General features: G+C 45.6%; 1 pseudogene; it reads left to right on the forward strand.

Annotated features, from left to right (window-relative positions):
* The first annotated feature begins 19,321 nt into the window (after positions 1–19,321).
* LOC141270826 (uncharacterized) lies at positions 19,322–59,514 on the forward strand (annotated as a pseudogene).
* Positions 59,515–72,089: the final 12,575 nt, after the last annotated feature.

The raw sequence follows: 72,089 nt of genomic DNA on the forward strand, positions 1-72,089 counted from the left end.
TGGGGGTTTCCACTGTTTAGGCACATCAGGGGCTCTCCAAACGCAACATGGCGTCCGCTAATTATTCAAGCAAATTTTACATTCAAAAAGTCAAATGGCGCTCCTTTCCTTCCGAACCCTGCCGTGCGCCCAAGCAGAGGTTTTCCCCCCACATATGGGGTATCTGCGTACTCGGGGCAAATTGCACAACAAATTTTGGGGTCCATTTTTTCCTGTTACCCCAGCGAAAATAAAAAAAATTGGGGTCTAAAGTAACATTTTTGTGAAAAAAGTTAAATGTTCATTTTTTTCTTCCCCATTCCAAAAATTCCTGAGAAGCACCTGAAGGGTTAATAAACTTCTTGAATGTGGTTTTGAGCACCTTGAGGGGTGCAGTTTTTAGAATGGTGTCACTTTTGGGTATTTTCTGTCATAAAGGCCCCTTAAAGTCACTTCAAATGTGATGTGGTCCCTAAAAAATGGTTTTGTAAATTTTGTTGGAAAAATTAGAAATTGCTGATCAACTTTTAACCCTTATAGCACACTAACAAAAAACATTTTTAGTTCCAAAATTGTGCTAATGTAAGGTAGACATGTGGGAAATGTTATTTATTAACTATTTTGTGTGACATATCTCTCTGATTTATTGGAATAAAAATTCAAATTTTGAAAATTGTGAAATTTTCGCCAAATTTCCATTTTTTTCACAAATAAACGTAGGTGATATTGAAGAAATTTTACCACTATCATGAAGTACAATATGTCACGAAAAAAACAATCTCAGAATCAGGGGGATCCATTGAAGCGTTTCAGAGTAATTACCTCATAAAGTGACAGTGGTCAGATTTGTAAAAATTGGCCTGGTCATTAACATGCAAACCACCTTGGGGGGGGTAAAGGTGTTAATACATAAAAGTATGGAGTTCCATTTTCATATAACTTCCATAATAATACATATATTTAACCATAACACCCCAAATTAACTTAGGAATAATCTTAAGGACCATAATCTTTCTACTTGACGAGATAATGCAGACCTGACCCACCTGGAACCAAGAATTCGCCATACTCCCAATACCCTTCCAAATCCACCTCAATTATGTCTTGAGGTCCCCTAAAAAAAATTTAAAAGAGAAGAATGGAAAGAATTATTGATTTTCCAGGCAATAGGAAGTTGCAACTTAACTGTCACAGAATTTAAAATTTTAATAATTTTATAAGGACCTTCAAGTTTAAGTGCAAACTTTCTAGATGTGATCTTTAAGCGCAGATTTTTTGAGAACAACCACACAAAATCCCCCACCCTAAAGACTGGAGCCTTCCTACGTCTGCGGTTAGCAACTCTTTTGGCCCAATCACTATCTACCAAAAGATACATTTCGACCTCCCTCCAATCCTTAAAGAGGTTGTCCACTACTATTAACAACGCCCCCATGGATTTAAATTGTGCCAACAAGTCTTTTTGTAAATACCTTGCTTGTTCTTTATTGCCTGTGAGCGGCGCTATTGCTGGCCGCTCATCAGCCATCACGTGACCCCGGCTGCAGCCGGCTCCGGTATCCGCTGATGTCACGTCAAGTTCCGGCTGCAGTCGGGCGTGAGCACGTGACGCGCTCCCGCTTGATTGATGAACTGTAGTCAGGGTTTCACCGCACATCACAGCCCAGCATCCACCACACGCTTTCCCTCTCTGCTTTAGTTGGGAAAGAGCAATAAAAAATTGAATTGCACTCGGACCAATGTTAATGAATGAATGACATCTCATCTGCAATTTTTTTTCTGAGCTGAAATTGGGCTGATTCACAGCATGCTGCGATTTGCCACGTTATCTCAGACGAGACTCGCCAATGCAAGTCAATGGGTGCGTGAAAAAAAAAGCACGCACAGCACTTGGACCATGCGAGTGGCATCCAATTTTCACGCACCCGTCTCTTTAAAAGCTGGCAATTAATCAGCCGCATACAGTTACAATACATCGGTACCTGACAATTTAGAATAGAAAGAATAGCTATACACATAGAATAGATAGAAAGGTGTCAGTCATGTATATAATTAGTACAGTGACAGTGTTGGTTACTGTACTTGTCATTTATTGTTAAATTAAAGGATTTATTAAAAAAAAATTGGTGTGGGGTCCCCCGTAATTTTATAGTCTAGCAGAGCTTAAGCAGACAGCTTGGGCAGATTTTTGAAGCCAGGGAAAAGTGTAAATACCCACGGAGCTTCCCAGGCTACTAATATCAGCCCCCAGCTGAATACTTAGCCTTTACAGGCTATTAAAATGGGGGACCCCCAAAAAATTGACGTGGGGTCCCCCTATTTAACAGCTAGCAAAGGCTATGCAGACAGTTGGGGACTATATTTAGCCTAGGAAGGGGCCATGAATATTGGCCCCCTCTGAGGCTAGAAACTGCAGCCCTCAGCCGCCCCAGAAGTGGCGCATCCATAGGATGCCCTGTAGTGGTGGCAGTGGGGTTATAGGGTTGGGGTTGATGTCAGCTTATAAAGCCAGCTGACATCAAGCCCGGTTAGTAATGGAGAGGCTTCTATAAGACGCCCCCATTACTAACACCGTGGTGAAAGTGATATGTGAAATAACTACAACACCACCATGAATAAAATATTTTATTTGAAATAAACACAGAGACCTTTTATTGTTCTAAATTAAACCCTACTTACCATAATGCCCATTCCAGCTGAAGCCAATGTCCCCTGCAACAAAAGTTAAATACTAAAGCAACCTCATCCTTACCTAACTAGAAACACTAGGGATCTTAGGCCACGGCCCCACCATCAGTATTCGGTCAGTATTTTTTCTCAGGAGTGGGAGCCAAAACCAGGTGAGGAACAATCAGAGAAAATGTATAATAGAAACGAGTCACCAATTCTGCATTTATCCCCCATTCCTGAGAAAAAATACTGACCGAATACTGATAGTGGGACTGGGGCCTTAGAATAAAAAACTGCATTGTATTGACATCAGGGGTATAGATTTGAGTAACTAACTCAAAACCAACGAGGAATAAAGTGCAGATTTTTGGGGGCACATGATACAATATATACAGTTGAAATCAGAAGTTTACATGCACTATATAAAAAGACACATCTACATGTTTTTCTCAATATCTGACATGAAATCATAATAAATCTTTCCCGTTTTAGGTCAATTAGAATTACCATCATTTTTTATATTTGCCAAATGCCAGAATAATGAGAGAGAGAATGTTTTTAAGGCATTTTATTACTTACTGCAAAGTCAAAAGTTTACATACATTTCATTAGTATTTGGTACCATAGACCTTAAACTGAATGACATGGGTCAAACGTTTGGTATATCCTTCCAGAAGCTTCTCACAATAGTTGGTCGGAATTTGGGCCCATTCCTTCTAACAAAACTGGTGTAACTAATCCAGGTTTGTAGGTCGCCTTGCTCGCACCTGCCTTTTTATTATTATTATTATTATTATTAATTATTATAGCGCCATTTATTCCATGGCGCTTTACATGTGAAAAAGGGGGTATAATACAAGAACAATTTCAATAATCTTGAACACAATGTGACAGCGACTGGTACAGGCGGAGCGAGGACCCTGCCCGCGAGGGCTCACAATCTACGAGGGATGGGTGAGGATACAGTAGGTGAAGGTAGAGCTGGTCGTGCAGCGGTATGGTGGAGTGGTGGTTACTGCAGGTTGTAGGCTTGTCGGAAGAGGTGGGTCTTCAGGTTCCTTTTGAAGGTTTCCACGGTAGGCGAGAGTCTGATACGTTGGGGTAGAGAGTTCCAGAGTAGGGCGGAAGCACGGGAGAAATCTTGTATACGGTTGTGGGAGGAGGAGATAAGAGGGGAGTAGAGCAGGAGATCTTGTGAGGATCGGAGGTTGCGTGAAGGTATGTAACGGGAGACTAGGTCGGAGATATATGGAGGAGACAGGTTGTGAATGGCTTTGTATGTCATGGTTAGGGTTTTGAACTGGAGTCTCTGAGCAATGGGGAGCCAGTGAAGAGATTGACAGAGAGGAGAGGCCGGGGAATAGCGGGGGGACAGGTTGATTAGTCGAGCAGCAGAGTTTATGATAGATTGGAGGGGTACGAGAGTGTTAGAGGGGAGGCCACAGAGCAGGAGGTTGCAGTAGTCAAGGCGGGAGATGATGAGGGCGTGCACTAGTGTTTTTGCAGATTCATGGTTTAGGAATGTGCGGATCCGGGAGATATTTTTAAGTTGGAGTCGGCAGGAAGTGGAAAGGGCTTGGATATGTGGTTTGAAGGAGAGTTCCGAGTCCAGGGTTACCCCGAGGCAGCGAGCTTGAGGGACTGGGGAGAGTGGGCAGCCATTGACTATGATGGATAGGTCAGTTGGGAGGGTTGAATGAGATGGCGGAAAGATGATGAATTCTGTTTTGTCCATGTTAAGTTTTAGAAATCTAGCAGAGAAGAAGGATGAAATAGCAGACAGACATTGTGGGATTTTGGTTAATACGGAGGTGATATCGGGTCCAGAGAGGTAGATCTGTGTGTCATCAGCATAGAGGTGATAATGAAAGCCATGAGACTCTATGACCTGTCCCAGGCCTAAGGTGTAGATGGAGAAGAGCAGGGGTCCTAGAACTGAACCTTGGGGGACACCGACAGATAGGGGGCGAGATGAAGAGGTAGTGTGTGAGTGGGAGACACTGAATGTCCGGTCTGTTAGGTATGAGGAGATCCAGGATAGGGCCAAGTCTGTGATGCCGAGAGATGAGAGAGTCTGTAGTAAGAGGGAATGGTCCACTGTGTCAAAGGCAGATGACAGGTCTAGGAGGAGGAGGACAGAGTAGTGTCGCTTAGATTTGGCGGTTAGTAGGTCGTTTGTGACTTTAGTCAGTGCAGTTTCAGTAGAATGGTGCGGTCGGAAACCAGATTGTAGGCGGTCAAAGAGGGAGCAGGAGGAGAGGTGGGAGGACAGTTCAGAATGGACATGTTGTTCCAGTAGTTTTGAGGCATAGGGGAGAAGTGATATGGGGCGATAGCTAGACACAGAGGATGGGTCAAGGGAGGGCTTTTTGAGGATGGGTGTGATTGAGGCATGTTTGAAACATGAGGGGAAGACACCAGTTGTTAGTGACAGGTTGAAGAGGTGGGCTAGGGCTGGGATGAAGATAGTGGTAAGGTTTGGGATGAGGTGGGACGGGATTGGGTCAAGTTTACAGGTGGTGAGGTGTGATTTGGAGAGTAAGGAGGAAAGTTGATCTTCAGAAATGGTGGAGAATGTAGTTTTGGAGGAGGAGGGTTGAGTAGGTGTGGGGAGGGGCTGTGGGGGCTTTAGGCAAAAGCTTTGTCTGATGGTGTCAATCTTCTGCTTGAAGAATGAGGCAAAGTCTTTGGCTGAAATAAGAGGAGAGGGAGGAGGCACTGGGGGACGGAGGAGAGAATTGAAGGTGTTGAATAGTTGTTTGGGGTTGTGGGACAGGGAGGATATGAGAGATGTGAAGTATGTTTGTTTTGCTGCAGTGAGTGTGGACTTGAAGGTAGTGAGGGACTGTTTGAATGCGATGAAGTGCTCATGGGAGTGGGACCTTTTCCATCTAGGTTCAGCAGCCCTGGAGGCCCGTCGCAGTTCTTTAGTTAGGCTGGTGTGCCAGGGTTGTCTGTTGATTGTGCGAGTCTTGGTATGCATGAGGGGGGCGACCGAATCGAGAGCTGCAGCTGTTGTGGTGTTGTATAAAGTGGCAGCAGCATCTGCATCATGTAAGGAACTAATGTCTGTAAGAGGGAGGAGGGATTCAGAGAGAGAGTGTAGGTCAAGGTGTTTGAGATTTCTACGAGGGTATTCAAGTTTGTGGAGTGGGGATTGTTGCCTCGGGGAGGATGTGAGTAGGTTGTGGTCAGAGAGAGGGAGAGGTGAGTTAGAGAGGTTAGATAGGGAACAGAGGCGGGTGAAGATGAGGTCCAGCGTGTGGCCGTCTTTGTGGGTGGGTGTGGAAGACCACTGGGTAAGACCAAAGGAGGAAGTGAGGGATAGAAGCTTAGAGGCAGCTGAGAGGGAAGTATCAATGGGGATGTTAAAGTCGCCCATGAGGATAGTGGGGATGTCAACAGAGAGGAAATGAAGTAGCCAGGTGGTGAAGTGGTCAAAGAAAGTGGTGGCTGATCCTGGGGGGCGGTAGATGACAGCCAGTTGGAGGTTGGAGGGGGAGTAGATGCGCACACAGTGCACTTCAAAAGACGGGAGAGTAATTGCGGGCGGCAGTGGGATCTGGGTGAAGGAGCAGTTTTCTGAGAGGAGGAAACCTATTCCTCCACCGTGCTTGCCGTTGGGGCGGGGGGTATGGGAGAGGTGGAATCCGCCATACGAAAGTGCAGCAGGAGAGGTTGTGTTGGAGGGGGTGAGCCAGGTTTCAGTGATTCCGAGGAAGGAAAGCTTGTTAGTGATGAAGAGATCGTGAATGTAGGAAAGTTTATTGCAGACAGAGCGAGCGTTCCATAGAGCTCCTGTTAGTGGAACTGGGGAAGCGGGGGCTGGGCGGATGGGTGTAAGGTTAGAAGGGTTACGAGAGTTTGGGATAGATCGGGGGTAGGAGGTGGAAGTGAATGTAGGGATGTGGTGAGGAGGGCCAGGATTTGGAGAGATGTCGCCGGCAGTAAGGAGGAGCAGAGAAAGCGTTATTAGGTGGGAGCAGGAGAGGGCATGAGGTGGCTGTCTGTGTTTGGAGACAAAGGATTGTATGTTGTGGAATAGCTCTGAGGAAGAGGTGAGATGGGTGGGGAGAATGGAGGGAGAGATGAAGAGTTCCTTTCCAGGTGTAGGGATTAGGGGTGGTTGAAAGAAGTGAAGGATTAAGGGGGTGAGAGTGAAAACAAAAACAAACATTGTTTACTGTGACTTAGTATCCAGGTACCTTCAGTTCACTTCAGGTTCAATTCAGGATTAATTCAAATTTCAGACACTTCAGCTCATGGACACTTAAGCTGAGGGACACAGACTTCAGTCTGACACAGACTCCTAGTTCTCAATATATGGCCTACAGAATGCATTCAGCTGTGAACCAGAGGGGAGTGGTCTGTGCTCATCTTGATCAGCTGATTAAGGCTGAACCAGATGTAGGATACTCAAAGGTTCAGTAAACAAGGTCATAAATGAAAGTGGGGGATGGGTAGTGTAACTTGGGTCACGTACCATTAGTATATAGTAGGAGCAGAGAGATATAGGGAAGGCTGCATGGAAATCAGGATGGAAAAGTTGGGTCACGTACCATTAGTATATAGTAGGAGCAGAGAGATATAGGGAAGGCTGCATGGAAATCAGGATGGAAAAGTTGGGTCACGTACCTGTAAGAGGAATGGATAAACAGAGATGCTGATTAGAGTGCGGTGGTGGCCGGTAAGGTACAGTCTGCATGCATCATATTATTCAGGATTAATTCAAATTTCAGACACTTCAGCTCATGGACACTTAAGCTGAGGGACACAGACTTCAGTCTGACACAGACTCCTAGTTCTCAATATATGGCCTACAGAATGCATTCAGCTGTGAACCAGAGGGGAGTGGTCTGTGCTCATCTTGATCAGCTGATTAAGGCTGAACCAGATGTAGGATACTCAAAGGTTCAGTAAACAAGGTCATAAATGAAAGTGGGGGATGGGTAGTGTAACTTGGGTCACGTACCATTAGTATATAGTAGGAGCAGAGAGATATAGGGAAGGCTGCATGGAAATCAGGATGGAAAAGTTGGGTCACGTACCATTAGTATATAGTAGGAGCAGAGAGATATAGGGAAGGCTGCATGGAAATCAGGATGGAAAAGTTGGGTCACGTACCTGTAAGAGGAATGGATAAACAGAGATGCTGATTAGAGTGCGGTGGTGGCCGGTAAGGTACAGTCTGCATGCATCATATTATTCAGGATTAATTCAAATTTCAGACACTTCAGCTCATGGACACTTAAGCTGAGGGACACAGACTTCAGTCTGACACAGACTCCTAGTTCTCAATATATGGCCTACAGAATGCATTCAGCTGTGAACCAGAGGGGAGTGGTCTGTGCTCATCTTGATCAGCTGATTAAGGCTGAACCAGATGTAGGATACTCAAAGGTTCAGTAAACAAGGTCATAAATGAAAGTGGGGGATGGGTAGTGTAACTTGGGTCACGTACCATTAGTATATAGTAGGAGCAGAGAGATATAGGGAAGGCTGCATGGAAATCAGGATGGAAAAGTTGGGTCACGTACCATTAGTATATAGTAGGAGCAGAGAGATATAGGGAAGGCTGCATGGAAATCAGGATGGAAAAGTTGGGTCACGTACCTGTAAGAGGAATGGATAAACAGAGATGCTGATTAGAGTGCGGTGGTGGCCGGTAAGGTACAGTCTGCATGCATCATATTATTCAGGATTAATTCAAATTTCAGACACTTCAGCTCATGGACACTTAAGCTGAGGGACACAGACTTCAGTCTGACACAGACTCCTAGTTCTCAATATATTTTCAGCTTTGCCCATAAATTTTCAATAGGATTGAGATCAGAGCTTTCTGATGACCACTCCAAAACATTGACTTTGTTATCCTTAAGCCACTTTGTTACCATTTTGGCAGTATGCTTCGGGTTATTGTCCATTTGGAAGACCCATTTCCGCCCAAGCTTTAACTTCCAGACTTATGTCTTGAGATGTTGCTTCAGTATTTCCACATAATCTTCTTTGCTAATGATTAGAGATGAGCGGTGTTCGACTAGAACTGTTCGCCAATCTCAAATTCGAGCTGTTTTGGGCGGTGTTCGAGTTGTTCGACGAACCCGAACGATTTGCAAAAAATTCGGCTGTTCGAGGTTATGTTCGATAACTGTTCGTGCACCAAAAGCGTGTCCTGCATGTCTGGCGCTATTTAGAGCACCAATCATGCAGGGATTGTTTGCCACTCACTGTAATGCCACAGCCATGGTGGTTGTGGCATTACAGTGATTGCCCAAATCGATGGGAACAGTGCCAACAGTGAAACATGAAAAGCCGGCAATTCAGCAGCGGCATACACCGGTACCCGACAATTTAGAACCGAAAGAATAGAGCTTCACACATAGATTAGATAGATATAAACATGTCAGCCACATATATACGAAGTACAGTGAAAGTGCTGCTTACTGTACTTGTCATTTAGCGTAAAGGATTTATCAAAAAAAATAATAGTGTTTTCATGCACCGTCTCTTTAAAAAAGCCGGCCGGCAATTCAGCAGCGGTACCCGACAATTTATAACAGACAGAATAGAGCTTCACACATAGATTAGATAGATAGAAACATGTCAGTCACATATATATGAAGTACAGTGATAGTGTTGGTTACTGTACTTGTCATTTAGTATTAAAATAAAGGATTTATTATTAAAAAAATTGGCGTGGGGTTCCCCTTAATTTTAGGCTCTAGCGGAGGTTAAGCAGACGGCTGGGGCAGATGTTTGAAGCCTGGGAAGGGGGTAATACCCACGGAGCTTCCCAGGCTACTAATATCAGCCCCCAGCTGAATACATAGCCTTTACTAGCTATTAATTTAATAGCTAGCAAAGGCTAGGCAGACAGCTGGGGGCTGATATTAATAGCCCAGGAAGGGAGCCATGAATATTGGCCCCCTCCCAGGCTAGAAACACCAGCCGTCAGCCGCCCCAGAAATGGCGCATTCATAGGATGCGCCAATTCTGGCACTTAGCCTCACTCTTCCACGCTGCCCTGTTGCTTTATTATTTTTCTTTTATTTCAGGAGATCGTTGGCTTCAGCTGGAATGGGCGTGATGGTAAGTATGGTTTAATTTAGAACAATAAAGAATTGTGTGTTTATTTCAATTAAAGGACTTTTTTCTGGGTGTTGTGTTTTTTTTAAATACTTTACTAGAAATTCATGGTGGTCATGTCTAATATTGGCGTGACCCCATGAATTTCGGGCTTAGGGCCAGCTGATAATGCCAAGCTGGCCCTAACCCCTTTATTACCCAGTGAGCCACCGCATCAGGGCCCTGGATGAGTTGGGTACAGCGCCAGAAGATGGCGCTTCTATGAACGCGCCATTTTCCGGGGTGGTTGCGGACTGCAATTTGCAGCGGGGGTGGCCCAGAAAGCTTGGGCCTCCCTGCGCTGCGGATTCCAGCCCCCAGCTGCCTAGTTGTACCTGGCTGGACACAAAAACAGGGCGAAGCCCCACGTCAATTTTCTTTAAATTATTTCATGAAATAATTAAGAAAAAAAGGGCTTCCCTATATTGTTGTGTCCGGCCAGGTACAAATAGGCAGCTGGTGGTTGGGGGCAGCCCGTTCCTGCCTGCTGTACCTGGCTGGACACAAATATAGTGCGAAGCCCCACGTCAATTTTTTTTAAATTATTTCATGAATTTCCTGAAATAATTTAAAAAAATTGAAGTGGGGCTTCGCACTATATTTGTGTCCAGCCAGGTACAGCAGGCAGGAACGGGCTGCCCCCATCCACCAGCTGCCTATTTGTACCTGGCCGGACACAACAATATAGGGAAGCCCTTTTTTTCTTAATTATTTCATGAATTTCATGAAATAATTAAAAAAAATTGAAGTGGGGCTTCGCACTATATTTGTGTCCAGCCAGGTACAGCAGGCAGGAACGGGCTGCCCCCAACCACCAGCTGCCTATTTGTACCTGGCCGGACACAACAATATAGGGAAGGCCTTTTTTTCTTAATTATTTCATGAATTTCATGAAATAATTAAAAAAAATTGAAGTGGGGCTTCGCACTATATTTGTGTCCAGCCAGGTACAGCAGGCAGGAACGGGCTGCCCCCAACCACCAGCTGCCTATTTGTACCTGGCCGGACACAAGAATATAGGGAAGGCCTTTTTTTCTTAATTATTTCATGAATTTCATGAAATAATTAAAAAAAAAATACGTGGGGCTTCGCCCTATTTTTGTGTCCAGCCAGGTACAACTAGGCAGCTGGGGGCTGGAATCTGCAGCGCAGGGAGGCCCAAGCTTTCTGGGCCCCCCCCCCCGCTACAAATTGCAGTCCGCAGCCACCCCGGAAAATGGCGCGTTCATAGAAGCGCCATCTTCTGGCGCTGTACCCAACTCATCCAGGGCCCTGGTGCGGTGGCTCACTGGGTAATAAAGGGGTTAGGGCCAGCTTGGTATTATCAGCTGGCCCCAAGCCCAAAATTCATGGGGTCACGCCAGCATTAGACGTGACCGCCATGAATTTCTAGTAAAGTATTTAAAAAAAACACAACACCCAGAATAAAGTCCTTTAATTGAAATAAAGACACAATTCTTTATTGTTCTAAATTAAACCATACTTACCATCACACCCATTCCAGCTAAAGCCAACGATCTCCTGCAATAAAAGAAAAATAATAAACCAACCTCATCCTTACCTTTCCATGGTTCCCACGACAGCTTCAGCTCTGCTACATCGAGATGACTGGCTGGACCGCAGCAGAACGCTGCCATCCAGTCTGTCATCCCGCAGACACTGAGAAGCGCAGGCATGCTTGCGCTCCTCACTGTCTCGCTGTGACGGCATCTAGATGAGCCGAGGTCATGTCCAATGAACTCGGCTCACCTCATGCACGTCACTGACAGCGTGGGAAAATTCTCACGCTGAAGTGCTGAGTGCAGGAGAATTCTCCCACGCTGTCAGTGATGTGCATGAGGTGAGCTCATGTCCAATGAACTCAGCTCACCTCCTGCACGTCACTGACAGCGTGGGAAAATTCTCCTGCAATCAGCGCTTCAGCGTGAGAATTTTCCCACGCTGTCAGTGACGTGCATGAGGTGAGCCGAGTTCATTGGACATGAACTCGGCTCATCTGGATGTCGTCACAGAAAGACGCTGAGCAGCGCAAGCAAGCCTGCGCTTCTCAGTGTCTGCGGGATGACAGGCTGGATGGCAGCGTTCTGCTGCGGTCCAGCCTGTCATCTCGATGTAGCAGAGCTGAAGCTGTCGTGGGAACCATGGAAAGGTAAGGATGAGGTTGCTTTATTATTTTTCTTTTATTGCAGAAGATCGTTGGCTTCAGCTGGAATGGGCGTGATGGTAAGTATGGTTTAATTTAGAACAATAAAGGATTGTGTCTTTATTTCAATTAAAGGACTTTATTCTGGGTGTTTGTGTTTTTTTTAACTTTGACTATGGGGTTAGTAATGGGGGTGTCTTATAGACGCCTCTCCATTACTAACCTGGGCTTGATGTCAGCTGGCATTATAAGCTGACATCAACCCCAACCCTATTACCCCCTGCCACCGCACCAGGGCAGCGTGGAAGAGCGAGGCTAAGTGCCAGAATTGGCGCATCCTATGAATGCGCCATTTCTGGGGCGGCTGACGGCTGGTGTTTCTAGCCTGGGAGGGGGCCAATATTCATGGCTCCCTTCCTGGGCTATTAATATCAGCCCCCAGCTGTCTGCCTAGCCTTTGCTAGCTATTAAATTAGGGGGGACCCCACGTCATTTTTTTGGGGGGGTCCCCCATTTTAATAGCTAGTAAAGGCTATGTATTCAGCTGGGGGCTGATATTAGTAGCCTGGGAAGCTCCGTGGGTATTACCCCCTTCCCAGGCTTCAAACATCTGCCCCAGCCGTCTGCTTAACCTCCGCTAGAGCCTAAAATTAAGGGGAACCCCACGCCAATTTTTTTAATAATAAATCCTTTATTTTAATACTAAATGACAAGTACAGTAACCAACACTATCACTGTACTTCATATATATGTGACTGACATGTTTCTATCTATCTAATCTATGTGTGATGCTCTATCTTTCTGTTCTAAATTGTCGGGTACCGCTGCTGAATTGCCGGCCGGCTTTTTTAAAGAGACGGTGCATGAAAACACTAATATTTTTTTTAATAAATCCTTTACACTAAATGACAAGTGCAGTAACCAACACTGTCACTGTGCTTCTTATATGTGTGACTGACATGTTTCTATCTATCTAATCTATGTGTGATGCTCTATTCCTTCTTGTCTAAATTGTCAGGTACCGGTGTATGCCGCTGCTGAATTTGCCGGCCGGCTTTTTTAAAGAGAGTGTCTTCTGAGCAGTTTGTCAGCTTTTGGACACCTTTGCAGGTGTTTTCTATGTGTTTTTTTTTTTTTTTGTTTGCCTGCCATTGGTTTTAACGGTGTTCGACGGTGTTCTAAGGTGTTCGACGAACAGTTCGACGAACAGTTCCTCGAACATCCCGGTGTTCGACGAACCGAACCGAACCCGAACACTACGGGGGTGGCTCAACACTACTAATGATGCCATCTATTTTGTGAAGTGCACCAGTCTCTCCTTCAGCAAAACCCCACATGATGCTGCCCTCCTATGTTTCACAGTTGGGATAGTGTTCTTAGGCTTCCAAGCTTCTCCCTTTTACCTCCCAATGTGACAATAGTCATTATGCCCAAAAAGTTGAATTTTAGTTTCATCAGACCACAGGACGTCTCAAAAAATTAAGGTCCTTTTTCCTGTGTGCATTTGCAAACATTAATCTGGCTTTTTTATGTTTCTTTTGGAGTAATGGCCTCTTCCTGGCAGAGTGGCCTTTCAGCCCATGTTGATATAGTACTCGTTTCACTGTGGATATTGATACAATCTTACCAGCATCCGCCATCATCTTCACAAGGTCTTTTGCTTTGGTCCTTGGGTTGATATGCACATGTCGGACCAAAGCACGTTCATCTCTGGGACACAGAACCCGTCTCCTTTCTGAGCGGTATGATGGCTGGACATTCCCATCTTGTTTGTTGTTGTGTATAATTGTTTGTACAGATGAACGAGGCACCTTCGGGTATCTTGAAATTGTACCCAAGGATGAGCCAGACAAGTGCAAGTCCACAATTCTCTTTCTGGTATCTTGGCTAATTTCTTTAGACTTTACCATGATACTGCACAAATAAGCAGTGTGTTTCAGGTGTGCATTAAAATACATCCACAGGTGTGTCTCAGAAGCTTCCAAACACATGACATCATCATATAGGCAGTCCAGAATTGTTTAAAGGCATAGTAATCTTAGTGTATGTAAACTTTTGACTTTGCAGTAAGTAATAAAAATGCCTTAAAAAATTCTCTCTCTCTCATTATTCTGGCATTTTGCAAATATTAAAAAATATGGTAATCCTAATTGACCTAAAATGGGAAAGGTTTATTCTAATTTCATGTCAGATATTGAGATAAACATGTATTTTTATACAGTGTATGTAAACTTCTGGTCTCAACTGTATATACACTGCTCAAAAAAATAAAGGGAACACTCAAATAACACATCCTAGATCTGAATGAATGAAATATTCTAATTGAATACTTTGTTCTGTACAAAGTTGAATGTGCTGACAACAAAATCACACAAAAATCATCAATGGAAATCAAATTTATTAACCAATGGAGGCCTGGATTTGGAGTCACCCCCAAAATTAAAGTGGAAAAACACACTACAGGCTGATCCATCTTTGATGCAATGTCCTTAAAACAAGTCAAAATGAGGCTCAGTATTGTGTGGCCTCCACGTGCCTGTATGACCTCCCTACAACGCCTGGGCATGCTCCTGATGAGGTTGCAGATGGTCTCCTGTGGGATCTCCTCCCAGACCTGGACTAAAGCATCTGCCAACTTCTGGACAGTCTGTGGTGCAACGTGACGTTGGTGGATAGAGCGAAACATGATGTCCCTGATGTGCTCAATCGGATTCAGGTCTGGGGAACGGGCGGGCCAGTCCATAGTTTCAATGCCTTCATCTTGCAGGAACTGCTGACACACTCCAGCCACATGAGGTCTGGCATTGTCCTGCATTAGGAGGAACCCAGGGCCAACCGCACCAGCATATGGTCTCACAAGGGGTCTGAGGATCTCATCTCGGTACCTAATGACAGTCAGGCTACCTCTGGCGAGCACATGGAGGGCTGTGCGGCCTCCAAAGAAATGCCACCCCACACTATTACTGACCCACTTCCAAACCGGTCATGCTGAAGGATGTTGCAGGCAGCAGATCGCTTTCCATGGCGTCACCAGACTCTGTCACGTCTGTCACATGTGCTCAATGTGAACCTGCTTTCATCTGTGAAGAGCACAGGGCGCCAGTGGAGACTTTGCCAATCCTGGTGTTCTGTGGCAAATGCCAAGTGTCCTGCATGGTGTTGGGCTGTGAGCACAACCCCCATCTGTGTAGTCGGGCCCTCATACCACCCTCATGGAGTCGGTTTCTAACCGTTTGTGCAGACACATGCAGATTTGTGGCCTGGTGGAGGTAATTTTACAGGGCTCTGGCAGTGCTCCTCCTGTTCCTCCTTGCAGAAAGGCGGAGGTAGCAGTCCTGCTGCTGGGTTGTTGCCCTCCCACGGCCCCCTCCACGTCTCCTGGTGTACTTGCCTGTGTCCTGGTAGCGCCTCCAGCCTCTGGACACTATGCTGACAGACAGCAAACCTTCTTGCCACAGCTCGCATTGATGTGCCATCCTGGATGAGCTGCACTACCTGGGCAACTTCTATGGGTTGTAGAGTCCGTCTCATGCTACCATGAGTGTGAAAGCAAAACCAACATTCAAAAGTGACCAAAACATCAGCCAGAAAGCATTGGTACTGAGATGTGATCTGTGGTCCCCACCTGCAGAACCACTCCTTTATTGAGTGTGTCTTGATAATTGCCAATATTTTCCATCTATTGTCTATTCCATTTGCACAACAGCATGTGAAATTGATTGTCAATCAGTGTTGCTTCCTAAGTGGACAGTTTGATTTCACAGAAGTTTGATTTACTTGGAGTTATATTCTGTTGTTTAAGTGTTCCCTTTATTTTTTTGAGCAGTGTATTTACTTAAGTATAAGAAATGCCTAGTGGCATAAAGTAACCACACCGATCAAAGGGAAAAACATGCGTTTCGCACCGAGCTTTGTCAATGGGTGATGGTGGACTGAACAAACAGGCTATTTACACATGTAGAAGCCAATCAAAACAGTTGTAACACAGGTGGATTGCTGCACATACAAAATGAATGGGACATCATCGAAGAAGCGGTAGTGGCTTCAGACTCTATCCTCAGATGGCCCGCCCACTGAAAACAAGGTGCAGGAGACACCTGTATTCCCATAGGAGTCACCATACTGGTAAGCACAAGATAGATGATGTGATAGCCATGTGGTCAGTAATGTGACCAACACATGGCTAGAAGAGATCATCCCACCACTAACACGTAAGGCCAATGATGCCGTGGTCATGTGACCAGTAACGCGACCAACACATGAGCGGAAGCAGTTATCTCACCGCTGATGCACCAATACTGAAAGTGTTGATGTATTCGCCACTTAAAAGAAATCACATGATAATGAGTAATGTGGTGGCAGAATGGGAAGTGATGTACAATCACATCACTATAATCATCGTCATGTGGCTGGGCGGAAAAGATTATATGAATGGCAGTCACATGATCGGCGCGTCACAATACAGATGCACAATGACACAAAACATAGTGTGAAAGGAACCCAGGAGTTTTTTACTGTAAGAAATGGAATATTCTGCAATGGCCGCGTCAGTCACCAGATCTCAACCCCATCGATCTGCATTTCACAGACTGATCACAAAACTTAAGGGAGAAAGACCCACAAACAAGCAACAACTGAAGTCACTGCAGTAAAGGCGGCAAAGCCTCACAAAGGAGGAAATCCAGCGCTTTAGCTCCCAACGTCCCGCATATTGTGGGACCGTCCTAATTTTAAGACTCTGTCATGCAGTCGTCCCAGCCAGGACCTTACTTCTTCCACGCAGTGAGAAGCAGACAATATCCCGACACGCACCCCACCCCCCATGTATCAGACTACACCCCTTCCATCTCTTCTACCGGTGGTTCAGAGAGTGAGAGAGTGAGCACACCGCATATCCTGATTCCGGCATTTTCCTGGACTAGTCTAAGGTAATAATTTCAGCAGCAAAACTGCAATCATCTTCTGTAGCAGCAGCTCCAGTGTGCTCCATTGTGTCTGATTTCTCAGTCTCTGTGTGCCTGCAGCAACCCCACAGCATTGAAGAAGCAGGCATACACAGGGACTCAGAGTGCAGCTACAAAAGGGAGCACACAGGCTGTGGCTGCTGCTGGGGGGGACCCTGAGGAGCAGACACGATGTATTGTCTCCTCTTTTGCAGGCAGCATTTTAGTACATACTAGTTCAGTTCCTGTTATCATTACCTTACCATGGGCGTGGAGAAGAGTGAATATTCATTCTCTTTAGTAGTAGGCATAGAAAATCACTGAGCCGTAGCAGGAGCTGCAACCGCTGCTAAAAGTGTGCGCTAATAAGGAGAATGAATATTCACTCCTCTCCACGCCCATAGTCCCGGCATGGAGAAGAGTGAATATCCCCGCAGCTCACACCAGCGTCTTAGGGCACATGGCAGTGATGTCATGCGCTGCTCAGATGCGGATGTGAGCTGCTGCTGGCAGAACAGGACGCAGCGCTAGAACAGAGGGAAGGAATCTGAGTATGAGTGTTTATTTTTTTTATGTGTGCAGTGACGGGGGAGACATGTATACCAGGATTGGGGATGAGGGGACCATGCATACATGTGTAAACATGAAAAAACCTCTAAAAAAATAATTTTTATTCTGATTCCTTTTAAAACACACCAAAAAACCCCTGTGATATGCAAGTAAGAAGGTTCATGATTATATCAAGATCCGTCCAAAAATCCCTTAGGGACTACTTAGCATTGAGTCAAAAATGGAAATACATAACCACACATGGGTCAGTGAAGTCTTAAACATGATAAACATTCATATACAATATAGACTTAAAACTGCCCTATCTTAGAAAGCCTCAACTGATACTGCCTGTCATGGAGGATGGCACCCTAGTATACGAATCTGGCGCCCCCATTCAACAGCGGCTGTCCCTCACTTTCCCTGCTAGACCCTGATAATGTGAGTTATAAACAGGTAATGAGTGACTGCCTATTCTAATACATTTTTCATACTATGCTAATAGATAAATAGAGAATGCAGCATAATGGCAAACTTATCTCATATTCCGGAAATCACCCCAACGCATTTCCCCTTCCTGTAGGTTCATCAGGAGGCCAAATGTACAGAACTCCAGAAAATCATGAGTGAAGATGTCGCTCAATGAAGGATATGGCAGGCTATGCTAGTATGTGCCACGGCTGTATTTAAATATCGTGCTCAATCATAGCCCCGTAAATCTCGTACACCTACTTCTGATACCATCCTCCCCATCCTGTATTGTCTCCTGTCTGCAGATTGAGACTGCGCAAGCCCAGTACCCAGGACGCTCGAGGTTGCGTCGTCAACGAGCAGGACGCATCGCTTTCTAGACCGGAAATGACGTTTGCGTTCCACGATGACCCGCAAAGGGGGTCGACTAGTTCGCGCCTGCGTCTCACCGTCACTTCCGGGAACGTCTGCATACCAACTAAACCTGGTACTTGACTAGAGAGAAAGCCTTGTGGATATTACAGATGTGGCAGCTGTAGTAGGTGCGAGTGGATGAATGTTTGTAAAACCTTCACCAGCTCAACCACTGGTAGGCAATTTTCTTTGAGAGATTTTGGCAACTGTAGGTCGACGGGGGTTGTGTATAAAGCGACATGTACTTGTCCAAAGGATTATGTGGGTAAAACCACTAGAGAGATACGAGTGCGGGTGGGTGAGCATTTAGGAGACATTAGGAATAAGCGTGACACCCCCATTGCACATCATATGAATGAGCTACATGGCGGATGACTCAAGGAAATATCATTTAATATGATTGAATGTATAAGAAGACAAGGGGGGTGATCTGAATAAGATAATCCTCAGAAAAGAAACTGAATGGATTTTCAGATTAAAATCTGTGGCCCCTAAGGGGCTAAACGAGCAGCTTTCCTATACATGCTTCCTATAGAAGCCCCACTGCGCGTTTTCTCTCTATGCCTGTATATTTCTAGCTTGATACCTGCTTGGTTTACTTCCACCCATGTCCTGATATATGGGGATACACTGCTGAGAGGATGTCTTCTCTATACCTCCAAGTTGGAGGTTCCCCATTGGGGGAAGAATATCTATATATTAAATCTACATATATCAATCTTTAATTTCCCTGAGTGGATCAAAAAGCTACTATCCCCTCCTCTCCTTTCTATTATTTTTATGATCTCCATAGGGACTAGAACTTCCCTGGGCCGTAGTGAGTTTGTTATGAATATATATAGAAGTATACTTGATAAAGATACTATTCTCCTGTAATTGGATCATGAGGAGTTATTATTATCATAACTATTAAGCCAGTAATGATTGTAGGCGGGGAAGTCTTTTCTCTATCGTCGCAATATTGATGCGGTTATCCCAGGGAGATGCGTGCGCAGTAATCTCCTGCGCCTCACCCTGGAACGCAAGTATGAAGACGTTCCCGGAAGTGACGGTGAGACGCAGGCGCGAACTAGTCGACCCCCTTTGCGGGTCATCGTGGAACGCAAACGTCATTTCCGGTCTAGAAAGCGATGCGTCCTGCTCGTTGACGACGCAACCTCTAGCGTCCTGGGTACTGGGCATGCGCAGTCTCAATCCGCAGACAGGAGACAATACAGGATGGGGAGGATGGTATCAGAAGTAGGTATACGAGATTTACGGGGCTATGATTGAGCACGATATTTAAATACAGCCGTGGCATATACTAGCATAGCCTGCCATATCCTTCATTGAGCGACATCTTCACTCATGATTTTCTGGAGTTCTGTACATTTGGCCTCCTGATGTCCTGATGAACCTACAGGAAGGGGAAATGCGTTGGGGTGATTTCCGGAATATGAGATAAGTTTGCCATTATGCTGCAATCTCTATTTATCTATTAGCATAGTGTGAAAAATGTATTAGAATAGGCAGCCACTCATTGCCTGTTTATAACTCACATTATCAGGGTCTAGCAGGGAAAGTGAGGGACAGCCGCCGTTGAATGGGGGTGCCAGATTCATATACTAGGGTGCCAACCTCCATGACAGGCAGTATCAGTTGAGGCTTTCTAAGATAGGGCAGTTTTAAGTCTATATTGTATACTAGATGGTGGCCCGATTCTAACGCATCGGGTATTCTAGAATATGTATGCGGCCGACGGGGCGCAATCAGCAGAACGTTGTTTAAATTTGGCGCCAAAATCGCTGATTGGTCGTGGCCGGCAACCGCGACTAATCAGCAAAACGGTGTTTAAATTTGGCGGCAATATCGGTGATTGGTCACGGGTGGCGGCCGCGACCAATCAGCGAACTGTGTTAGTGAGGACCGGAGAGCTTGTTTAAATTTGGCGATAAAATAGACCAAACAGCAGAGCGTTGTTTAAATTTGGCGGCAATCTCGCTGATTGGTCTCCACCGGCCGGCGGCCGGGACCAATGAGCAGAGCGGTGTTTAAATTTAGCGCCAAAATCGCTGATTGGTAGCGGTCGCCGGCGGCCGCGACCAATCAGCAGAGCGTTGTTTACATTTGGCGCCAATCTCGCTGATTGGTCGCGGTCGGCCGGCGGCCGCGACCAATCAGCAGAGCGGTGTTTAAATTTAGTGCCAATCTCGCTGATAGGTCGCGGTCGGCCACCGCGACCAATCAGCAGAGCGGCGTTTAAATTTGCCGCCGATATCGCTGATTGGTCGCGGTGGCCGGCCGCGACCAATCAGCAGAGCGGCATTTAAATTTGCCGCCCATCTCGCTGATTGGTCGCGGCCGGCCACCGCGACCAATCAGCACAGCGGCGTTTAAATTTGCCGCCCATCTCGCTGATTGGTTGCGGCCGGCCACCGCGACCAATCAGCACAGCGGCGTTTAAATTTGCAGCCTATATTGCTGATTGGTCGCAGCCGGCGACCACGACCAATCAGCAGAGCGGCGTTTAAATTTGCCGCCCATCTCGCTGATTGGTCGCGGTGGCCGGCCGCGACCAATCAGCACAGCGGCGTTTAAATTTGCCGCCCATCTCGCTGATTGGTCGCGGTGGCCGGCCGCGATTAATCAGCAGAGCGGCGTTTAAATTTAGTGCCAATGTCGCTGATTGGTCGCGGTCGGCCACCGCGACCAATCAGCAGAGCGGCGTTTAAATTTGCAGCCTATATTGCTGATTGGTCGCAGCCGGTCACCTCGACCAATCAGCAGAGCGGCGTTTAAATTTGCCTCCCATCTCGCTGATTGGTTGCTGTAGCCGGCCACAGCGACCAATCAGCAGCGTGGCGTTTAAATTTGCCGCCCATCTCGCTCATTGGTCGCGGTGGCCGGCCACGATCAATCAGCACAGCGGCGTTTAAATTTGCCGCCCATCTCGCTGATTGGTCGCGGTCGGCCATCGCGACCAATCGGCACAGCGGCATTTAAATTTGCCGCCCATCTCGCTGATTGGTCGCGGCCGGCCACCGCGACCAATCAGCAGAGCGGCGTTTAAATTTGCCGCCCATCTCGCTCATTGGTCGCGGTGGCCGGCCGCGATCAATCAGCAGAGCGGCGTTTAAATTTGCCAACCATCTCGCTGATTGGTCGCGGTGGCCGCGACCAATCAGCAGAGCGGCGTTTAAATTTGCCGGCCATCTCGCTGATTGGTCGCGGCCGGCCACCTCGACCAATCAGCAGAGCGGCGTTTAAATTTGCCGCCCATCTCGCTGATTGGTCGCGGCCGGCCGGCCACCGCGACCAATCAGCAGAGCGGCGTTTAAACTTGCCGCCCATCTCGCTCATTGGTCGCGGTGGCCGGCCGCGATCAATCAGCAGAGCGGCGTTTAAATTTGCCGCCCATCTCGCTGATTGATCACGGTCGGCCACCACGACCAATCAGCAGAGCAGCGTTTAAATTTGCCACCCATCTCGCTGATTGGTCGCGGTGGCCGGCCGCAATTAATCAGCAGAGCGGCATTTAAATTTGCCGCCCATCTCGCTGATTGGTTACGGCCGGCTACCGCGACCAATCAGCAGAGCGGCGTTTAAATTTGCCGCCCATCTCGCTGATTGGTCACGGCCGGCCACCGCAACCAATCAGCACAGCGGCGTTTAAATTTGCCGTCCATCTCGCTCATTGGTCGCGGTGGCCGGCCACGATAATCAGCAGAGCGGCGTTTAAATTTCCGACGTTAGCCGCATGGAGGTCAGCGGCGCCAGTCGGGGTAGTTGTGCGGCTAGCGCCGCTCATCTCCCCGCTGCATCGCCGCTGACCTCCGTCCGGCAGATGAGTCGCTAACGGCCGCCATCTTTTTTCAGAAATCCCGCGGCGCTGATTGGCCGCTGCCGGACCAATGAGCGACGCGGGATTTCCAGGACAGACAGACAGACAGACAGACAGACGGGATAAGACAATTATATAGTAGATGAATGTTTATCATGTTTAAGACTTCACTGACCCATGTGTGATTATCTATTTCCATTTTTGACTCAATGCTAAGTAGTCCCTAAGGGATTTTTGGACGGATCTTGATATAACCATGAACCTTCTTACTTGCATATCACAGGGGTTTTTTGGTGTGTTTTAAAAGGAATCAGAATAAAAATTATTTTTTAGAGGTTTTTTCATGTTTACACATATTCTAGTTACCTCTATTTCAATAGAGTTTTTTGTACGTTTAGACCATGCATACCAGGAATGGGGATGGGGGAGCCATGCATACCAGGATTGGGGATGAGGGGGCCATGCATACCAGGATTGGAAATGAGGGGGCCATGCATACCAGAATTGGAAATGAGGGGGCCATGCATACCAGGATTGGAAATGAGGGGGCCATGCATACCAGAATTGGAAATGAGGGGGCCATGCATACCAGGATTGGAAATGAGGGGGCCATGCATACCAGGATTGGAAATGAGGGGGCCATGCATACCAGGATTGGGGATGAGGTGGCCATGCATACCAGGATTTGGGATGAGGGGGCCATGCATACCAGGATGGGGATGAGGGGTCCATGCATACCAGGATTGGGATGAGGGGACCATGTATACCAGGATTGGGGATGAGGGGGCCATGCATACCAGGATTGAGGATGAGGGGGCCATGCATACCAGGATTGAGGATGAGGGGGCCATGCATACCAGGATTGGGGATGAGGGGGTCATGCTTACCAGGATTGAGGGTGAGGGGGCCATGCATACCAGGATTGGGGATGAGGGGGCCATGCATACCAGGATTGGGACATGTGAACATGGCCTTACAGACACAAATAAGCAAGATGTCGTATAATAGTGAAGCTACATAAAGATGTGAAAGTTCTGGCGGCTCAGACTGTGAATTAAGGAACAAAAAATAATCCTCAGATCCCAACTAGAGATGAGCAGGACGCACAGATGATGTTGTGTTGCCCTGGTGATCAAAAACCGCCAGGGACACCGGAATATTAGAAATTCACGACCTCCTGTCCAGTAGCCAGATACCACTGATCTGAACGCTGGACCAGAGACCCATGAATGCATCTGCTCATCTCTAGTCCCAATGGTCCCAGATACAGTGGACAGTCCTGGATTTGGGTCTGCACCCTGCGTCTGCTGAATGCCCCTCATTACCAGCGCCCCTCTGACAACACCTGCCAGAGGAGAAAGACATGGTAAATGGGCATGGATTGGGGTGTGGCCAGGAGCATGGCCAAGGTTCCGTACACCTCGTACACGTGCGGCTCCGCTCTGCTCCGTACGCCTCGTACGCGCGCGGCTCCGCTCCGTACGCCTCGTACACACACGGCTCTGCTACATCCACACTGTAAATCCCTCCTGACTAGTGTTGAGCCACCCCCGTAGTGTTCGAGTTTGGTTCGGTTCGTCGAACACCCGTGTGTTCGCCGAACTGTTCGTCGAACTGTTTGTCGAACACGTTCGAACACCGTTAAAACCAATGGCAGGCAAACAAAAACACATAGAAACACATAGAAAACACCTTTAAAGGTGTCCAAAAGCTGACAAACTGCTCAGAAGACACAACTAACACATGGAAAAGTGACAAGTACACATAGTCATGCGAAAAAAGAAAAGAGGTGGAGGAGTAAAAGGAGGGGGAGACACAGATATAGGCATGTCATGCCCTTCTAAAATCCAAAAAGTGAGAAGCCGACACGTTCAGTCCGCTCCTGCCCGTGCCACCTCCGTGTCGCCGGGTTTGTGCCAGAGCCGCGGTGAACCCTGACGGCCAGCCCCCCTCTCCCAATACTGGTGCCTGTCCGCTGGTGGGTCGAGCGAGCCCCCCTGTGGTGGAGGCAGCTCTAAGCTTTTTAATTTAAATTGTCTCTCTAATTTGAATGAATACACTTTAAATCCATTTACAAGGATCTATTGGAGGGCAAGTCTCATGCCAGCAGCCGCGTAATTCCAGCTCCAGTAGCATCCACTAAAGCTGCTGCAGTTAAAAAGCTTTTATAAGGATCGAGCTCGGCTGTCCACCGCAAGGCATCCTACTGCCAGTCCCAGCCCCTATGCCTTGGGGTGCCTCCTGATGCTCTTCACTGAGTATCCCGTGGTCCCGAAGCATTTCCTTTGAAAAAATTAAGTGTCCAAACTACAGGTGGTGTAGCTTGCTTAACAGCCGGGATAATCCGCTGACTAGCAGACACTGCTACTAGGCACAAAGTATTTCCTGGGCTAGATGCAGTTAAAAATTTGTAATTAGATACTCTCGTTGGATGCTGAGAAAGCATTCCACAGAGTCTCCTGGCACGCCATATATGATTCTCTTAAAAAGCTTGGGGTAGGGGTCTAGGGGACCCTTTTATAGCCAAAATCACGGCCCTGTATCACAATACGTCACCTAGGCTGAAGATAAATGGAACTGTAGCACCCTGAGGGCTCGGTTGCTACAGAGGTATTGCACCTCACCCAGAGGTGTGATATCTCACTCTCAGGTAAGGATGGAGTGTGGATCAGGACCCGACACCTGCATGCATTACAGCACATTGCCGTGGGGCAGGGCGACCAATATGCCCCTGAGATGGGCACGACAGTCCCTGTCCCTGGCTGGAGTGGGGGGAGGGAACACTGAGGAAGGGGAACCCTGTAGTGCAGGAGCAGGGAGGAAGCAGTTCCTGGGTGCATTGAGAAGGGAGTATAAAAGGTGGGCACCATCTTAGTTCAGTGCAGAGAAGTCTGAGCAGAAGTGGCAGGGAGCAGGGGCTCTGCATGAGCTCTGCTCCGGAGGCGGGCCTAGTAACAGAGGCCCAGGCCTGGAAGAGGGAGAAGGAAGGAAGAGGAGCGGAGAAGGCTCCAGGAACGAGGAACGAAGGGATCCCAGGGGTGCGGACGGGCGAGTCGCCACCGCACGCCCGAATCCACCTGCGTGGAGGGGTCAGGCCAAAGGGGGAGACCGGTCCCCGAAACTAGTGGAGGCAGGAAACGACCCTCAGCTAGAAACCGGAGGCTGTGACATTTTATGTGGCGCAGCCCCTCGCTACACCCGCTAGGAGGGCAGCACATAGGGTCAGGGAAACTGGCGCCAAGTTTACCAAGAGGAGGCCCGAGGCAGCCGGACAGAAGGGTTGGTAAGAAAGGCCAGACAAAGGACACACAAAGGGGGTCCTGTGAAGCGCTCCAAAGTTATCTGGGAGTTGTCTGAGCCCCTCACCTAGTGAGCACAGTACGACGTGGGCAGCCGTTACCTGCAGACGTGGTCTGGATAATAAGAACTGTGAGTAAAGGCCCTGGACTGCATCACTGACTCCGTGTCGTTACTGCTGCTGCCCTGCACCATCACCCCCATCCTCCGCATACACTGCCCTGAGGCTATACTCCTCCCGTGGGGAGTTATGCTACGCTCTGCTGCACCCACAACACCAGCCTCAGCGGTCTGCCCTGCAGCGGCGGTTCACTCTGACCGCAATCCACGGGTGGCGTAGTCGGACATTTAAACATCAAAACCACATAAATAGTTCCGCCACTGGTTTGACCACCCTGAGCCATGGAACCGGGTCGCCGCCACGAAGACTACAACCACCAGCATCCACCAAAAAGGGTCCGGCTCCGGGTGTCCCAAGGCCCAGGGGGTGCATCAGAACATTTTCATCACCTTTCACAATCACCAATGGGACAAGGCAGGGATGTCCTCTGTCCCCTCTCTTATACATCCTAGTGACGGAGCACCTGCTCTCATCAATTCGCAATAACCCCAATATTAGGTGGATTGAGGTGGGAGGCACCGAGTACAAGTGCTCTCTATTTGCTGATGATGTCCTAGTATATATCACTCAATCACATATATCCATCCATGCTGTTATGGCTGAAATAGATCACTTTGTTACATGGTCAAATTTTAAAATCAATGCAGCGAAGTCTGAGGCCCTCGATGTCTCCCTCCCCAAATCCATATAGGATTCCATCCAGTCCAACTTTCCCTTTGCCTGGCCCTCACAGGGTATCAAATACTTAGGAATTCCTATTCATAGAGACCTCTCCCATCTATGTTATCTTAATTTTGGGCCCTTTATTGAACAACTCCATACAGACCACGGTTGGCAAGTTAGAACTGTAAGATTCACTACGTGAACCACTGGTGTTTTGTGGAAAAGCACATGTACACTGTGTTCCAAATTATTATGCAAAAAGTGTTTAGGAGTGATAAGGGAAGAATTTGTTTGTTTGTCAGTTAAACTCATTGATGGTGATGTGTGTCAGGGCTCTTTATATCACTGTAAGCAATTGCAGACACCTGTGCTAATTAGTTTGGCAGGTGTGTCCAATGAAAGGCAAGACTACTTAAGAAGGCTGTCTCACTTTATTAAGCAGCCTACATTTTCTGCCAAAATGGGAAAGAAAAAGGATGTGTCGGCTGCTGAGAAGCAACAAATTGTGGAGTGTTTAGGTCAAGGCATGACTACAATCAACATTGTGCGATGATCAGGATGAAGTGTCTTGGCAATCAAGAAGTATGTAGCTGATTCACAGTACACACGTGTGCATGCTGATAAGGGCAAATTGAGGACTCTTTCCTACAGGCAATTACGTCAGGTTAAAAGAGCAGCGGCAAAAAAACCTTGTCATAGCAGCAGACAAGTTTTTGAAGCTGCTGGTGCCTCCAACGTCCCCCGAACAACAAGATGCAGGGTCCTTCAGAGGTTTGCAGCTGTGCATACGCCATCCTGTCGACCTCCTCTATCCACTTCACACAAGCAGAAACGGCTCCAGTGGGCCAAACATTACATGAAGACTGATTTCAAAACTGTTTTGTTCACGGATGAGTGCCGTGCAGCGCTCGATGGTCCAGATGGATGGAGTGGAGGATGGCTGGTTGATGGACACCCCACGCAAACACGGCTACAGCGCCAACAAGGAGGAGGTGGAGTAATGTTTTGGGCTGGAATCATGGGGAGAGAGATTGTCGGCCCCTTTAGGATCCCTGAAGGCGCTAAAGATGAACTCCATAATGTATGTGGATTTTCTCAAACAGCACTTCCTGCCATGGTTCAAGAAGAAGAACCGTGTATTTCACAGCAAGATCATTTTTTTGCATGATAATGCACCATCTCATGCTGCACATAAAACATCTGCATCTCTGGCTGATATGGGCATAAAAGGGGACAAACTTATGGTGTGACCCCCATGCTCCCCTGACCTCTACCCCATTCAGAACCTCTGGAGCATCATCAAAAGGAGTGTCTATGATGGCGGGAGGCCGTTCACATCTAAGCAACAGCTCTGGGAGGGTATTCTGTCCTCATGCAAAACAATTGAAGCAGAAACCATCCAAAACCTGACAAATTCAATGGACGAGAGAGTTCAGAAGCTCCTTTCGAAAAAGGGGTCCTATGTGAAAATGTAACATCACCTAGAATAAAGTTTTGAGTTGAAAACTGTTTGATTTCAGTTTCTAATAACCTGCTAATGCTTATAATTTCAAAAATGACCATTTTTTTGGTCTTTATTAAAATGAAAAGGTTGATCGAAAAGTTTGGGGGATCTAAGAGTGTGGCAACCCAGTAGTCATGATTACTTCGAATTCTGACAATGTGAGGGTCATGTTGCATGTAGTGCAGCAAGAAGGCACTTATGTGTCTTGCGCATCTCGGAGACCCAAAATTATTTTCCGGGCTAGATGCAGCTAAAAATTATTATTAATTTTAAATCTGGTGGAGCTTAGTATAGATGGCCTAATAGGATCAGTGCTGCACACTGCTACAAAGCCCAAATTATTTTCCAGTCAAGATACAGATAAACATGATTAGTAATTTTAAATCTGGTGGAGCTTATTATAGATGGCCTAATAGAATCAGTGCTGCACACTGCTACAAAGCCCAAATTATTTTCCAGTCAAGATACAGATAAACATGATTAGTAATTTTAAATCTGGTGGAGCTTATTATAGATGGCCTAATAGAATCAGTGCTGCACACTGCTACAAAGCCCAAATTATTTTCCAGCCAAGATACAGATAAACATGATTAGTAATTTGAAAGCTTAAAACGGTTGGTAGGGTGATTTTAACCAATCATCAAGCTTTTACTCTCCCCAGGATGACACAGGGGTAGAAAAGTCGTTTCGGATCCATGATTTGTTCATCTTTATGAACGTGAGTCTGTCTACATTATCAGTGGAGAGCCGCGTGCGCTTATCTGTCAGCACACCACCAGCAGCGCTGAACACACGTTCAGACAGAACGCTGGCTGCGGGGCATGACAAGATCTCCAAGGCGTAAGTGGCTAGCTCCGGCCATTTATCCAGATTGGAAGCCCAAAAAGAGCAAGGGTCCAGTGACACAGTCATGGCTTCAATGTTTACTTGGAGATACTCCTGTACCATCGTCTCTAGGCGTTGACTATGTGTCAGACTTCTTGTCTCCTGTGGCCTTGCAAAGGATGGGCTAAAAAAGTGGTGAAATGATTCCGCAAAATTTATGTTACCAGCAGATACTGTGGTTCTGTTACGGTTTGAGTGCTGAACACTTGACGGTCCCACGGTTGGCAAGTTGGAACTGTGAGATTCACTACGTGCACCACTGGTGTTTTGTGGAAAAGCACATGTAAGATTCTGCAACAGTCTCTGCTGATACTCCTGCATGCGTGCATCCCTTTCTATGGCAGGAATAATTTCTGCAAATTTACTTTTGTACCGGGGATCTAACAGTGTGGCAACCCAGTAGTCAGGATTATTTCTAATTCTCACAATTCGAGGGTTATGTTGCAGGTAGTGCAGCAAGAAGGCACTCATGTGTGTTGCGCATCCAGGAGCACCAAGTCCCTGTTGTGTTGGTGGCGAGGTAACAATCATGCTTCCTTCCTCTGTCCTCTCCCCCCAACCTCGCACAACAGAAATGTGATCAAGGTCTCCCTCATCTGATGAGTCTTCCATCAGTTCGTCCTCCACTTCTTCCTGGGCTCCTGCACCTTCCTCACTAGTTTGGCTGCTACCATGCGCCCTGGTAAAACCATCTCCCCCACCCTCACATGCCTGCCGCCTTGGTGCTGCCGACAGTCTGGACCTTGCAGATGTTAGCCCTTCCGCATACAACTCCTCCTCCTCTACTTCCTCCACCTCCTCTTGTGCCACCACCTGACTCCGAATTCTGTTAAACATATGCTCCAGCATGTAAATCACCGGAATAGTCATGCTGATAATGGCATCGTCAGCACTAAACATCTTCGTCGCCATTTCAAAACTGTGCAGAAGGGTGCATAGGTCCCTGATCTGAGACCACTGCTCCAGCGTGATTTGCCCCACCTCTGGATCTCGTTGGCCCAGGCTATACGTCAGAACGTATTGCACCAGGGCTTGTCGGTGCTGCCACAGTCGCTGCAACATGTGCAGAGTTGAATTCCACCGGGTAGGCACATCGCATTTTAGCCGGTGAAGTGGCAGGCCCAACGACTTCTGTAGAGATGTAAGTCGCTGAGCTGCGGGATGCGAACGGCGGAAGTGAGCACACAGCGACCGTGCCCTCTGCAGAAGGCCATCTAGTCCGGGATAGTGGGCTAAAAATTGCTGGACAACCAGGTTCAACACGTGAGCCATACAAGGCACGTGTGTGACATTGCCCCGGCGAAGGGCCGCACCCAGGTTTGCAGCATTGTCGCACACGGCCTTCCCTGGTTTCAGGTCCAGTGGAGACAACCATTCATGAAATTGGTTCTCCAGAGCTGACCACAACTCCTCAGCTGTGTGACTCACATTTCCCAGACATTTCAAAGTAAAAACCGCCTGATGACGTTGAGCCCTACTGCCAGCATAGTAAGGAGGTGTGCAGGATCCCTTCTGCGCAGTTAGAAAGCTTGTGGCATGACCAGACAGGCTTTGGGTGCAGGTGGAAGACCGAGAGGAGGTTGAGGAGGCAGAAGCAGTGGAGGAACTTTGACATAAAGAGGATTGACGCACAACTCGTGGGGACGGCAAGACTTGGACAGCAGCCCCTTGTCCTGCTGTCACCATAGTTACCCAGTGCCCAGTCAGCGACATGTAACGCCCCTGTCCATGCCTACTCGTCCAAGTGTCTGTGGTGAAATGCACCCTGTCACACACAGAGTTTCTCAAAGAAGCGGTGATGTTGTGTGCGACATGCTGGTGGAGCGCAGGCACACCTTTCTTTGAGAAGTAGTGCCGACTGGGCATCTGGTACTGGGGCACTGCGACGGACATAAGGTCTCGAAAATCCTCTGTGTCCACCAGGCGGAAAGGCAGCATTTCTGTAGCCAAGAGCTTGCAGATGGTGAAATTCAACCTCTTAGCTTTCTCATGGCTAGGAGGAAATGGTCTTTTACTTGTCCACATCTGAGAGACCGAGGGCTGGCTATTGTGCTTAGACGGGGTTGATAAGGGTGTCCCCGGCAAACTGCCGGTCTGTGAGGAAGATGCAGGCGGACATGTTAGGTTGCCTTGATCCAAAGGTGGTGCTATCGATGTCGGACAGCGCTCAACACCAGCTGGTGTTACCACCTCCAAAGAGAATGATGACCTGCCAATCACGCTGGCTGTTGCGGGTAAAGAGGTGGCAGGTCTGCGCCCCAAAACAGGTGTGACTGCTGTCCCCCCAGTCACAGAGGATGAAGAGGCCGCGGATTCACAAGATATGACAGACGGTGGTTGGCCCGGCCGGCTAGGCCGCATTGTAGCACACTGAGCTTCCCACTGCAACTTATGCTTCATGTCCATGTGCCGGTTCATGCATGAAGTACTCAAACTATGTATTTTTTGGCCTCTACTTAGCTTTTGCTGACAAATGTTACAGATAACACGAGTTAGGTCATCTTTATCGATCTGAAAAAATGCCCAGGCTATGCAAGGCTTAGCACCCATGCTACCTGAAGAGCCACCACGACTTGTGGTGAGAGGCAGAGTTGTGTTTGAGGATGCAGTTGTTGACGTGCTTCCAGTACTACGTCTCTGTCCAGGAAGGCGCAACCTGACCTCGTCGTCACTAGCATCTTCCTCCACCTCCTCTGCTGACCTCATCTCTTGGCTGACTGTGGGTTGACAGTAAGTGGGATCTCCAACCTCATCATCATCACCCTGTGCGTTATCACTAGAGATGAGCGGTGTTCGACTAGAACTGTTCGCCAATCTCAAATTCGAGCTGTTTTGGGCGGTGTTCGAGTTGTTCGACGAACCCGAACGATTTGCAAAAAATTCGGCTGTTCGAGGTTATGTTCGATAACTGTTCGTGCACCAAAAGCGTGTCCTGCATGTCTGGCGCTATTTAGAACACCAATCATGCAGGGATTGTCTGCCACTCACTGTAATGCCACAGCCATGGTGGTTGTGGCATTACAGTGATTGCCCAAATCGATGGGAACAGTGCCAACAGTGAAACATGAAAAGCCGGCAATTCATCAGCGGCATACACCGGTACCCGACAATTTAGAACCGAAAGAATAGAGCTTCACACATAGATTAGATAGATAGAAACATGTCAGTCACACATATAAGAAGCACAGTGACAGTGTTGCTTACTGTACTTGTCATTTAGTGTAAAGGATTTATCAAAAAAAATAATAGTGTTTTCATGCACCGTCTCTTTAAAAAAGCCGGCCGGCAATTCAGCAGCGGTACCTGACAATTTATAACAGACAGAATAGAGCTTCACACATAGATTAGATAGATAGAAACATGTCAGTCACATATATATGAAGTACAGTGACAGTGTTGATTACTGTACTTGTCATTTAGTGTAAAGGATTTATTAAAAAAAATAATAGTGTTTTCATGCACCGTCTCTTTAAAAAAGCCAGCCGGCAATTCAGCATCTGTACCCAACAATTTAGAATAGAAGGAATAGAGAATCACACATAGATTAGGTAGATAGAAACATGTCAGTCACATATATATGAAGTACAGTGACAGTGTTGCTTACTGTACTTGTCATTTAGTATAAAGGATTTATTAAAAAAAATAATAGTGTTTTCATGCACTGTCTCTTTAAAAAAGCCGGCCGGCAATTCAGCATCTGTACCCGACAATTTAGAATAGAAGGAATAGAGAATCACACATAGATTAGATAGATAGAAACATGTCAGTCACATATATATGAAGTACAGTGACAGTGTTGCTTACTGTACTTGTCATTTAGTGTAAAGGATTTATTAAAAAAAAATAATAGTGTTTTCATGCACCGTCTCTTTAAAAAAGCCGGCCCGCAATTCAGCATCTGTACCCGACAATTTAGAATAGAAGGAATAGAGAATCACACATAGATTAGATAGATAGAAACATGTCAGTCACACATATATGAAGTACAGTGACAGTGTTGATTACTGTACTTGTCATTTAGTGTTAAAATAAAGGATTTATTTAAAAAAAAATTGTCGTGGGGATCCCCATAATTTTAGGCTCTAGCGGAGGTTAAGCAGACGGCTGGGGCAGATGTTTGAAGCCTGGGAAGGGGGTAATACCCACGGAGCTTCCCAGGCTACTAATATCAGCCCCCAGCGGAATACCTAGCCTTTACTAGCTATTAAAATGGGGGACCCCCCAAAAAAATGACGTGGGGTCCCCCCTATTTTAATAGCTAGCAAAGGCTAGGCAGACAGCTGGGGGCTGATATTAATAGCCCAGGAAGGGTTCCATGAATATTGGCCCCCTCCCAGGCTAGAAACACCAGCCGTCAGCCGCCCCAGAAATGGCGCATCCTTAGGATGCGCCAATTCTGGCACTTAGCCTCGCTCTTCCCACTGCCCTGTAGCGGTGGCAGTGGGGTAATAGGGTTGGGGTTGATGTCAGCTTATAATGCCAGCTGACATCAAGCCCAGGTTAGTAATGGAGAGGCGTCTATAAGACACCCCCATTACTAACCCCATAGTCAAAGTTAAAAGAAAACACAAACACCCAGAATAAAGTCCTTTAATTGAAATAAAGACACATTCCTTTATTGTTCTAAATTAAACCATACTTACCATCACGCCCATTCCAGCTGAAGCCAACGATCTCCTGCAATAAAAGAAAAATAATAAAGCAACCTCATCCTTACCTTTCCATGGTTCCCACGACAGCTTCAGCTCTGCTACATCGAGATAACAGGCTGGACCGCAGCAGAACGCTGCCATCCAGCCTGTCATCCCGCAGACACTGAGAAGCGCAGGCATGCTTGCGCTCTGCAGTGTCTGGCTGTGACGGCATAAAGATGAGACGAGTTCATGTCCAATGAACTCGGCGCACCTCATGCACGTCACTGACAGCGTGGGAGAATTCTCCTGCACTCAGCACTTCAGCGTGAGAATTCTCCCACGCTGTCAGTGACGTACATGAGGTCAGCTGAGTTCATTGGACATGAATGAGCTCACCTCATGCACGTCACTGACAGCGTGGGAGAATTCTCACGCTGTAGCGCTGAGTGCAGGAGAATTTTCCCACGCTGTCAGTGACGTGCATGAGGTGAGCTGAGATCATTGGACATGAATGAGCTCACCTCATGCACGTCACTGACAGCGTGGGAGAATTCTCACGCTGTAGCGCTGAGTGCAGGAGAATTTTCCCACGCTGTCAGTGACGTGCATGAGGTGAGCTGAGATCATTGGACATGAATGAGCTCACCTCATGCACGTCACTGACAGCGTGGGAAAATTCTCCTGCACTCAGCGCTTCAGCGTGAGAATTCTCCCACGCTGTCAGTGACGTACATGAGGTCAGCTGAGTTCATTGGACATGAATGAGCTCACCTCATGCACGTCACTGACAGCGTGGGAGAATTCTCACGCTGTAGCGCTGAGTGCAGGAGAATTTTCCCACGCTGTCAGTGACGTGCATGAGGTGAGCTGAGATCATTGGACATGAATGAGCTCACCTCATGCACGTCACTGACAGCGTGGGAAAATTCTCCTGCACTCAGCGCTTCAGCGTGAGAATTTTCCCACGCTGTCAGTGACGTGCATGAGGTGAGCTCATTCATGTCCAATGAACTCAGCTGACCTCATGTACGTCACTGACAGCGTGGGAGAATTTTCACGCTGAAGTGCTGAGTGCAGGAGAATTCTCCCACGCTGTCAGTGACGTGCATGAGGTGCGTCGAGTTCATTGGACATGAACTTGTCTCATCTTTATGCCGTCACAGCGAGACACTGAGGAGCGCAAGCATGCCTGCGCTTCTCAGTGTCCGCGGGATGACAGGCTGGATGGCAGCTTTCTGCTGCGGTCCAGCCTGTCATCTCGATGTAGCAGAGCTGAAGCTGTCGTGGGAACCATGGAAAGGTAAGGATGAGGTTGCTTAATTATTTTACTTTTATTGCAGAAGACATTGGCTACAGCTGGAATGGGCGTGATGGTAAGTATGGTTTAATTTAGAACAATAAAGAATTGTGTGTTTATTTCAATTAAAGGACTTTATTCTGGGTGTTGTGTTTTTTTAAATACTTTACTAGAAATTCATGGTGGTCATGTCTAATATTGGCGTGACCCCATGAATTTCGGGCTTAGGGCCAGCTGATAATGCCAAGCTGGCCTTAACCCCTTTATTACCCAGTGAGCCACCGCACCAGGGCCCTGGATGAGTTGGGTACAGCGCCAGAAGATGGCGCTTCTATGAACGCGCCATTTTCTGGGGCGGCTGCGGACTGCAATTTGCAGCGGGTGGGGCCCAGAAAGCTTGGGCCTCCCTGCGCTGCGGATTCCAGCTCCCAGCTGCCTAGTTGTACCTGGCTGGGCACAAAAATAGGGCGAAGCCCCACGCATTTTTTTTTTAAATTATTTCATGAAATTCATGGAATAATTAAGAAAAAAAGGGCTTCCCTATATTGTTGTGTCCAACCAGGTACAAATAGGCAGCTGGTGGTTGGGGGCAGCCCGTCCCTGCCTGCTGTACCTGGCTGGACACAAATATAGTGCGAAGCCCCACGTCAATTTTTTTTTAATTATTTCAGGAAATTCATGAAATAATGAAAAAAAAATTGATGTGGGGCTTCGCCCTATATTTGTGTCCAGTCAGGTACAGCAGGCAGGAACGGGCTGCTCCCAACCACCAGCTGCCTATTTGTACCTAGCCGGACACAACAATATAGGGAAGCCCTTTTTTTCTTAATTATTCCATGAATTTCATGAATTAAAAAAAAAAATACGTGGAGCTTCGCCCTATTTTTGTGTCCAGCCAGGTACAACTAGGCAGCTGGGGGCTGGAATCTGCAGCGCAGGGAGGCCCAAGCTTTCTGGGCCCCACCCGCTGCAAATTGCAGTCCGCAGCCGCCCCGGAAAATGGCGCGTTCATAGAAGCGCCATCTTCTGGCGCTGTACCCAACTCATCCAGGGCCCTGATGCGGTGGCTCACTGGGTAATAAAGGGGTTAGGGCCAGCTTGGCATTATCAGCTGGCCCTAAGCCCGAAATTCATGGGGTCACGCCAATATTAGACATGACCACCATGAATTTCTAGCAAAGTATTTAAAAAAAACACAAACACCCAGAAAAAAGTCCTTTAATTGAAATAAACACACAATTCTTTATTGTTCTAAATTAAACCATACTTACCGCCACGCCCATTCCAGCTGAGGCCAATGATCTCCTGCAATAAAAGTAAAATAATAAAGCAACATCATCCTTACCTTTCCATGGTTCCCACGACAGCTTCAGCTCTGCTACTTCGAGATGACAGGCTGGACCGCAGCAGAACGCTGCCATCCAGCCTGTCATCCCGCAGACACTGAGAAGCGCAGGCATGCTTGCGCTCCTCAGTGTCTGACTGTGACGGCATCCAGATGAGCCGACAATGAACTCGGCTCACCTCATGTATGTCACTGACAGCGTGGGAAAATTCTCCTGCACTCAGCGCTTCAGCGTGAGAATTTTCCCACGCTGTCAGTGACGTGCACGAGGTGAGCCGAGTTCATTGGACATGACCTCGGCTCATCTGGATGCCGTCACAGCCAGACACTGAGTAGCGCAAGCATGCCTGCGCTTCTCAGTGTCTGCGGGATGACAGGCTGGATGGCAGCGTTCTGCTGTGGTCCAGCCTGTCATCTCGATGTAGCAGAGCTGAAGCTGTCGTGGGAGCCATGGAAAGGTAAGGATGATGTTGCTTTATTATTTTACTTTTATTGCAGGAGATCGTTGGCTTCAGCTGGAATGGGCGTGATGGTAAGTATGGTTTAATTTAGAACAATAAAGAATTGTGTCTTTATTTCAATTAAAGGACTTTATTCTGGGTGTTTGTGTTTTTTTTTTAACTTTGACTATGGGGTTAGTAATGGGGGTGTCTTATAGACGCCTCTCCATTACTAACCTGGGCTTGATGTCAGCTGGCATTATAAGCTGACATCAACCCCAACCCTATTACCCCCTGCCACCGCACCAGGGCAGCGTGGAAGAGCGAGGCTAAGTGCCAGAATTGGCGCATCCTATGGATGCGCCATTTCTGGGGCGGCTGACGGCTGGTGTTTCTAGCCTGGGAGGGGGCCAATATTCATGGCTCCCTTCCTGGGCTATTAATATCAGCCCCCAGCTGTCTGCCTAGCCTTTGCTAGCTATTAAATTAGGGGGACCCTACGTCATTTTTTTTGGGGGGGTCCTCCATTTTAATAGCTAGTAAAGGCTAGGTATTCAGCTGGGGGCTGATATTAGTAGCCTGGGAAGCTCCGTGGGTATTACCCCCTTCCCAGGCTTCAAACATCTGCCCCAGCTGTCTGCTTAACCTCCGCTAGAGACTAAAATTACGGGGAACCCCACGCCAATTTTTTTTAATAATAAATCCTTTATTTTAATACTAAATGACAAGTACAGTAACCAACACTATCACTGTACTTATTATATATGTGACTGACATGTTTCTATCTATCTAATCTATGTGTGAAGCTCTATTCTGTCTGTTATAAATTGTCGGGTACAGATGCTGAATTGCCGGCCGGCTTTTTTAAAGAGACGGTGCATGAAAACACTATTATTTTTTTTGATAAATCCTTTACACTAAATTACAATTACAGTAAGCAACACTGTCACTGTACTTCGTATATATGTGGCTGACATGTTTCTATCTATCTAATCTATGTGTGATTCTCTATTCCTTCTATTCTAAATTGTCGGGTACAGATGCTGAATTGCCGGCTGGCTTTTTTAAAGAGACGGTGTATGAAAACACTATTATTTTTTTTAATAAATCCTTTGCAGTAAATGACAAGTACAGTAAGCAACACTGTCACAGTACTTCATATATATGTGACTGACATGTTTCTATCTATCTAATCTATGTGTGAAGCTCTATTCTGTCTGTTATAAATTGTCGGGTACCGCTGCTGAATTGCCGGCCGGCTTTTTTAAAGAGACGGGTGCATGAAAACACTATTATATTTTTTAATAAATCCTTTACACTAAATGACAAGTACAGTAAGCAACACTGTCACTGTACTTCATATATATGTGACTGACATGTTTCTATCTATCTAATCTATGTGTGATGCTCTATTCCTTCATGTCTAAATTGTCGGGTACCGGTGTATGCCGCTGCTGAATTGCCGGCCGGCTTTTTTAAAGAAAGCGTCTTCTGAGCAGTTTGTCAGCTTTTGGACACCTTTGAAGGTGTTTTCTATGTGTTTCTATGTGTTTTTGTTTGCCTGCCATTGGTTTTAACGGTGTTCGACGGTGTTCTAAGGTGTTCGACGAACAGTTCGACGAACAGTTCCTCGAACATCCCGGTGTTCGACGAACCGAACCGAACCCGAACACTACGGGGGTGGCTCAACACTAGTTATCACACCCGTCGTCCTCAGAGCCAACCTGTTCCTGCCCTGACAAAAAACTAAAGTTGTCGCTCCAATCAGGTATTTGAGTCTCATCATCGTCTTCCTCATTGTCTCCACCAACAGGAGTTACAGTTTGGGAATGAGGATCTACATTATGGTCAGAACCTTCTGCGTCTGGTCCTGGATCCGACTCATAAAGATTCTGGGCATCAGTGCAGATCATTTCCTCGTCTGGATTCACAGAAGCGCTGGAGTCGACCTCTGATTCCCAGGCTATAATATGAGTAAACAGCTCTGCAGACTCAACCATCTGTTCTACCTCATACTCAGACGGGCAGCTGGAGATTTGGGAGCTGTGAGGAAGCAAGTGCGATTGGGGTGACACCTTTGAGGACTGGAGTATTTGTGATGTTGAAGTTGATGTGGAGGAGAGCCCACTTAAAGGAGCACTTGATATCCGTTGAAGCACCTGCTGTTTTTGTGCCTCATCTGGAATTTGTATCGATTGGCGTGGCCGTAAGAAAGGGATCTTATCACATTGTCCGCTAAAAGAAGTAGACATTTTAGTTTGGCTGGAAGATGGTCTTTCTTCTGCAGATGTTACTGTTGCTTTAACATCTACCCCACGGACACAACCTTTTTTCCCCTTCCCAACACGCCTATTCCCCTTTCCACCAGCAGCAGGCCTTTTTCCACTCATTTTGGTGGTTAACTAATTCACAACTCTGGAGTTGTTTGCACAAAAAAACAATGGATGGGAACCGAGCAGAGCTGAGTGGCCAAACTGTGGTATTAGGCCAAAACTATTGGCTGGGTTAGATGCAGAAAAAAATTATATTCAATTTGCAACCTGATGGAGGTCAGTATAGATGGACTAATAGAACAAGTCCCACACACAGCTAGAAGGCCAAATATTTTTTCAGAGCTAGATGCAGAAAAAAATTATATTCAGTTTGCAACCTGATGGAGGTCAGTATAGATGGACTAATAGAACAAGTCCCACACACAGCTAGAAGCCCAAATATTTTTTCAGAGGTAGATGCAGAAAAAAATTATATTCAGTTTGCAACCTGATGGAGGTCTGTATAGATGGATTAATAGAACAAGTCCCACACACAGCTAGAAGCCCAATATTTTTTCAGAGGTAGATGCAGAAAAAAAATATATTCAGTTTGCAACCTGATGGAGGTCAGTATAGATGGACTAATAGAGAAAGTCCCACACACTGCTAGAAGGCCAAATATTTTTTCAGACATAGATGCAGATAAAAATTATTTTTAATTTGCAGCCTGATGGAGGTCAGTATAGATGGACTAATAGAGAAAGTCCCACACACTGCTAGAAGGCCAAATATTTTTTCAGAGCTAGATGCAGATAAAAATTATTTTTAATTTGCAACCTGATGGAGGTCAGTATAGATGGACTAATAGAGAAAGTCCCACACACTGCTAGAAGGCCAAATATTTTTTCAGAGCTAGATGCAGACAAAAAATTATTTTGAATTTGCAACCTGATGGAGGTCAGTATAGATGGACTAATAGAGAAAGTCCCACACACTGCTAGAAGGACAAATATTTTTTCAGAGCTAGATGCAGATAAAAATTATTTTGAATTTGCAACCTGATGGACGTCAGTATAGATGGACTAATAGAGAAAGTCCCACACACTGCTAGAAGGCCAAATATTTTTTCAGAGGTAGATGCAGATAAAAATTATTTTTAATTTGCAGCCTGATGGAGGTCAGTATAGATGGACTAATAGAGAAAGTCCCACACACTGCTAGAAGGCCAAATATTTTTTCAGAGCTAGATGCAGATAAAAATTATTTTTAATTTGCAACCTGATGGAGGTCAGTATAGATGGACTAATAGAGAAAGTCCCACACACTGCTAGAAGGCCAAATATTTTTTCAGAGCTAGATGCAGATAAAAATTATTTTTAATTTGCAACCTGATGGAGGTCAGTATAGATGGACTAATAGAGAAAGTCCCACACACTGCTAGAAGGCCAAATATTTTTTCAGAGCTAGATGCAGATAAAAATTATTTTGAATTTGCAACCTGATGGAGGTCAGTATAGATGGACTAATAGAGAAAGTCCCACACACTGCTAGAAGGCCAAATATTTTTTCAGAGGTAGATGCAGATAAAAATTATTTTTAATTTGCAGCCTGATGGAGGTCAGTATAGATGGACTAATAGAGAAAGTCCCACACACTGCTAGAAGGCCAAATATTTTTTCAGAGCTAGATGCAGAAAAAAATTATATTCAGTTTGCAACCTGATGGAGGTCAGTATAGATGGACTAATAGAACAAGTCCCACACACAGCTAGAAGCCCAAATATTTTTTCAGAGGTAGATGCAGAAAAAAATTATATTCAGTTTGCAACCTGATGGAGGTCTGTATAGATGGATTAATAGAACAAGTCCCACACACAGCTAGAAGCCCAATATTTTTTCAGAGGTAGATGCAGAAAAAAAATATATTCAGTTTGCAACCTGATGGAGGTCAGTATAGATGGACTAATAGAGAAAGTCCCACACACTGCTAGAAGGCCAAATATTTTTTCAGAGGTAGATGCAGATAAAAATTATTTTTAATTTGCAGCCTGATGGAGGTCAGTATAGATGGACTAATAGAGAAAGTCCCACACACTGCTAGAAGGCCAAATATTTTTTCAGAGGTAGATGCAGATAAAAATTATTTTTAATTTGCAGCCTGATGGAGGTCAGTATAGATGGACTAATAGAGAAAGTCCCACACACTGCTAGAAGGCCAAATATTTTTTCAGAGCTAGATGCAGACAAAAAATTATTTTGAATTTGCAACCTGATGGAGTTCAGTATAGATGGACTAATAGAGAAAGTCCCACACACTGCTAGAAGGCCAAATATTTTTTCAGAGCTAGATGCAGACAAAAAATTATTTTTAATTTGCAACCTGATGGAGGTCAGTATAGATGGACTAATAGAGAAAGTCCCACACACTGCTAGAAGGCCAAATATTTTTTCAGAGCTAGATGCAGAAAAAAATTATATTCAGTTTGCAACCTGATGGAGGTCAGTATAGATGGACTAATAGAACAAGTCCCACACACTGCTAGAAGCCCAAATATTTTTTCAGAGCTAGATGCAGAAAAAAATTATATTCAGTTTGCAACCTGATGGAGGTCAGTATAGATGGACTGATAGAATGATGCTATGCCCAAAAGATTTTACTTCACTAAGTGCAGTAAAAAAATTGGTATTCTATACACAGGTGGTATATCTTGCAACACAGATAGGCTACTCCACTGACTAACACACTCTGCAATAGGCCAAAAAGGATTAGCTTTGCTAGATTCAGCCAAATGCTGTGAAAAAAACTTGCACAGCACTGGCACAGACCTGCCTGGCAAAAACTGATAGGAACTGATGTAACCTAGTCCTGAAAAGGACTGCAATTACAGTTAGTCTTTACTCCCACAATCTATCTATTTAAGAGCACAGACCTGCCTGATAAAAGTCGTAGGAAATGCTGTAACCTAGTCCTTAAAAGGACTGCAATCACAACTATTCCCTACTCCCAAGCTATCTGTAGATTTGTGCGAAAATTGGCTTGAAATTAACAAGGTATAGCGCACACAGCAACAGCGGTGCCGTCTAACACGCAGCTGCAGCAGTGAGAAAATGGTGGCGACGGGGAAAATGGCTTGGTCTTATAGGGCAAGGACATGTGACATACACTGCCAATGACACATGCCCTTGCTTGTGTGAAAAAAAGCACTTCGCTCCGTGTGTGCGCTGCTGATAGGCTGACAGATTGCACCTCCCCACTGCAAATGCGGGAAAGAGAAAAAAAAATGGAGATCTTCATTATTCCTGCAGAGATCCATCCCCTGCCCCTCCCCCCGCCCCGCTGTACACTCAAACTGCGTATTAACATTAATTTTCATCATTACTGAGAAAAAATCCAGTTATGATTTTGGTGCACGAACATAACCTCGAACAGCCGAATTTTTCTCAAATCGTTCGTGTTCGCCGAACGGCTCGAACACCGCCCAAAACAGCTCGAATTTGAGATTGGCGAACAGTTCGAATAGAACAACGCTCATCTCTAATATCCAGGAATCAATACATATAAGAATGAACAAGTATAAATCTGTCTTAGTATGATATATCACTCTTAAGGGTAGTGTGGAACCACCAGTATGTGCAAGGCTATATGTACCAACATATTGGCCAATCATTATAGGGTAAATTGCAGTATCAATTTGTAGCACCCCGAGGACTCGGCTGCTACAGGGGTATTGCACCTCGAACCAGAGGTGTGGTATTCCACTCCCGGGTAAGGATGGAGTGTGGGACTGAGCTCAGATTGCTGCATGCACTACACTCATCCCATTTCCGGGGGACAGAACTACGGTACTCCCACCAGTTAGATGTGCAGGTACGACAGCGTCTGTCCCTGGCTGGAGTGGGAGGGGGGGAGGAACATCCCAGTAGTGTAGGGGCAGATAGGGGAGGGACTCTGGGCATAGAGGAAGGAGCCAATTGGGTGCTAGTCACCTGGGCTCACACATAGAGGGAGTATATATGGTGGGCACCATCTAGAGACAGGGTGAGTTCTGAGGGAGAGTTCAGCCAGGAGGGCTGACAGGGAGCTGTGGCTCCGGCTGGGCCCAGCTCCAGGGCCAGGCCTGTAGTGGAGAGAAGGAGGAAGAGAGGCCCAGAGACACAAGACAAGAGGGAACCCTGAGATCCCAGAAGTAAACCAGAAGGGTGAAGGGTTGGCAGAAAAGGGTACCGGATCCCAAGCTGGTAGAGGCTAATCATCCTTAGCCAGGAACCGGAGGTCGTGGACAAGTTTTGGCGCGACCCCTCGCCATATCCACCAGGAAGGCAGACCACGAATAGGGTCAGGGAAGCCGGGACAGGTTTCGCCACCAAAAGGCCCGAGGGAGCCGGACATAGGTGGGTCCCTGGCGAGGACGGCCAGTAGGAAGGAAGAGAGGGGAGCTCAGGACCACGCTCTGGAACTGCCCGGGAGTTGGCCGAGTCCCGCACCTGGTGGACGCAGCACGGCTCGGGTGGTCACTCTTGGCCGAAGTGACCGGAGCAACACCTGTGAGTAAAAGCCTTGAAACTGCACCACACGTCTCTGAGCTTCCTTGCGGCACCATCACTACCACTATCATCCTCATCTGCTGCCCTGAGGCCATACCCCTCCCGTTGGGGGTTATACCATCTACGCTGCACAACCATATCACCGGCCTCAGTGGTCTGCCCTTCAGCGGCGGCCTCATAGCCGCAATCAACGGGTGGCGTAGTCGAACATTTTTAACATCTACTGCTAAAGACTGCCGCTTAGTTTGACTCCCTGGGCATGGACCGGGTCACCGCCACGAGACTACTACCCCCATCTGATCCGGCTCCGGGTAAGCCCCCGTGCGCGCGATGCCGCACGACACAGCAGGCCCAGGGGCGCGTCAAATTTGCCTTACAATCAATTTACCCTATAATGATTGGCCAGTATGTGGGTACATAAAGCCTTCCACATACTGGTGGTTCCACACTACCCTTAAGAGTGACATATCATACTAAGACAGATTTATACTTGTTCATTCTTATATGTATTGATTCCTGGATATGTAGGGGGTGTACACATATATATAAATTATACTCTTTAACTTATTGCCCTTACTATGTATCTTCCCTGCTGCGCGTCTTTATGCATAGCCATTTGCACTGTGCTCTGTTCACTTCCATGCCCTGTGATTGATTATTGATACTAATAAGGATTATTGTAGTTTTACAATACGGCCTCTAGATCATCTTTCTTCATTTTTTTGTTTGCCCTTATGCAGTATATATGATGCCGCCACACAGTGTAATGTTCCCACAGTACCGCCATCCCCCACACACAGTATAATATAATTCCAGTGTAGGTAAATGAGACGAGAATTAGCTTTATGGACGATGAGTCCATGAGAAACGTGTTCAGCTACCGACTCCAAGGAAGAAACTGCTTGTTGTCTGAGGCCTAAAATATATAGGATTTATTAGTGGAAGTCAATGAAAATAACTGAATGTTGTAAAATAATAAAAATATCATTGCTGTTAGGGTCCCCGCCAATCTCTGTATTTCCTGGTCAGCCCCAACGAACTTGTGATTATTACATCCAATCAGCTGCTGACGCAGTGAGTAACACAGCCAGTGATTGGGAGTATGGAGGAGATGTCCATATAAGACTAGAGAATACAACATCTACACCCTCTATCTCCTGATATATTTCCCCTTATTGTCTCCAGTAATTGTATTATTTCACAGGATCTTTATGATGTTACGTCGACTCATCTTCTTCTCATTCAGGTCCCTACAATATCAGATCCTCTCAGTGAAGATCTTCTATATAAGAGAATTTTTCAGAATTACCCATCAAAGATGGATACGGACAGAGACAAGATGGCGGAGAGGATATTACACCTCACCCTAGAGATCCTCTTCCGGCTTACTGGAGAGGTGAGAGATTCTGATGACGTCACATTACATCATTCTTATCTATGGGAATAACAGATGGACAGAACTGGAGAGGTGAGGACTCTGGAAATGTCTGGAGCGAGATTTATTAATGTGTCTCTCCATAACCAGGATTACACAGTAGTGAAGAAGACCTCTAGTAAGCGCTGTCAGGCCCCTGTGTCTGAGGGATGGGGAAGACCCCTGAGCCCAATCACTGGGCCTCCGCCTCACCCCCTGATACATGAGGACATCAATGACCAGAAGATCCTAGAACTCACCTACAAGATGATTGAGCTGCTGACTGGAGAGGTGACACTGCTGGGAATGCTGGGATATTATACAGTAACGCTATGAAGTGATTGGGGGGAATGATGGTATCATTGTTATGTGTCAGGTTCCTATAAGGTGTCAGGATGTCGCTGTCTATTTCTCCATGGAGGAGTGAGAGTATTTAGAAGAACACAAAGATTTGTACAAAGACGTCATGATGGAGGTTCCCCAGCCCCTCACATCACCAGGTAATAGACAGGACTAAATACACACGGCCTATAATTATCTGTATGTAAAGAATAAATTCAGTCCCTGTATGTGTTTCCTCCAGATCTATCCAGTAAGAGGACAACACCAGACAGATGTCCCCGTCCTCTTCTTCCACAAGACTGTAAGCAAGAAGATCCCAATGTTCCTCAAGATCATCAGGTAGATGGAGAGAAGGTGTCATGAGATCTCCCCTGTGATTTGTAGATGGCTGTGAAGGTCTTGTGTTCAGTCTTGTTTTATCCACCAGTATTATATGTTTTATACTTGTGTAATGAGGACGAGTAGTAACCACTAAATGCTGAGAAGTCACAGATTCTTCTCAGTCACCGGCTGTGGCTGCTTTATGGGTGATGTAGACCGGCCGTATCACAATCGTGTGATCACCATTTCCCTCTAGACCACAACATATTTTAACACCCAAAACTGTCCAAATGACTTTGGGCATTAAAAGCCCTTTTCTATAGAACTTACAATCTGGAGGATCCACCTACCCACTGTGATTAGGAGACGTTGACCCTTACCTGCCCAGATCTGTAAACTACAAAGCCAAATGTCAGCGTATTGTGATTGACTCACTCAGCTTCTTAAAGAGGCAGACACAGAAACAGTTTCTATTTAAAGTGCGGCTGTTACCTCCAGGCCCACCCCACAAATACTCTAAAGGTTGTGAATTTTATCCTATGACCTCCCTCTCTACAGGTGTTCAATCATTCTAGCACTAAAGATGGCTGACTTACCACCTCGTGTGCTGGAACCTTTTTCCTATGTTTAATTACTGAAGCTAACAATCTCAGTGCTACACATCTCTCCTCCAGTACTTTACCAGTGACTTTGTCACATTATGTAGAATGTGCTGAGAAGTTAGAAAATCACTTGAAGAAAAATATTATGATGGGCCTGTAAGAGAAAGCGGAGGGTAATGATGGTGTTGGCTTCCTAGAACCCTGATATCTTATTGGATGAATCTACCTTCTCTCCCTTCTGTGCTGCTGAATGTGCTCATATGGTCCCTACAAGACCAGGTCCAGTCTTTATGACCAAACCTCGCTTTTATGATCGAAAGCATTAAATGTGCAGTGAGGATCAAGTGTGAATTTCTGTACAATAACAACAGAGTTTCCCTTTATCCTGACTTTTCAATTTCTTTTCAAACCGACTAACTTCAAACAGGATTGTGATAAACTATACAAAAAACATTACACCTGTGCCATGATATATCTCTAAGCTGTGCGTGGCTGATGGCTGTAATATACATTTATTCACGCCTGCAGGAGATGTGTTGGCATGGCTCCAGCCCTGGTTTCATGGATTTACTCCACATCATAAATTCCATTATGTTTTCTATCCTAAGGCTGGGTGCCCACGTAGCGTTTTTCAAGCGTTTATGCTGCGGAATTTCCGCAGCGTAAACGCTTGTGAAACGCTAGGTAAATCCACACCCCATGGTCCCCAAGGGGATTCCGCATGTTCTATGCACATGCTGTGGATTTTTCCGCAGCGTTTATGCTGCGTACAAAAATCCGCAGCATGTCATTTAATTTTGCGGAAGCGCAGCGGAATGGCCACCGTTGACTTGCATTGAGACGCATAGAATGCGCGTCTGTACATTTCTACAAGCGAATTCTATGCGTCTCTATGTGCGGATGGTACCCAGTTCTGGAGGAGAGGAGACTCTCATCCAGACCTGGGTACCATTGTACCTGTAAAAAAAAGAATAAAATAATAAATAAAGTTTATACTCCCCTTTCCGAAGGCTTCTCTGCATGCCGGCAGCGCTGAAGGACCTTTGGTGACGTCACAGTCATGTGACCGCAGGCCCTTCACCGCTCTGTCTCGCGATATGCCGGCAGCCAGGAACCAGCCAGGAAGCAGCGCTGCAGCCACGCCGGGGCATCGGGGGTGAGTATAGATTTATTTTATTTTATTTTTCAGCAGCAGAAGGGAAGGAAGGGAGACACAGATCCATTACTAGTGGGTAGGCAGAGCCCCATAGGATAGTTCATCTCAGATTTATAAAAAGTGACGACCGGCCCCTCCAGCTTAGGCTCCTCCTACTCCCATGATTCTCCAGTCCGTACACAAGCTAAGGAAGAGCAGATAACACCAGCAGAACAATACAACCCCTTCTGAAAACTCAGAAAACGAGAGAACAGCTTATGCATATAACAAAAAAAAAACACACAGTCCCAGGCACTACTCACTGGACCTGACAACTGCGATGAGATGGCAATGCTGGAACAGAGCCCTAGCGCGCCGACCCCAGCCCAGATAACCGCCATCAGAGAGGGGTCGCGCCGCATCTGAAAAGCAATAAAACACTTCTGCCATGGGAGGGTGCTGTGTCTCCCTTCCTTCCTTCGCTGAAAAGGATTTTACAGGTAAGGTCTTACCAAAATCCGTCTTTCAGCAGCAGAAGGGAAGGAAGGGAGACACAGATCCATTACTAGTGGGACGTCCCAAAGCAGTCCAGAACTCAAGGGTGGGAAAAACAGTGGCAGAATCGCCAACTCCTCAACAACTTAGATAAAAACGCAACCAGCACTAAACACAAGTTAAAGAGATATCCTAAACCACCGCCACCTGCAGGACCCTGCGTCCCAAGGCCGCATCAGCGGAAGCACTGACGTCCACCTTATAAAACTTTGTAAAGGTGTGAACGGAGCGCCAGGTAGCCGCCCGGCAGAGCTGAGCTGCCGAGGCCCCTTGACGAAAAGCCTACGACGAACCCACAGCTCTCGTGGAGTGAGCTCGAACCTTAATCGGACAAGGCTCGCCCTTGAGCCAGTACGCCTCTAGGATAGCCGACCGTATCCACCGAGCTATAGTGTCTTTGGAAGCCCTCTTGGGGATCGGGTCGTCCCTCATCTTCCGGAAAGAAGACCTCTCAGAAAACCCGTACTCCCTGGAATCAGAGTTTCCGTCAAGATAAACGGGAAACTGACAAGAAGCCCGCTAAGGCGGACTGACGCCAGGTTCTCACCCGAGGGGTCGTCTGCTACAATTCGAGTCGACTTGGGCATCCCACGTATCGGACGCCTCGGTGACGCGCGTTATGTCGGCAGGCTATTTCATAGAGTTTCATTCTCGACCCCCGGACAGGTTTCGCCAGTCTCGCATCCCGTCCGAGCCCAAGCTGGCTGCTGCTCTGCTGCGGGAGGTCGATTCTCTTCTGCAGAATGGTGTAGTGGTTACGGTTCCGCCGGAGGACCGGGGAAGGGGGTTTTACTCCAACCTCTTTGTGGTCCCCAAAAAGGAGGACAAGTTTCGCCCCATTCTGGACCTCAAAGAATTGAATCTTCACGTCCGGACCCGGAAATTCCACATGAAATCTCTTCGCTCTGTTGTGGCGGCCCTGTCACAGTACGATTTTTTGGTGTCAATCGACATCCGCGACGCCTATTTGCATGTCCCCATCGGAAGGGCCCACCAGCGCTTCCTGCGTTTTGCCATAGGTCAGGCCCATTACCAGTTTGTGGCCCTACCATTCGGGTTGGCCTCGGCTCCCAGAGTTTTTACGAAGATTCTGGCGCCACTTATGGTGATCCTTCGAAGGCAAGGGGTTACGATTCTCCCCTACCTGGACGACCTGTTGATAGTGTCGTCCACAGCGGAGGAGGCGGTGACAGCTCGCGATCTCTCCCTTCAGCACCTGGAGGATTTCGGGTGGCTGGTCAATTGGAAGAAGTCATCACTGGAGCCGTCACAGTCAATCCTGTTCCTGGGAATGCACTTCGACACGGAACGGGCAGTGATGTCCCTGCCTCCGGACAAACAAGCGAGCCTTGTTCAAGCTATGAGGTCGTCGTCGGCAATGTCCCTTCAAAGGTGTATGCGCCTTCTGGGTTTGATGGTGGCGACAATGGAGGCTGTACCGTTTACTCAATTTCATTCCAGGGGTCTCCAAGATCTCATTCTGACCCGTTGGGATCGATCGCCGACCTCGCTGGATCGCAGTGTCATTATCTCCCGCAGGGTGCGAGAGTCTCTCGGATGGTGGTTACGTCTGGAGGTGTTATCCCTGGGAAAATCATTCCTCCTTCTGCGGTGGTCGGTCATAACCACCGATGCCAGCCTGACGGGCTGGGGGGGAGTTTGGAACGATCTCTGGATTCAGGGGGTCTGGTCGTCAGAAGAGTCCTCTCTGCCGATCAACATCCTGGAGTTGAGGGCGATTTTTCTCTGCCTCCTTCATTGGACGGTCCCTTTGAGCGGTCTGCCAGTCCGAGTTCAGACTGACAATGCGACAGCGGTCGCGTATATCAAGCATCAGGGCGGGACGAGGAGTTCCAGACTCATGATGGAGGTCTCTCGGATTATGGTATGGGCCGAGTCCAGGGTTCCAGCCATCTCCGTGATTCACATCCCAGGAGTGCGGAATATCACAGCGGACTTTCTCAGTCGCGAGCAAGTGGATCCCGGAGAATGGAGTCTTCATCCGGAAGTGTTTGCACTGCTGTGCTCCCGTTGGGGGACTCCCCAAGTGGATTTGATGGGATCCCGACGTTCATGTCCAGGTACAAGGACCCGGAGGCCGTGGCGGTAGATGCTCTAGTAGCCCCGTGGGACCAGTTCGAGCTGATCTACGTGTTTCCGCCGGTATCCTTACTGCCTCTGGTGATTCGGCGGATCAAACTCGAGCGAATTTCGGCAATTTTGGTGGCGCCGGATTGGCCAAGGAGGGCGTGGTTTTCAACGCTGGTGTCTCTTCTGGCAGCGCCTCCGTTTCCACTACCTTTTTGTCCGGACCTGTTAACCCAAGGACCCATTCGTCATCTGGACCTGCAGTCTCTTCGTTTGACGGCATGGCTCTTGAGACCGAAATCTTGACCCGTCGAGGGTTTTCAGCCGAGGTCATTACCACCTTGCGAGCGGCCAGAGGTCCTGCTATGACTAGCGTTTATCACAAAACTTGGGAGGCCTTCTTTTCGTGGTGTTCTGAATAGTCAAGAAACCCGAGGATTTTTTCCATTCCCAACTTATTGGCCTTCCTGCAATATGGGTTGGACAAGGGTCTGGCAGTTAGTACCTTGCGGGGTCAGATATCTGCTCTATCCTTGCTTTTTCGGAAGGCTATTGTCTCGCGCAGGGATGTGCGTTCCTTTTTTCGCGGGGTAACTCGTCAGTTTCCGCCTCGGAAGACGTTTGTGGCTCCTTGGCGGCTCAATCTAGTCTTGGAGGCTCTTCAGCATGGGCCTTTTGAGCCTATGGATTCTGCTACGCTTTATTTGCTTTCTTGGAAGGTGGCCTTCCTGGTAGCGGTCACCTCCTTGAGAAGGGTTTCTGAGTTGGCGGCACTATCTTGCTCGCCCCCTTTTCTGGAATTCCATCCGGATCGCATGGTGACTTTCTGCCTAAAGTGGTCTCACGTTTCCATGTCAATCAGGACATCATGTTGCCTTCCCTCTGTCCATAACCGAAGAATTCAAAGGAGCAGGCCTTGCACTCGTTGGATTTAGTATGGGCGTTAAAGTTCTATCTTGCGATCACGCAAGGGTTTCGGAAGTCGGACTCTCTTTTTGTGATTCCTGCTGGTCGTCGGCGTGGTCAGCGGGCTTCCAAAGACACTATAGCTCGGTGGATACGGTCGGCTATCCTAGAGGCGTACCGGCTCAAGGGCGAGCCTTGTCCGATTAAGGTTCGAGCTCACTCCACGAGAGCTGTGGGTTCGTCGTAGGCTTTTCGTCAAGGGGCCTCGGCAGCTCAGCTCTGCCGGGCGGCTACCTGGCGCTCCGTTCACACCTTTACAAAGTTTTATAAGGTGGACGTCAGTGCTTCCGCTGATGCGGCCTTGGGACGCAGGGTCCTGCGGGTGGCGGTGGTTTAGGATATCTCTTTAACTTGTGTTTAGTGCTGGTTGCGTTTTTATCTAAGTTGTTGAGGAGTTGGCGATTCTGCCACTGTTTTTCCCACCCTTGAGTTTTGGACTGCTTTGGGACGTCCCACTAGTAATGGATCTGTGTCTCCCTTCCTTCCCTTCTGCTGCTGAAAGACGGATTTTGGTAAGACCTTACCTGTAAAATCCTTTTCAGCGAAGGAAGGAAGGGAGACACAGCACCCTCCCATGGAAGAAGTGTTTTATTGCTTTTCAGATGCGGCGCGACCCCTCTCTGATGGCGGTTATCTGGGCTGGGGTCGGCGCGCTAGGGCTCTGTTCCAGCATTGCCAGCTCAGGTCCAGTGAGTAGTGCCTGGGACTGTGTGTTCTTTCTGTTATATGCATAACCTGTTCTCTCGTTATCTGAGTTTTCAGAAGGGGTTGTGTTGTTCTGCTGGTGTTATCTGCTCTTCCTTAGCTTGTGTACGGACTGGAGAATCATGGGAGTAGGAGGAGCCTAAGCTGGAGGGGCCGGTTGTCACTTTTTCTAAATCTGAGGTGAACTATCCTGTGGGGCTCCGCCTACCCACTAGTGATGGATCTGTGTCTCCCTTCCTTCCTTCGCTAAAAAGGATTTTACAGGTAAGGTCTTACCAAAATCCGTCTTTACGGTTCACACTGTATAAATCCATGCTGTTTGACCTAGTTGTCAAGCACTTTCCAAGTGATGCTATCGCCCGGAAAGCGCTTGTCAATCTGCATGCGGAAACGCATGTGGATCCGCATGTATTCCGCATGCTTTCTGCAGGAAAAACGCATGCACAATCTGCATGCGTTTTTTCTGCCAGGGAGATGCAGAAATGCTGCAGAAATTTTCTGCTTCATTTCTGCATCGTGGGCACATAGCATACGAAATTCAGATTACTGCACAATCTCTCCTGAAATGGGGGCGCTAATACTTTCTCTACTCTTCTGGTCATTACTCATAGTAGCTCCAATGGTCCACCATAAATGAGTGCAACTCCAATTTAGTGTTGGAGCTTCCCCCTCATACATATATTGTTGTTGGGGATGTAACATTTTTTTTATTCTATGTCTATTGGTTTACAGATTTTCATTTTGTATGATTTGTGGTGGGATCGGCCGGCCTCACTTATGTGACTCAGTAACTCCCTGGTCTCTTTAAAAAAAGGTCTCCATTGTCTCTTCCAAATGCCAGATATTCAAATTTAAGACACCTCAGCTCTGCACTATTATAAAAAGTTCACTTTAAATGTCTAATATTTCTTCTTGAAACTCATCTGACAGAAAATATTGGATTTTACGATAATTTAGAGTTTGTGGCTGCTGGTAATCTATTTACTCCTGAGAGGTTTCTCACTAGTTACTCTTCTCATTTTTTTTTTTTACTGATTAAGGCTATGTGCCCACGATGCAGAAATGCTCCGGATTTTTTCCTGAGCGTTTCTGCATCTCCCTGGCAGAAAAAACGCATGCGGATTGTACATGCTTTTTTCCTGCCATGCGGAAGTGAAGCTTTCTTCACATGCATTTCCGCATGCGGGTTGACAAGCGCTTTCCAAGCGATTTTAGCATCACTTGGAAAGTGCTTGACAACTTGGTCACACTATATAAATCCATGCAAACGACCCCAAAGAATGTCAAAAAATAAAAAAATTAATCTATACTTACCTTCTGATGGCCCCTGGAGTCTTGCTTCGTTCTGTCCTGGCTTGCCGGCAGCTTGCGGTACACTACACTGAAGGACCAGCCGTCACATGACTAAATGACGTCAGCGCAGGTCCTTCAGTCCACCGCGATCTGCCGGCAAGCGAAGACAAGGAGATCGGGGGCCGTAAAAAGGTAAGTATAATATTTATTTTTTATTTTATTCTTTTTTTTCACAGGTTCTATGGTACCCGGGTCTGGAGGAGAGTATATATTATGCAAAGTTTGAAACTTGGAGGTCCAGCAGGTGGCCCTCACAATTTATAGAGTGCCAGCAAGTGGCCTCCACTGTTTTTAGAGGGCCAGTAGGCATCTTGTGGACAGATGAGACCAAGATAGAGATTTTTGGTAAAACACATCATTCAGCTGTTTACTGTAAATGGAATGAGGCCTAAAAATAAAAGAACACAGAACTTACAGTCAAATATAGTGGAGGGTAAAATATATTTAGGGGTTGTTTTGCTTCCTTTGGCACTGAATGCCTTGACTGTGTGTAAGGCATCATGAAATCTGAATATTCCCAAAGGATTTTGGGTAGCAATGTAGTGCCCAGTGTCAGAAAGTTGGATTGGCATCCTGGGTCATGGGTCTTTCAGCAGGACAATGACCCCAAACATAATTCAAGAAGCAGCCAGAAATGAATGGAAACAAAGCACTGGAGAATTCTGAAGTGGTAATTCCAGCTTCTGTAGCGTCAAGTCTCCCAAAACTCCCTCTTACATACAGAAGTTGACGAGAAACTGCGAATGGCACATTAAATAAGTACATTTTGTTAAATTTATGAATTTCTGTCAACCATGATAAATTTCTGTAAACTTTGATGAATTTCTGAGTACAGATCACCGTAAAAATTTTGAATTGGTCAATCAGTGAATGGAAGAAATCAATTAAGTTATTAACTGTGGAAAAAATGTATGTGACCAGAATGAACACTCATTTCCAGCAGATGCTACCACCTAGCACCTATCCCTATACTAATATAATAAATGTAGCTAACAGTGGTATTAATAAGGAATAGCATAGATTTTTTTTTCTTTTTTGCTTGCCGCAGCACGGAGTATAAGGCAATAATCCCTAACTAGATAACCTGTAATATGCTATCCCCAGTGCTATAGCTCACTCATACACAAATTGCAGATAAGAGAGGTAATATTGCAGAACATAAAATAGATTTTAACCCGCCCCCAAAGAGTATTTTTTGGGGATATGGCAGCACCAAACTGTGAAGGAACGCAAGCAACCCTGCCTGCTTTGATGAATTTCTGAGTGTGGATTACATTAAAAAACACATCTGTCAATGAGTTTTTTGAAGAATGCAATCAAGTTATAGACAGTGTATGCAACGACAATGAACACTCATTTCCAGCAGGGGTATACATATATATTGTAAAGAATGTTAGAAGTAGGTCTCTAAAAATTGTTCATGCGGGCGTCCTAAATACCTTTAAAATAATTAATGGGGGTGTTGCATGATGATCACCCTGTTGATATGGTGGTGTAGGATGAGAAGAAGGAATAGGACAACATAAAAAAGAAGAAATCTTCACACCTATCTGGGTGTGAAGATTTGCATGGCAATAGACCAGAAAAAAAATGGATTTGAGTTTATGTTCTGTTGCTGTCATCCGGTGGTGTTGAGAAGTCTGGGCCAATCCAGGCCTTGTTTATTTTGATATTAGTCAGCCTGTCAGCATTTTTAGTTGACAGGTGGACGCACCTATCAGTTATAATACCCCCGGCGCACTAAAAACCCGATCTGACAAAACGCTAGAGGCATGCAGGCCAGGACCTCCAAGCCGTAGTGAGACAGTTCATGCCACGTGTCTAACTTGGATACCTGATAGTTGTAAGGCACAGAGGAATCACGAAGGACGATGGTACAGTCAGCAAGATACTCCTTCAGTATCTTCCAAAACTTTTCCCTCCTTGTCAGACTACCCCGTGTATCAGGGCCTGGGCACTGGGAGGGTCTGAGAAAACTGTCCCAGAACTTTGAGAGTGTTCCCCTGCTTCTACTGCATATGGCTTTGTGTGTTTGTCTCCCTGTACTCATTGGTTGTCCAATGAACTGTGACCTCTACCGCCTACGTTGTTAGATGGGAATTTTTTATATTCTTCAACTAGGGCCTTCTGGTACTGCAACATTTTATTAGAACTCTCTGCCACTTGAAGGAGAGATAGAAAGTTCTCCATGTAGCATGGGTCTAGAAGGGTGACCAACCAGTAATTACTGTTGCCCAAAATGTGTACAACGCGAGGGTCACGGGAAAGGCAGCGGAACTTAAACTCAGCCATATTTGCCAGACTGCGAAGAGCCAAGACAGTGCAAGCAGTCTGGAAATGTGGCCATTTAGTATTATGGCCTGTGGGTATGCAGATGGCTGCGTATTTCCACTTGTGTTCCAAGGGACAACTGAACACTGCTGGGACAAGGACGTGAATGTGGTTGCTACGACAGGTGGAGAGTGGGAGGCATCTTCGCCTGCATCATGGACATAGGATTGGCATGCACATACAACAGGTGAAGAGGCAGTGGTGTCACCCACAGACACTGTTTCTTGTCCTGGCATTCGGCCCAACTAGTTGAGTGCTTTGCTATCGTGTTCCTGAGCATGCTGGTGGTGGTCAGGCTGGTAGCTGTGCTGCCCCTGCTGATGCTGGCACAGTATATGTTGCAAATGGCCTTTTTTGGGTTAACTGGACAGTTTTTAAAAAAGCACCAAGCTCAGGAAGACCTAACCCTTGGACTGGCAACTTCCCTCGTGCTGGTGTTCTGGGGAACAGTTGCCCGCCTTGTCTCTATGGTCACGTCACTACCTCTTCCTGCCTGTTGCGGTGCTATGGATCCCACCTTCTCTGCGCTGCTGTCTTTGCTCTGCTTGTCACCTTCCCAGATTGAGTAAGTAACTTCATCGTCCACAATCTCGTCTTCCCCGTCCACACCCTTGTCTTCCTCCTGACTTACAAATATTTGGGTATCGCTAAGTGTGATCTCCTCATATCCTGCTTGAAGCGAACAGGGCAAGAGGACAGAAACTATAAATGGAAATGTGAACAGCCCTTCGGAGTGTCTAAGTGTGAGATCACTTGTCTCCGGGCGCTCGGCATGGTGAGAGGAAGGAGGATCAGGGTGAGGATTATGTGGTCCAGACTCAAGACTACTGAGACTGGACCGTGTGGAAGACAGGGTGGTGCTGGAAACTGACTGGAAGCATTGTCTGCTATCAACCCAACAAACTTTTCACACTGGTCTGGCTTCAAGAGTGTTGTTCTGCAACCCCCTACAAAGTGGGACAGGACGCTAGGTCGACATAATGTGGATGTTTGTTGTGCTACTGCAGCAGGCACAGTTTCACCTTGCCCACAGCCTTAGCCTCTGCGTGCACCATCAGCATCACATCCACTTCCCCGTCCCTTACTACGCGCCTTGCTCATTTTAAATGCAGTATAATATTTGGCAGCTTCAACAAAATTTCACGATTATTAACGCAGTAAAAATCTGACCACTTCAGATGAGCAAGTTTTACTGCAATAGCAATATGCTATTGGTTAGCGGCCAAGTCAGGATGTATGTTTTCAACACACAACTGGCACATTTTAAATGGAGTATAATATTTTGCAGATTCCAAAAAATTTCAGGATCATTACGCAGTAAAATCTGACCACCACAGATGGACTTTTTCAATGCTTGCACTACATAGCAATGCTAGTCAAATCAACTAAGTGTGGCTGTATACTGTTAACAAACAAATGGAGCAGTAAAAATAGTGTAGTATATTGCTTTTCACAAAAATTAGCAGGATTAAGAGCAAAAAGGAATATTATTATCCCTGAGAACTAGGGCTATTGATATGAGTTACAGCAGCAGAAAGAACATGCAATGAAGCCTAACCTGTAGTGCACTATCTCTCCACAAACTCTGCCTAACCTGCTAACGGCAGTATTAATATACATCAGAATGAGCCCTTACAAGGGCTGTTGGTTCAGATGAAATAAATACAACTAGTGTGGAATCCCTGCCTAAAAGAAGCTAGAATTCTCTCCCTCGCTCAGCCGCAGCTCTCCCTACTCTGCCTATTTCCGGGGTAGACTGTGATGAGGGCAGGGTCCCTGGTCTTATATAGACCTGATGATTCTATGTGGCCAGCCATTCACTATAATGTCACTACCAACATGGCTATGGCATTACTGTGACTGGCAGGCGATACCTACATGTTAATTGGCTGCCTAAAAAGTGCCAAACATGTGAGGCCGGCACTCGAGCTCGCTCCCGAAAGTTTAAGAAAAAAAAATACTTGCTGAGTACTGAGCATTTCGAGCACTGTGATGCTCGGGTAAGTAACAAGTAGTGACAAGCATGCTCGCTCATCACTAATAGTCAGTAAATGGGCCAAGGCCATATCAGGAACCAAACACACAAGCCGGGTGCTGAGTACAGAAGACTGAACCAGAGGAGAACAAGGCTGTATCAGGCAGCTTCTGGCAATATACTCTGAGCTTTAGTAGTGTGACTTCAGCTGGATTGCACACACCCATACTGCCAGACTGGATGGTACTACAGGTCCCAAGCACCCTAATCTTAATGCCTGGACAGGGCCTGTGCGCCCAGAGCTTCTGGTTCCGACATCTCCATCACCAACGCCACCCGCAGAATGAATAAGGCGGCTCCTGGTGACAGAAGCAGACATCGCAGGAGAAGATCCCAGAGGAGATGGGATACACCATTTGCAGAAGCCCTAATATGACAAAATGGCAGAAAACCAGAACATTAGAAATCCCCATAAAGTGACTCCATTTTGGAAATTATAACCCTCAATTAATTAATCTATAGCAGGGTTCCCCAACTCCAGTCCTCAAGGCCCACCAACAGGTCATGTTTTCAGGATTTCCTTAGTATTACACAGGTGATAATTCCATCACCTGCACAGGCAATAATTCCATCACCTGTGCAATACTAAGGAAATCCTGAAAACATGACCTGTTGGTGGGCCTTGAGGACTGGAGTTGGGGAACCCTGATCTATAGGACTAGTGACTATTTTGACTCCACAGACACTTTCCGGAAATTAGCACGCAATGGATGTTGGAGAGTGAAAATTGCACATTAGCCATTTTATTACCCAACACATAGTGCCCAGATTGTGCTCCAGGAGGCACACACCATAAATTAACTGGGTTCTTCTCACTATAGTAATGCCAAATTCATGGATGCTAAATGTGGTTTGGCACACTGCAAGGGTCAGAAGCAAGGGGGGCATTTGTTTTTGGGAGTGTGGATATTGCTGGATTGGTTTATGGAAGCCATGTTTCTTTTTAAGAGCCTTTTGAGACTCTAATAATGTGGAAACCTCTGTTTTTCCACTGACAGATATTGGACCTGAGTGGGGACTTTTTTTTTTTGCAGGATGAGTAGAAGTTTTTATTGGTATTATTTTCGCCTACATAACATTTTTTGGTGGCTTTTTATTCCATATTTGGGAGGCAGAATGAACAAACAGTTGAACACTACGATCCACTGGTTCATCCTATAAAGTTTTCTGTTAGACTGTGAACTGTCATTGTCTTGGTAAATAATAATAATTTTTCTACGTAACTTTCCATTGTTACCGACAGTTTAAGTAGAAATGTTCACAAATATTACATTCAAGGATATTTTATTCAAAAATTATAATTGTTTTTATTCTTGGCAGATGAATGTACCAGGAGATCAGAGGAACAGCTGACATCTTCAATTTTTAAATCCGATGATCTTGAGATGCCACAAGATACAATTGAAGTGAATGCCATTACACCAGATATACCATCATCATCATCCCTTCACAGCTAAGATCTGTCATCTGATCCTTTGGAACAGATCCTGTCTTCTGATCCATTACTGACTACTAAGGAAAATCAAAGTCACAAAATAAGCATTAAAAAGCAAACTGCTCATAAAGCAAATAATCCATTTTCATGTTCAGAATATGGAAATAGTTTTCCTCTCCAAAAGTTTTTTCTTAAGAATCAAGACATTCACGCAGCAGAGAATATATTTTATTGTTCCAAGTGTGGGAAATGTTTTAACCAGAAATCGAAGCTTGTTCGACACCAGAGAACTCACACAGGGGAGAATTCATTTTCATGTTCAGAATGTGGGAAATGTTTCATGAAGAAATCATCTCTTCTTAGTCATCAGAGAACTCACACAGGGGAGAAGCCTTTTTCCTGCTCAGAATGTGGAAAATATTTTAGACATAAATGTAGTCTTGTTTTGCACCAAATAACGCACACAGGGAAGAAGTCTTTTTCATGTTCAGAATGTGGGAAATGTTTTAACCGAAAAGCGTATCTTGATAGCCATCAGAGAACCCACACCGGGGAGAAACCTTTTTCATGTTCAGAATGTGGGAAATGTTTCAGATGGAAACAGCATCTTGATAACCACCAGAGAACTCACACAGGGGAGAAGCCTTTTTCATGTTCAGAATGTGGGAAATGTTTTAACTGGAAACAGAATCTTGATAATCACCAGAGAACTCACACAGAAGAAAAGCCTTTTTCATGTTCAGAATGTGGGAAATGTTTTAATTAGAAATCAGATGTTGCTATGCACAAAAGAACCCACACAGGGGAGAAGCCTTTTTCATGTTCAGAATGTGGGAAATGTTTTAACCTGAAACAGAATCTTGATAACCACCAGAGAACCCACACAGGGGAGAAGCCTTTTTCATGTTCAGAATGTGAGAAATGTTTTAACCAGAAATCAGATTTGATTAAGCACCTGAGAACCCACACAGAAGAGAGGCCTTTTTCATGTTCAGAATGTGGGAAATGTTTTAACCAGAAATCACATTTGATTAAGCACCAGAGAACCCACACAGAAGAGAGGCCTTTTTCCTGTTGAGAATGTGGGAAATGTTTTAACCAGAAATCAGGTTTGATTAAGCCCCAGAGAATTCACACAGGGGATAAGCGTTTTTCATGTTCAGAATGTTTGAAAAGTTTTAACTGAAAATTGTATCTTCATAAAGGGGTTGTCCACTACTAGGGCAACCACTTGTCATTCCTCATGTTTGGCCTCATTAAAATAAAAACACTCATACTCACGCTCTGTGTCATCGCTGTTCCAGCCGTGTCTGCACTCATGTGCCCGGGGCTATTGTGAGGTTGTTACATCACCCGAGCCCTGTGCCCAATCAGTGCCAGCTTCACTGTCCCCGCCTTCAGACAGATTGACATTAACAGGAAGCCAGGGCTACAGCTGCTTTCTGACTCTGTTATTGTTCGATGTGTCAAAAGGTGGGGACAGTGATGCCAGGATTGATTAGGCACAGGGCTTACATGACGTAACAACGTAATATAATCCCTGGAAACGCAAGTGTTGACACCGCTAGAACGGCGCAGGCATGGGAGGTTTGTATGACTTTTTATTTTAACAGGACCAAACATGAGGAATGAGAAGGGGTTGTCTAAGTAGTGGACAGCCCCTTTTAAAGATCAAAAATCCCACACACAGAGAAGACATTATCATACCTAGAGTGTGAGAAATGAATTACTGGAAAATCGTATTTTGTTGACCATCAAAAATAACTCAGACGGGTAGAAACTATATATATTATTGACAAATTGTACATACGTATTGTGTGTATGTAAATGTGAATCAGAGCTCTGTGTATATAAATATGCATATGTAGCAGAGCTGTGTGCATGTAAATGAGCGTATGCAGCAGTGTTAGAAAGACCACATGGGCCAGGCTTCATCCTATTGATTGCCGTACTCCTTTCCCATTGGTATAACACTTCTCAGACAATGCAGGATAGGGGACCACACTCAGATAAGACTTTATTGGGTCAACAACAGTTAACAGCATATATTACAATCCCATTGGCTCGCTGGGGATTAGAACCTCAGCGACTTTGGGACATTTAGGGCCAATCTGCTGCCAACTACCAGGATGATGAAGATTCCCCACGGGACCTTCAGGATTTTAAGAGTGTTAGTGTGGAATAATGGGCCAAAATCACACCTGGGCAATGCATGTGACTAGTTTCTCCATACAGGAGGCATCTTGAAGCTGTCATCTCCAACAAAGGCTTTTTTGTGAAGTATTAAATAAACTTAAGTAAGTGAGTTAAATACTTATTCCATGTGTCATTTCTCATTATTACAAATAGCTTAATTTTTGGCCATCTTTGGTTTGATTTCTTTAAATAGTTGGGTCCAGAAAATATTTGGACAGTGATACAAGTTTGGTCATTTTATCTGTTTACCAAAACATATTTAGGATACAATTATATAATCAGTCTGCCCTTAAAGTTCCAACTCTCCGCTTTAATTTGAGGGTGTTCACATCATAATTGGATGTAGGGTTTAGGAATTACAGCTACATAGTTTATAAGGCCGAAAAAAGACAAGCGTCCATCCAGTTCAGCCTATTTCTTGTGCACTGCAGCTATTCCGCAGCGTTGATCCAGGGGAAGGCAAAAAAAAACCATGCGGTATAGGCCAATTTACATCATTGAGGAAAAATTCACTTCCCGACACCAATCTGGCAGTCAGATTAAATCCCTGGATTAATTAATTAACTAAGCATAAGATGTAATTTTATTGTTCTCAAGAAAGGCGTCCAGGCCTCTCTTGAACTCATTAAGTGAGTTGGACATCACCACTTCCTCTCCCAGAGAGTTCCAGGGTCTCACGGCTCTGACCGTAAAGAATCCCCTTCTATGCTGGTGCAGGAACCTCTTTTCCTCCAGACGCATAGTGTGCCCCCTCGTCTTTGTCTCCATCCTTGGTATAAACAGGTCATGGGAGAGATCTCTGTACTGCCCCCTGATGTATTTATACATGTTTATGAGGTCTCCCCTAAGCCTTCTCTTTTCCAACGTAAATAGGCCTAATTTTGACAACCTCTCTGGGTATTCTAGTCCCTCCATTCCCTTTATTACCTTAGTCGCCCTCCTTTGAACCCTCTCTAGCTCCAATATGTCTTTCCTGAGCACCGGAGCCCAGAACTGTGCACAATATTCTAAGTGCGGCCTTACCAGCGCTTTATACAGAGGAAGAACAATGTTCTCATCATATGCCCCTATTCCTCTTCTGATGCATGCCATGACTCTATTTGCCTTCGCAGCTGCTGCCTGACACTGGGCACTCCAATTTAATTTGCTATTAACCAAGACGCCCAGGTCCTTCTCCATGTCAGATTTCCCCAACGGTTTCCCATTTAATATGTATGGGTGACTGCTGTTTTTCTTTCCCATGTGCATGACCTTACATTTATCGGCATTGAACCCCATTTGCCATTTTTTGGCCCAACTCCCCAATTTATCTAAATCCTCCTGTAGCTGTGCCCTATCCTCATCTGTATTAACTACTTTACAAAGTTTAGTATCATCTGCAAATATTGCTATTTTACTATGCAACCCTCTTTAATATGGGGCTGCATCTTTTTCTAGGGACCAAAGGTAATTGGACAATTATTTCAAAAGCTCTTTCACTGGCTTTTTGGGCTCTTCCCCCATTAATCCATCATCAATTAAGAAGGTAAAAGGTCTTGTGCTGATTCCAGGTGTGGCTTCGTATTTGGAAGCTGTTGCTGTGAACCCATAACACAGAAATGAGCTCTCAATGGAAGAGAAAAGATCAAATCTACCAATGATCAGAAATATTAGGAGTTGCTAAATTAACAGCATGGTATATTTTTCAAAAAAAAAAGTTCACTTCTGAGCTTGGGGACTCAAAAAGGTGTGCACGCCCACTGAAGGAAACCGTGGTGGATGATTGCAGAATCCTTTCCATGGTGAAGAAAAGCCCCTTCACAATATGAACCTACGTGAAGAAAACTTTCCAGGAAAAAGGTGTTTCAGTGTTTAGGTCCACCATAAAAGAGCAGCCTTCATAAGAGGAAATAAGCAAATACATAGGGTTCACCACAAGGTGCAAAGCATTCTTTGGACAGATTAAACTAATATAAACCTGTATAAAAAAGATGGGAAGAATAAAGTTTGGAGAAGGCTTGAAACGGCTCATGATCCAAACACAGTACATCTTCTGTAACACATGGTGGAGGCTGTGTGAAGTTGCAGGCATGCTTGGTTTCCAATGGACGATATTTTCTGCTCAGATACCACCAAATGCAGTAAGATTGATTGGACGGCGTGTTATGATACCGGCACAGTACTGCTGGAAACCAGTGGCCAAAGGAGCACGAGCAGAAGAGCAAGCAGTAGCAGAAGTTCTTGTAGTTAGCAAAAGGAGTTGTAGGAACAATCCGTAGATGGGTGAGAACAATCTAGGAAAGAATGTTCAGGAGCTTGGAGATTGGAAACTAGGCTAACACCTAGACACAATACTACTTGTCACATACATCATCAAATTCTTTATACACAGATGGTAGTTTAGAAGATTATTCAGGATTGTGAAGACACGGGGTCTTCCGTGGGCGTAACGCTACTCAGACAGCACAGGGTGAGGGTAAAACAGCGTGGCTATATTTATTGACCCACAAACTGACAATAAACACACAGAACAATCCCATCATATACCCAAGATGGAACATTACACAGTCTCACCCTTCATTCTTCGACTGCCTGGGATAGAACAACTGCACCTTTGGAGACTTCCAGGGCCGACTACCTCAACCAGTGGCCCTCCCGCTTCTGGTGGGCCCCCACAGAGAGGAGGTAGCAGCAAGCTTAGGAAGCTAGCAGTCCATCAAGGTACAAGGCCAGGAGACCCGAGGGTCCCAACCTGGCCTCTCCGAGAGTTTCCATGTGGCCAGGCAACCGGTGGGTCCCTCCTGGCAACTCTACATGACTCCATGGGTTCTAGGTGACCGGTGGGTTCACACTAGCAGCGGCAAAACAACATATCTATGGGACCAGGTCACTTCTTTGTCCTCTCCTGGTCTCCCCAAAAGTATCCATGGTATCTCTGATGGTTAAATGGAGCAAATCCATATCTTTCCAGTCAGGGAGAATACCCTTAGACTAGAATCATGTGAAATACAAATCGGTGTCTCTTTGGATGCCGTGCAATCCATCTTCTGTCCTGAAGGATGTCTCTCATTCTCCTTTCATCTTTCTGATGTTCATTGATTCTCTGTCCCAAGTCCCACAGCTACAGAAACACATGCCCCCTTCTGCTTCTCTGGGCTCAAGTCTCTTGAATGGGCAGAACTGCTTTCACCCACCCCCTCCAAAGCTAAGTGTGCATTAGTGGAGGTATCTTTCTCAGGTCGATCGCATTACCTGGGTCTACATGTGAGACTCCCTGTGGTGAAGGCTCTGCGGGATCTTCTTTTAACACTTACACAATAGGCCTAGACGACTTTTGAACAATGGTTAGAAACTGCTTAGATAGTAATGAAATTAGTGGAATGCTGAACACTTTACAAGTTAAATTAGTGTACATAAACTGAAGAGCAAACAGAACATTAATAAAACAGCCAGCAATCTCTAATAAAACCCAATAATGTATTTCTTTTGGATTACCATATCTAATCATCTGGCTAATTAAAGTATTACACTGTATCGTCACAAGAATCCTTTACAAACTCTTCATTTGGTGAAGCCTGTGGGAAGGGTACAGTAGATGGAAAAGATACTTCTTTTGGTTATCCAAATTGATAGTGGGATTTTGAGTCTGTAGCCATGGAAACCCCAGGATTATTGGAAAATGTGGAGATGAGATTAGTAGGAAGGATAAAACCTCATGGTGATTAGGTTCCATAACATCTCTAAGGGTTCAGTCTCTTAATTCACTGGTTCCGAATTTTGTGAAGATCTGTCAACAGTTTCCATGATAATAGATGAAAGTCTGTTTTGAATTTTTACCCCATGTTCATTTGCGAAAGAGATGTCCATAAAATTGCCTTTTGCTCCTGAATCATCCATGGCAGATGTGGAAATCATTTGAGAATCAACTTGAAACTTGATAAAAATAAAGCAATGTGTCAGGAATATTATAAAATATTAATGTCAGGGAGAGATTAACCGAATATTAGCCCTTCTACCATGCCCTCTGCTGTAGTGTTAGTCCTGAGATGACAATCATACAGTGTCTAATGCAAATTATCACCACTTGTCAGCACAGAGCTGTCCCATTTTCCTCAGCACAAAAGCCCCCAAGTAGTCTACGCCTGGTAAATAGTTTATGCAAATACGACCAGCCAAGGAGTGTTATAACTTCATTAGGAAGTAAGCATCTCCTCCCTGAAAGACGCAGGAGGTAATTAAAATGCAGGCTTGCACTAATTTGCGTGTAACTGTTGAAGCTGCTTCCGCGCTTCAAAGGGGAATTTGCAGACATGATGACTTCGATATGAATTATGAGATATTATGAGTTCCATACGTCCGGCAATAACGAGACCCAAATGGGTAGTGACCAAATCAGACCAGGAATGTTTAGGTACTTTTCCAGGGCTGTAACCAAAATCAGGGAGCTGCAGCGCAAAAACACCAGAATGGCAGACTGCAGCTATACGAAGCGTGATATCAAAATAAAGATAAAATCATAAGGGAAAAAATGGCGTAGTCTGCAAGCTTCTACGATCAACGGGCGATGAGTTATCGCAGAAGTTAGCATTTCTAATAAAAATGTACAGGCTGGAGACCGGCCCACATGATGTCACCACAAGGGGCGTGTGGCCAGATCTCCCTTAGGTTTAAAAGAATCTATGGAGAAGACAGGAGCACTCATTGCCAGGGGGGAATAAGAATTATAAGCAACGGGTCCTGTTCAATAACAGCATATTCCAACCGGGGAGCCCCTCCTCCACCTATATTGAGTCGTTGCAGCGAACTTTATAGTGTAAGTTTCACTTTTTATCCTGTTTTATTTTATGTATCTGCATATGTATTTTAATGTCCCCTTTGTAACATCCTTGTATATATTTTTCCTAAACACTGCCTCCCTTTTGGATTAAATATAAAATTTAATAGTTTCTTTTGTTCTGTAATCGTTCCCTCCCCCGAAGCCATATACGCTACCAAAACGCAGGCGTCCGGCCAGGCCTGTATTATATTTTAAACTCGGCCGGTAGTGGCAGAGAGTATTAATAATTGGGTTATCGTGAAGCTGACATTGACCGTACGGAGGGCGTTAAACACGGTTTCCAGTCTGTGGAACCCAGGGTGTTGCGCCATACACTCACTGGTCGCTTACCCATACCTACATAGAGAGTAGTCTGGATCGCGTGCTCGCGACTCTGGACGAAATACGGACAGCGTGACGGCACTGTGAGATATTGTGTGATCTCCCCGGTGTCGTCCTGACTGTGTGTGGGTGGAAACCCTGACACAATGAGAGTCCTTGTTTTCTTTTTTACTGTTGGGTGCAATAGAAGAAATTGAATGGATGACCACATTCACTGGAGGCGCTGGTTCAGACAAGACTTTTTCTTCTTCGGAAAAGTTGGGATCCACTGCCACTGTTTTATGTAGTCGAGAAAGACAATTGACGAGAAAGTGGTCAGTGTTGCCACAATAAAAACACAGATTTTCCCGAAGTCTCCGTTCTTTTCTCTCAGCACTTTCATGTTTTAATAGGCGGTTAACTTGCATGGGTTCAGCTTCAGATACGTGAGGACTTTTTAGCATTTTAGCCTCCACTGTAGACGGCTCACTAGTGAGGAGACTAAAATGGAGTTGCTAGAGTGAGGTCCTCAAAAATCAACTCCAAACTAAGAGTTTGGGTATAAATTTGCAGGGAGGGTCGTGACAGTGATGGAGCAGAAATCAAAATCATAAGCATTGACAACACAAAAGTGGTGTAAATTACAGCTGAAGTGTCCTCCAGTGACCCTGGACTTTCCTGTATATATACTGGTGCTTCTCACAAAATTAGAATATCATCAAAAAGTTAATTTATTTCAGTTCTTCAATACAAAAAGTGAAACTCATATATTATATAGAGTCATTTCAAACAATGATCTATTTCAAGTGTTTATTTCTGTTAATGTTGATGATTATGGCTTACAGCCAATGAAAACACAAAAGTCATTATCTCATTAAATTAGAATACTTCATAACAACAGCTTGAAAAATGATTTTAAAATCCGAAATGTTGGCATACTGAAATGTATGTTCAGTAAATGCACTCAATACTTGGTCGGGCTCCTTTTGCATCAATTACTGCATCAATGAGGCGTGGCATGGAGATCATCCTGTGGCACTGCTGAGGTGTTATGGAAGCCCAGGTTGCTTTGATAACAGCCTTCAGCTCATCTGCATTGTTAGGTCTGGTGTGTCTCATCTTCCTCTTGACAATACCCCCATAGATTCTCTATAGGTTTAAGGTCAGGCGAGTTTGCAGGCCAATCAAGCACAGTGTTACTGTTGTTTGTAAACCAGGTATTGGTACTTTAGGCAGTGTGGACAGGTGCCAAGTCCTCCTAGAGAATAAAAATTCCATCTCCAAAATGCTTGTCGGCAGAGGGAATCATGAAGTGCTCTAAAATTTTCTGATAGATGGCTGTGCTGACTTTGGTCTTGATTATTGATGAGCGAGCATGCTCATTATTCGAGATTTACAAGCATGCTCGGGCGAACACAGAGTATCTTCAGAGTGCTCTGTGTTATGTTTGAATCACTCTCGTGTGCCTGATTTGCAACTGTTTGACAGCTTTAATACATGTGAGGAATGCCTAAGAAACATACATTCCTCACATTTCTTAAAGCTGTCAAACAGTCGCAAAACATGCACACAGTAGTGATTCAAACATAACACAGAGCACTCTGAAGATACTCGGTGTTTGCCTGAGCATGCTCAGCGAAATGATTAACAGAACGTACTCGCTCATCACTAGTCTTGATAAAACACAGTGGACCTACACCAGCAGATGACATGGCTCCTCAAACAATCACGATTGTGGAAACTTCACACTAGACCTCAAGCAGCTTGGATTGTGGCCTCTCCACTCTTCCTCCAGACTCTGGGACCTTGATTTCCAAATGAAATGCAAAATTTACTTTCATCTGAAAACAACACCTTGAACCACTGAGTAACAGTCTGGGTCTTTTTCTACTTGGCCCAGGTAAGACGCTTCTGGCGTTGTCTATTGGTCATGAGTGGCTTGACACAAGGAATACGACACTTGTAGCCCATGTCCTGGATATGTCTGTGTGTGGTGGCTCTTAAAGCAATTACTTCAGCAGCAGTCCACTCCTTGTGAATCTCCCCCAAATTTTTGAATGGCCCTTTTCAACAATCCTTTCAAGGATGTGGTTATCCCGGTTGCTTGTGCACCTTTACCTACCACAATTTTTCTTTCCACTCAACTTTACCTTAACCCCTTTACCCCTGAAGGTGGTTTGCACGTTAATGACCGGCCCAATTTTTACAATTCTGACCACTGTCACTTTATGAGGTAATAACTCTGGAACGCTTCAACGATCCCACTGAATCTGAGATTGTTTTTTCATGACATATTGTACTTCATGATAATGATAACATTTCTTCGATATGACTAGCGTATATCTGTGAAAAAAATCGGAAATTTGGCAAAAATGTTGAAAATGTAACAATTTTCAAAATTTTTAATTTTCATGCCCTTAAATCAGAGAGATATGTCACACAAAATAGTTAATAAATAACATTTCCCACATGTCTACTTTACATTAGCACAATTTTGGAACCCCAATTTTTTTTGTTAGGAAGTTATAAGGGTTAAAAGCTGACGAGCGATTTCCCGTTTTTCCAACAAGATTTAGAAAACCATTTTTTTAATGACCACATCACATTTGAAGTGACTTTGAGGGCCCTTTATGACAAGAAATACCCCCCTTAATAACCATCAGACCCCCGCGATGAGAATCGCGGGTCCCGATGGTTACCATGGTACCCTGAGATCATGTGATGATCCCAGGGTACGGTGGCCTGTGAGATCCAGCAATAAGCTGGCTCTCACAGGCACAGTCAGTGAGTCAGACATGACTCACTGACAGGTCTCATACACTGCAGTACAGAGTTACTGCAGAGTATGAGACCACATATCAAAGTGACAATCACACATGTTCCACAGTGGGACTTGGTAAAAAAGTAAAAAAAAAACCACAAAGTGCACACATCACTAAAATCCGTTTTGCCGCTCAAAAATAAAGGAAAAAACATACACATAATTGGTATAACCGCGTCCGGAACGACCTGCTCTATAAAACTGTTGCGTTATTTAGTTCGTTTCGCAAAAAACACACGCCAAAAATGATGCTTTTTCATTATACTGACTCACAAAAAAGTGGATAAAAAGCGATCAAAAAGTTGTAAGTAAAAAAAATTACATAAATAAAAACGCCAAATCGTTCCACAAAAAAGCCACAATATGGCTCATTCGGCAAAAAATTAAAAAAGTTACAGCTCTCAGAATGCGACGATGCAAAATCAATTTTCTTTTTTGTAAAATACTGTTTTTAGTCTGTAAAAATTGCATAGCATAAAAAAAATATAAATCTGGTATCGCTGTAATTGCACCGACCCAGCGGACAAATCAGTCTCATCACTTTTACCACACGGCAAATAGTGCAAAAAATAAAAACAATAACTGAATTGCTGGTTTATGTTCATTCTGTGTCTGAAAAATCTGAATAAAAAGCGATAAAAAATTACTATGTGCCCCAAAATGGTACCAAAAAATCTGCAACTCGTCCCGCAAAAAAATAAGCTTTCATACAGCTCTCAGTATATGGCAACAAAAATAACTACTTTTCATAAAAAAAGCATTTTTACTGTGTAATAGCAACAAAACCTAAAAAAAAAACATATAAATCTGGTATCATTGTAATCGCATCGACCCGAATAATAAATCCGCCTTATCATTTATACCACATGGTGAACAGCGCAAAAACAAAAATAAGAACTATTCTGGTACAGCTGTCTATTTCTTCATTCTGCCTCCAAAAAAATCGGAATAACTCTCAGCTCACGTTTATCCTGCGCTCTCCACTGAGCGCCTACGTTGGGGTTTCCATGTAAATTCACCAAAACTGCAATTCAGACAAAAAACCTCATTTATGAGGCTGATGGAGTCCATTTGGACTGGTTTCTCTTCCAGCGGTGTACCAACATTTTAGGCTTTTTTAGTGCACAAGTGTGGACAACCACAGATCTGTGTGCGCCTAAAAATATGGAGACCTCTGGAGCATACGTCAAACAGGCTTCAAAGTGTCTCCATCTGCCTCTTTGTGGTAGGTGGTTCCACTGAGGGTTTCGTCTGAATCGCATTTTTTTGGGATTCACATGGAAACCCTGTCGTAAGTGCTCAGCGTAGACTGGCGATCCAGTCTTATTCTGGAAGCAATCAATAATTATGTACCCCAAAATGTTACCAATAAAACCCCTAATTTATCCCACACAAAACCAGCTGCCTCTCAGGTCTGTCATCTGTCACGAGGACTATAGGGGGTCCCACGTTACTGGTAGAACAAAGTCTCTGGAAAAGTGGAAAAGCGACAGCTCCCGTCCCCTCAAATAAAATCCAGTGAATTCTGATCACCCAAATCCAAATGCCCCACTGTGCCTAAACTGCATTAAGTGGCCACATGTTTGGCATTATTGTAGTGGGGAGAGTACTTAATTTACGAAGTGTGTGAGAAATGTATGGGGGCGCTATGTATGGGCACTAAACTGGTATATTTGGAATTCTCCAGAATAAAGCCTGGCGTGGATGTTACATAATAGTCACTGCAGCAGTAGATGAATTCATTGAGATGTGTACTTTCGACAGTGGGGCCACTTTTGTGGTTTTTCTGCTGTTCTGGCACCTTTGGGGCTCCGCAAATGTCATCCACAAACTATTCTACCAAAATCTATGCTCCAAAAGCCAAATAGCTCCTTCCTTCTCAGCCCTGACGTGTGGCCTAACAGTAATTTCTGATGACATATGGGGCATTATCGCGTTCGGGAGAAATAGCATAACAAATTATGGGGTCCATTTCCTATACAACGACCTAATGGTATTAAATTCTGTGTAGTACCTGTAGGTTAAAAATGCTCACTATACCCCTGGATAAAATCCTTGAGAGGTGTAGTTTCCTTCCTTGCCGTCCGCCCAAACAATAGTTTTCCCCTACATATAGGGTATGTCCGTACCCAAGAGCAATTGCCAACAAATTTTTGGGTCCATTTTCTCCTGTTACCCTTGTGAAAATAAAAAAAAATTGGGGTTTAATTACATTTTTGTGGAAAAAAATTAGATTTTCTTAATTTCACGGCTCTACATTATAAACTTCTGTGAAGCATCTGGAGGTTCAAGGTGCTCACCACACATCTAGATAAGTTCCCTGAGGGGTCTAGTTTCCAAAATGGTGTTACTTGTGGGGGGATTCCACTGTTTAGTCACATAAGGGGCTACCCAAACGTGACATGGCGTCTGCTAATTATTCAAGCAAATTTTCCATTCAAAAAGTCCAATGGCGCTCCTTCCCTTCCGAACCCTGCTGTGCGCCCAGTGGTTTTCCCACCAGTGGTATCTACGAGATCAGGAGAATTTGCACAACACATTTTGGGGTCCATTTTCTCTCGTTACCCCTGTGAAAATAAAAAAATTGGGTCTGAAGTAAATCTTTTGTGAAAAAAGTTAAATGTTCATTTTTTCCTTTCACGTTGCTTCAGTTCCTGTGAAGCACCTGAAGGGTTAATAAAGTTCTTGAATGTGGTTTTGAGCACCTTGAGGGTTGCAGTTTTTAGAATGGTGTCACTTTTGGGTATTTTCTGTCATAAAGACCTCTCAAAGTGACTTCAAATATGATGTGGTCCCTAATAAAATGGTTTTGTAAATTTTGTTGGAAAAATGAGAAATCGCTGGTCAACTTTTAACCCTTATAGCTCCCTAACAAAAAAAAATGTTGGTTCCAAAATTGTGCTGATGTAAAGTAGACATGTGGGAAATGTTATTTATTAACTATTTTGTGTGACATATCTCTCTGATTTAAGGGCATAAAAATTCAAAGTTTGAAAATTGCTAAATTTTCTAAATTTTCGCCAAATTTCCGTTTTTTTTCACAAATAAACGCAAGTGATATCGGAGAAATTTTACCACAATCATGAAGTACAATATGTCACGAAAAAACAGTCTCAGAATCAGGGGGATCCGTTGAAGCGTTCCAGAGTAATTACCTCATAAAGTGACAGTGGTCAGAATTGTAAAAATTGGCCTGGTCATTAATGTGCAAACCACCCTCGGGGGTTAAGTGGTTAAGGACTTAATTGGCTTCGTCCTTAAGGGGTTAAACACCTGAACAATTTCCTAAAAAAAGCATCAAAAAGCAGAAGAGGCGGCTACACAGCGGAGTGTACGAGGAGCCGGGAGCAGCGCCATCTAGTGGTGGCAGTGCGGAACTGTTTACAGCGGAGGCCCGCACTCCAGCAGCTCCAATCTCCTCCCCTCAGCACTGAGCGGCTACAGCGGAGGAGACAATGAGGAAAGAGCAACTCCGAGCTACACAGCAGAGTGTATGAGGAGCCGGGAGCAGCGCCGCTAGTGGTGACAGTGCGGAACTGTCTACAGCGGAGGCCCGCGTTCCAGCAGCTCCAATCTCC

The sequence above is a fragment of the Phyllobates terribilis genome, unplaced genomic scaffold (assembly GCF_046119375.1).
Source record: "Phyllobates terribilis strain yellow unplaced genomic scaffold, ASM4611937v1 Scaffold_5__5_contigs__length_657084704, whole genome shotgun sequence".
NCBI lineage: Eukaryota > Metazoa > Chordata > Amphibia > Anura > Dendrobatidae > Phyllobates > Phyllobates terribilis.